General features: G+C 33.4%; 1 long non-coding RNA gene across 1 annotated transcript; it reads left to right on the forward strand.

Annotated features, from left to right (window-relative positions):
* Nucleotides 1-14,804: 14,804 nt before the first annotated feature.
* Nucleotides 14,805-41,866, forward strand: LOC109025932 (uncharacterized). The gene is made up of 4 exons (XR_010129511.1): nt 14,805-14,988; nt 15,746-15,829; nt 18,670-18,791; nt 40,532-41,866. It is a non-coding gene; the product is annotated as an uncharacterized lncRNA (long non-coding RNA).
* Nucleotides 41,867-72,089: the final 30,223 nt, after the last annotated feature.

Raw genomic sequence — 72,089 nt, forward strand, 5'->3', positions numbered from 1 at the left:
TTGCAACCCTCCCTTCATCCTAAAAGAGACCAGTATCATTTCTTTCCTATTTAATTTTACTTCTACAAAGATGATTGGTTAATAATGTCTTATATACCTCCCAAACCACCATGTTGTTTAATTTAATTACCTTGAAGATTCTGATTTTTTTAAATTCAACTGTCCATTGGACATTGGCATTTTGATGACCTCCTGAAACTAAAACTCAGTATGGTCCAACATAAGCTTTTACATTCTACCCAGTAAAGACCACCCTCTTATATTTTATTGATATATCTTTTCTTTTCATTGATAGCATCAACTCCCACATTTCAAATTCTGAAGCCTGAATTTCTCCCTCTCCCTGATATACCTCTGTATAAGTTAAAGTTAAATCCTATTCTGTTTTCTTCTAAAATAATTTTAATAGTCTGTCTTTTTTTTTTTTTATGTATAGGACTACCTGATAAAGGACTTCCTTATGTCTACTGGACTGTTGCATTTGCCACTCACTTCTTCCCCCTGCTCTAACCTGAGCACTTTAGTCTCTTCCATTCCTGGACTTAACAGTCATTCTATGAATCACAATTCTAATAACGTTTCTGTCTTTAAATCTTTACTTCCTCCCTTTCACTTGATAATGTCCCAGACTTTCATTTGTCATACAAATGAACTCATGGGCTTGCCCAGTCTGGCCTCTCTCTCCTCATTTCCTGACATTCCCTCCCCCTGACTTTACACTATAACATTACCAATGGTATTACACTGTATTTCTTTGGGCAAACCATAGTGTTTGCTGACAACACTTACCTTTTCTCTTCACTCTCCCACACTCCCTTCCCACACATAGTCACATTTCTAGAAACTTTATTATTCACCAGGAAAGACTATCTCCCCATGGGACAGCCTTCATCCTGGAAGACTCCCCTCCATGCTATCTTTGTATCTTGGATACATATTTCTATTTTTGCACGTATCACAATGTCATAACATATTCTAATGCATTTCAGTGACATGTTTCTCACTCCTAACAGCTGTGAACTTGAAATTAGGAGAAAATATTATGTATCTCTATATTTTCAGAGGTAACCATAATTCCTGGTGCACAGAAGATGCTCTTTCAATTCTTGTTCAATTGAATATTTTCTTAAACTCTGTTTTCATGTCTTATTAATTCACATTTTATAATGACAGCACATGCGTGTTTTCCTGAGCTTCATTTCTGCATTCTTCCATTGTTTTATTGAAAATCCTAAAGGGGGCCCTTATAAGGTTGCAAGTGCTCAGGATTATCAACTCAAACAACTACTAAATGACCTATAGTCAAACCATGTACTTTTATATGACTAGAAGGATTTAGGCCTATATTTATAAACACACTTTATTTTCATATTGTCTATTATATGTAAGCCATTATGGAAACAACAGTTCTTTTTATCAGCTTTAAAATGTGCCTGGAGAATATAAACCACAGGTTTTATCTAAGAGGTAAATATATATGGTCTATACAGATCATTAACATTTGCAAAATTGAGACAGTAAAGTCACATTTCCTTTGAACTTTCTCTGTTTTTGTCTAATTTATTTCCACAAATTACTCTTAGAAATGAGCTATTTTAAACAGAAAATTTGAGACACTATTTTCTTTGTATCTTAATTCTACCTTTTTTCCTGATGTGAGAGAAAAACAAAACCTCTTATTTTTCTATATGCTGAAGAAAGATAAGGAGTAATGTTTATTTGTGTTTCTGCACTAAATTATTCTGACATGGAGATCTTTTTTTCTTCAAGGTGAGTATTTTTCTTTTTTGTGAACTGTCATCCGTACTGCGGCTTTCTACTTAACTCCTTTCTTTAGATTTGATTGCATAAAACCACTATTTTATTGTGAATATTATGATCAAGCCCTGCTAATTGGTAAATTGTTTTTACTAGTTTAGCAAAATTATGAAAATAATAAACCTCATGGGAAGAGAATAAAACAGACTTTCAAAATCTTTTCTTGGTGTTCTGTTTTTCTTTAAAATACAGCATTAATATTGTATGGCAGTAAACTGTGTTATTCTAGTGCTGGTTTACTGCTGTAGTATTGGTAAGTATGTAAGAATTTCATATTCAATAGTGTTAAAAAGATTTCAATTTGTAGCTCATCTTTGGCTTATATTTAATGGTATTCTATGTTGTAAAGGGAGGAGACACAGAGTAATAAATAGGCTCCTTACCACGTTTTGTGAATTCGTATTTACCTAGGGGGAGAATTTAGGCAAATATGTAGGACAAACAACAATACCTTTGCTCATGTTTAAGACAATGCATGAATGTTATGGGAGCTGAAGTTGTGAGAGAACAGTAGCCTTTCCTTCACTTTTGTTTCTTTCATCATATTTTGTAGCAGTTTATATATTTAGATTACAGTGTTGGAATATATGTAGCTGTTTTTTGATGTCAATTTTGTAAAATTGACTGTCTATATCCCTCCTTCTCTCCCTTCCTCCATTTAACCTTTTCTTCCCTCCCTTATATTTATTAATTATATTTATTTTTCCTAGAAAATATGGCTAAATATCTATAAATTTAGAGATAGGTGAATATATGTTTATAACTTGAGATATTCTCAAAATATAAAACAGAAATCCTTACCGAAGATGTGGATAACAAGCATGCCATGCTTTTTTACTATATTTCTGTAAATATATGGTTGCTGAATAAATAATTTCTTATGGCGTACCTCATTATTAAGTGTATTCACAATGTTGTACAACCATTATGACTATCCATTCCTAGAATTTGTTTATCATCCCAAACAGAAACTCCATACCCATTAAATGATAACTATTTCCCCTTCACCTCAGCCCTTATCCACCACCATTACACTTATGTCCCTATTAGTCTATTTTCTATATCTCATAAGTGGAATCATACAATATTTGTCCTTTTTTTTGTTTTGCTAACTTCAATTAGTATAATTTTCTCCAGGTTCATCCATGTTGTAGTATGTGTTAGAATGTCCTTTCTTTCTAGGGCTGGTAATATTATATTGTATGTATATGGCATATTTTGTGTACTGATTCATCTGTTGATGGACATTTGGTTTGTTTCCACCTTTTCCAGAGTCTCACCCAAGCTTTTTTTCCATGCTTTGGATGGTCTATTTATGTCTCCACATGGAATCTCTTGCCCAAGGGTTTTAAGTTTTTAATCCCCTTATATCTTTAACAAGCAGTTTCTTCCTCATTTTCCACCTGCATTTTGAGTTATGTGAGCCGAAGATGAGCAAGTCAGTCCTTCAGGTGACTCTCAGGAGAGTTATAGCAGATACACACAATAATTTGCAAAGTTAGCTCTGTTCCCTCCAGTTCGAGGGAGAGAACTGGGGATCCTGGGCTACTGTCATTCAAGACCAAGACCAACATGTAACTAGAATGAGGGCAAGTAAAATACCACAACACTTTTCTACCATTTTAAAGATTTTTTTTTCTTGAGGTATTCTCGTGGTTGCTATGAACCTTTGATTGTTTTCCAGAGCTCTGACAAGGTTGGCTCAGACAGCCTGTGATATTTTTATTGTTGTTTCTTTCCGTAGTCGAGTAAGACCTTAAACTTCCTATTCTGCCATTTTGTTCCATGCTTCATATTTTTTCAGCATTGTAACTTACCTGGAAACGGCTTCTCCATACCACACACTTCCCAAAGCTGCATATAAAAATCAGGACTTTTCTCCCTGAACATATAATAAGTTCCATTTCTCAATAATTTTTGATTCCCCCAATTCTTTCAACTATTAGTGACCCTTTATCTAGAATGTTTCTCAAATCAAATATTGTTTTTTAAAAAGTAAATCTTCAATATTTTACCATTTTGCATTATTATAAATTACTCTCATATTTTCATTTTAAATATAGTTAATATTTGCAAACAAAAAATTAAATTATATTTCCTTAGTGGAGTAAGCATACAAGTATTATATTTTAAACATAAATAAAATAGATAAGCTATGAAAATGACAAGCAGATACTAAATTTTATGTTGATATAAAAGAGTCTTGGAATTTCTAAAGAAGTCTTGAAAAAAAAGTTTGGAGTACTTAAACCTCTCCAATTTTAAAACTTACTACTTACAGCTACAGTGATGGTGTGGTGGTGGCATTAGGATAGGCTTATAGATCAATAGAATACATTTGAAGTTTCAGAAATATACTCATTTAGTTATGGTGAATTTTTTTTTCTTTTTAGATGGAGTTTCACTCTTGTTGCCCAGGTTGGAGTGCAATGGTGCGATCTTGGCTCACTGCAACCTCCACCTCCTGGGTTCAAGTGATTCTTCTGCCTCAGCCTCCTGAGTAGCTGGGATTACAGGCACCCGCCACCATGCTCAGATAATTTTTTTTGTATTTTTAGTAGAGATGGGTTTTCACCATGTTGGCCAGGCTGGTCTCGAACTCCTGACCTCAGGTGATCTGCCCACCTCAGCCTCCAAAAGTGCTGGGATTACAGGCGTTGAGCCACCGCGCCTGGCCAGTTATGGTGAATTTTTTTAAACAAGGTTGCTGCCACAATTCAATGGAGAAAAAACTTTTTTTATCAAATGATGCTCAGATAACTGGACAGCCACGTGCCAAAGCATGAAATTGGAACCTTCCCTTACACCATCTATATACATTTGCTCAAAATGGATTATGAGCCTAAATTTAAGAGCTAAAGCTATGGAATACTTAGAAGAAAATACAAGAGCAACTCTTTTTGTGACCTTAGGTTAGGCAATAGTTTCTTAGATATGACACCAAAAGCACAAGTGACAAAAGAAAAAAATGAATTGAACTATATCAAAATTGAAAACTTTTGTGCTTTAAGTGATATCATCAAGCAAATAAAAGGACAACCAACAGAATAGGAATAAATATTTGCAAATCATATGTTAGATAAAGCTGTCCAGACCACAAAAACACTCTTAGAGCTCAATGGTAAATAAAGAAATAATCCAATTAAAAAGTGGACAAAGAATTTGAATAGACATTTCTCTGAAGTGCTTACACAAATGACCTACAATCACAGGAAAATATGCTCAAAATAATTATTCACAGGGAAATGCAAATAAAGCCACAATGAAAAACTACTTCACACTAACAGTTTGGCACTCTGTAAAATTGTGAAACTTAGAGTTGCCATATGACCCACCAATTCCACTCCTACGTATATATTCCAGAGAAATGATAACATATGTTCACACACACAAAACAAACACAAAGCTGGTTAAGAGTGGCTACTTTAGATAGGGTAAAAAGATTTCTCTGGGGAGCTAATATTTAAGCTGAAGGCATAGTACAGTGAGAAAGCTCAACATGTCATGTTCTGAAGGTAGAGTTTTACAGACTAAATGCAGTAAAATTATGTAACTCATGAGTGCATAGCATCTAAAATCATTTATTTAATGATTGGAAAAAATGTAATCTACATATAAAACAATGAACATATACTATTATTATCCCAGTTTTCTATTTCATTTAAGGATACTGAATTACATGGGATTAAATACCATTTTCAAAATTATATAGGTTTTAGATCAATTATTCACAAAGTGCACCATAGCAAAAGAGAGTATGCCGCTGGTACTGTAACTGAACATTGTCATCCTCTGAATAGTTACTGACCAGCAAAATAAATAAAATATCAGAAAAGGGGAGTCTGAGCACTTCTAACACTTCCAACAACTGCAAATTTTCCAAGGGAATATTATTGTTCACCTGTATGAGACAATTTTGCAAATCTTATATTTAGTTTACCTAAACATAGCAATGTGCCTATTTTGCAAAAATATCTCAATGAAAATACTGTGCAGATGTTTTTATAAGCTGATTTTGAAGAGTTCATTAGGAAGCAATTGTATAATAACATCCCTTTAAAGAAACAAATGGCATTGTACGCACTGTCAAAGGGCTGAAGCATGAACACTGCTATAAAAAAGTTTTATTCTCAGAAGCTGGGTGAAAAACGTTACTCTTACATTTTTTCAGGAAGCTGTTAAGGTAATGAGCTCTTAAATAAGAAGGGAGCAGAATATGTAGAAGTGGAACTAAAAATGGGCAGTTCCAGTTTCTAAATAACAAATTTATACCCTTAAAAACTGTACATATACATACTAGTTTTAAGGTGAATTAAAATTATAAAAGGGTAGACTTCTGGCATTTTCTGACAGCATGCCCCACATAAATAAGGAGTGTGGAAAGGGCAAGTAATGAACAAGAATTAGTCATTGAGAGTAATCAGATTGATTTGTAATCATGGGAGTTTCAACAAAACGTCAATGACAGATGGAAAAAAAACATAAAATACAAGTTTGTTCTCCATTAAAAACAATCAGGCAAAATATTGAAAAAAATTTTGTCTTAAAGAAAATAAAAATATCAATACGAGGGGTAATGCTTACTATTACATTCAAAACAATGATGAAAGTGAGTTTTTATTATACATATTAATTTGAAATTTAATTAACTATCTACCATTAACAGAGTGTAATTTAACTCCATACCATGTTTTAGTTTCCAATGGGTAAACTAAATCTAAATAATTTTTAAAGAGAAAACAAAATTAAAAAGTACTTCCTCCGTATATGGTTTTGGTACTTGAAAATGAATCTCATTCCATAAATTAAGGCATGTATAAAAATTTAAATAAACTTAAATCCATCTTGCTATCCCACCATGTTTCAGGAAATTTTATCTTATTTATTCTTAGGGCTTCTGCTTGAGGTCTGCAAAGTTCTGATGGCTTAACTTGCATGAAAGGCCCTAGATGGCCCCTACCATTCATTAATATTGATGTCCATGCTGGTTATCAGTGAAATCCCCATCACCCCTTCAGGCTGAATTGCCCTCCTGTCTCTAAATCACCCTCAAAGTTGTTAGAATCTTGAAAGAGACTTCTTTTTGGTTTATAGCTCCATAAGTCATTCTACACTCATTGTATGAGTCCCTGCTATCTCCCTTGGGCACTGCCACTGAGTTTTGCTTAAGTTTCTACAACCTGTGGTACAAACACCCTAAAACTTTTTCCAGCTTGGGAGAAAAAGATGACCTCCCATATGTGCCTATTGGCTCCCTCCTCTGGACACCTAATGTAAGCTCTAAATAGAGTTTAGCCCTTTTTTTTTTCCCTAGAAGAAGAGGCTTTTTTTCCCAAACATTAATATTTCAGTTGGTCACATATACAAAAGTGATTCTTGAAATGTCTAAAGTATCATGCAGGGAGAGACTGTTATAAGGTTTTTCTGAAACATTTTAGAAATTAATGGTTATATGGATACTGAAATACGACTAAAGACTTTATATTGAGTTTGTATAACAAAATGAATAATTCTGTTATACACACATACACACGCACACAAATCAAACCTGAATTTAGAATACAGAGAAACAAACATATATTTGCCATCAAAGAATAAGCTCCATTTTGCTTCATTTATAGGAGACAAATTGGTTTTATGAGAAAAGAAAATAAATAAAATGATTTGGTAAAGTCTCAAGAGTCTCAGATATGTGCTAATTTCTTTTCATGTTAAAATAAAAGATAAAATATTTTATGTCTATAAATATATTTGAAAATCAGAAATAACAAAATTTAAGATAAATATTGCACAAGAAAAATAATTTTAAACCTTTTAATGATGTTTCAAATATACATATTTATATAAATTGAATTGAAAGATGATCTTTAAACATAAATATATATGAATATTAATGATAATACTGTTAAGAAAATTACTTTTTTTTGCACTTACATATTAAAATAGTAGAGAAAAACAGAAAACTTATAAAATGATAAAAATGCAATGTAACTAATTTGAAAGAAAATATTCAAGGTAACTTGCATTTTAATTAAGCAAATAAGTTTTAGATGAATTTAAAAGATGATATTTTAAAATAATACAACTCTTTTATGAATAAAACTGTTAAAAATATTTCATTACTTTTTAAATTAATTAATGTTACCTACATAAATACATTACTGAAAATTCTCCAGGGCTCATTAGTTCTTCTATTTCTATTTTCTTAAGATATAATATTGGAATTTAGAACTTAAAATCTGAGATATTTCTTGTTATCTAACATGAGCATTTAATTCTATAATATTTTAAAACTTTCATAAATTAAAATTATACAAACATTGCTTTAGCTACGTCCTACAAATTCTACTGTCCTCTCAATTCATTTCTAACATCTTCTATAGGTAATCAATTTCATTATTTTCTTGTTTCTTATAGATATATTTTTTTCATAAAAATAACCCCCCCAAAATTATATTCTTTTTCTTGTTATGGAAGAATATAACATGCTATGCAGTCTCTATTTCTCCTCTTTTTAAAAAAATTTAAGAGTATATCCTGGAAATCACTCTATGTCAGTTTATATATATTTCCTTCTTCTAGTTTTATATTACCCAGCACTACATTGTGTGAATGCATCATATTTTAATTACTTTCCCAAATATGGGCAATGACATTGTTACCAATATTTTGTAATTGTGAACAAGACTGTGAGGAATAACCTTCTGCTTATGAAATTGTTTATTGTTGGAAGTGTGCCTTCACGGTAGACTTCTATTTAATGAGATTTCTGGGTTAAAAGGTAAGTTCACTTGAGGTTTGTTTGGTCCTCTGGAAATGTTTTGCCACTGCATTTTCACCAGGATTGTGTAAAAGTTGTTTATTTTTCTGCCTAATTGCATTTGCTAAAACCTCTAGTGAAATGATAAATTGTGGCAGAAATAGTAGTCAGACTTTCCTGGATTGACTAAAAAATGTCTCTAATGTTTGTTATGCATTTAAGATACTGACTTTAGCACTAAAGTATTTCTCAATTATGTTTTTAGATGACTTAAAAATTAAGAAATAGTTGTTAAAATTTATTGAAATTATTTGTAGCATGTATGGGAATAAGCATATGTTTTTCTCCTCAGAACTATTGATATATTATATAATATTAGTGCATTTTCTAATATCAAACCAACCTTGAATTACTGGATTTAATTTCACTTAGTCTTTAGTCATTTTGTATTATTTGTTATCTTATGCTCTCTTTTATGATATTATATTTAATATTTTTACAGGAATATTTTTTCATAATATTGGTCTAAACTTATTTATATTTTCTTTATCGGATTTAAGACACAATATTTTCCTTGTTGTATAAAAGATATTAGGATTGTTTTATTTTAGAAATGTTTGGGAACAATTTATAGTGTATCAGTACTATCTGCTCTTTGAAAGTTTGGCTAAATATCTTAACACAATCATATAAAGAAAAAAAACTTCATACAATAACCAAAACACATTTATCAGAGCAAAATGTTCGTTTAGATACATACAATCCAAATAATCTATGAGCTTTGATTTTCCCAATAAATGATAAAATTAGCTAATCACAAAGATCATTTTAAAAGGGAGGTAATAGGTCAGGAAAGAGAAAATATGCTACCCTGCTAACTTTGAAGATTGAGGATGGGCCCATGAGCCAAGAAACGTAGGTGGCCTATAGAAATGGAAAAAGGAAAGGACAAATTAATAGGTATCTGCTGAAGTCTCCAGAAGGAACACATCCCTAAGACTTCTGACTTCTAAACCTGTAACAATAACTATGACTGGTTTCAAATCATTGAATTGTGGTAATTTATTTTAACAGTAATAGGAAACAAATACAAATTTCCTGAATGGAGACCAACTAGATTGCCTATACATTTACCATTAGCTTCAAAAACTCTGTTGTGTAGTTAGGAAAACTGAAGGACTTGGTTTAGAAAGTGAGTGAATATATGCTGTAAAAAATGGTGTAATATTTTGTATAACTGGTTTTCTCTGAATTAGCTGGGAACATAAAAAGATTCATCTAATATTTTCTTTAACTCTACTGAGGAAAGAATCATGGAGCAAGACAACACTGAAGGACTGTAGTTACAGTAAGCTTAAACAGGTGAAATTCTGAGTTTGGTCCTCATTTGTTGCCAAGAAAACAGATAAAATCTTTTGTACATTCATATTGTTGTTGCTGTTTTTTAATATTGCTTTTGCAACTGCACCTATAATTTTTAACATCCAGAATCTCAGAACTTAAGGTTTTATGTTTTTTGGAAATCAAACCACCTAAAAAGGCTAAATTAGATAGAAAAACATTGTTCACAAAGCAGCTCTTCAGTCATTATTTTGTTAAAGCTGATTTAGATATTTCTCAGAATTTTAAAGAGTAAATGAAAAATTAATAGTTATTCAAGTCCAATTTACAAGAAAAATAATTAAACTTTTTAAAAATTAGATTTCTATGAGCAATGTGATTATGTTTGGATAGACTCATAAAAGTGCTACATTTATTATAATATAATTTAGAAAACTGGTGGCACTTATATATCTAGGTATCACACATACAAATATTTCCCAAGTCCTTTTTTTGACAAAACTTCAAAGCAAGTGCAGAACCAACTTTAAAGATTCCCTAGTGGCATAATTAACACTTCTAGATCTTCTTCTAGTTAATCACTGGGGACACTTGACTAATGTGGATTTAACTGCTAATTCAAAAGTTTTCTTTAAACTACAGTACAACTTTAATTTTTTAAATAGTCTCTAGTTAGAATTGCATAGCTCAATACTAATAACTTTATTTTTGAAGAGGTGAATTCATGTTAACATTTTACCAAGTGAAATGTCAACACCCCTTAGAGCTATTGTGGCTACATCAATGTCTACTATCTCTGGAGTCATTTTTTAAAAATCACAGTTAAAATTAGTATTAATCATGCATTTTTCAAAGATGTAAAAGAACATATCAATTCACAGTTGATTAGTTTTTCCTTCAGAATTAATAAAAGCATCACCAAAGAGATAGTGCTACTTAAACTGCATGTTTAAAAATTTGTGTTAATTTATTTGTAACTTGGTTAAAAAAATCCACATAGAATCATATTTCTAAAAGAGAATAAAACTAATTATAAAATATGACTTATTTTATACTTTCCATCATTGTACATGTCTGAATATTAGATCAATATTTTTGTACTTAATGACTTTTAATCTACTATTCAAAGTAAGTTTATATAAGTAAACAGGAGGTTGGTCCCTTATATCAATGACTTTCACACTTTTGAATATTCATTGATTCTATTTAGACTTTTATTTCAATTTTATATCCTTACACTGGTATATTCTGAGTCTTGAGGTTTAAGGTTACTCATAAGCAGAGGCAGGCATAAGTTTGCAGCAACAGGATTGTCAGTAACTTGAGAGCAAATCTAAATCCATCAATTCAAGGAATACAGAGCACCGACTATGTGGTGCTTACAAATCCTAAATCCTAGGACTTTGTGACTATGTGAAAGGCACTTTTCTAGGATTCGGAGAAACAATGGTTAAAAAAAAAAAAAACCCCACACACAAAACAGAGCTCCTGCTTTTATGAATCTTATATTCTAGTGACTCTGAATAAGCAAAAGGACTCTCAGTAACAGGTTTGAAGAGAGCTACTGACCTCTGCATTTTTTCATGGATTAGGGCTTGTATGGGTAATTCTTGCTCAAACCACACATAGATGATTATGGAATACTACTGTAATTCATAACATTAATCTACATTTCAAAATGAGTTGTAAGAAAATTTATATTAAAACAATAGCAGAAACAATCACCTGTGTGAAGTACTTCAAGAACAGAATAAAACAATGTAATTACTGTGAACCAGAACATAACTACTAGTATCTAAACATTACTGCAAATATTAAAATAGAAGGCTATTTATGGTTGAAACCTGCATTATTCATTAAACCTTATACTGTTTTATTATTTTATGGAGATTTAAAGCTGGTTATATAAATTACTTCTGGATAAAGAATGGAATCATATGTTGCAAGCCCTATTATATAAGACAATAATCAAACAATACATAGACATGTATTTATAAATGTCTAATGTTAAAGATAGTGTTATTACTTACAAAGTATTTTTTAACCTTAGATTTAGATAGCATCTCAGTATTAAGTGAAATGAACTGAAAATTAATTATAATCATTCTGGGGATAAAATTACGTTTTTTATAATATCCGCAGTTTATACCCACAATAACATAAATTATCTGGAAAAATCCCATTAAAGACCCATGTTATTCAACAAAAGTGCCTTACCAGTCGTTCTGCTAACAACAGTTATTTAGCAGGTTACAAGTGTAAATAAAACACCTGAGTAAATTTTAGATCATAATGTGAAGGAATAATCCGAACAATGATGTCTAGTATTTTGTTGTATCAGTTGGCTGTCCTGCAATGATTCAACTAAGAACATTCTGTGCTTATTATCCAGTAAAGAAATGACACAGAAGAAATTTGAGGGCAAAGGGAAACTACATTATGCGTAAAAGTAAAGCTTCACCCATGATAGAAAGAATTCCTAGGGCTTGGAAGAAGGATGAAAAATAAAGTAATGAAGCTGATAGGGTGTGAAAAGAGAGAGCTAACCCCAGTGGGACCTTGCCTTACATGAGTTAACATTCAGAGAGACTGCCCAACTAAAATTTTAGCAAGCACCACCCATCTCTTAGTCTGTGAATTGCATGAGTGTCAAGCTAGAGAACACACACCATTTAGTCTTCTTTTTATAAGCATCACACAGTGCCTTTACCAAAGTATTGGCGGAGTTAACTGGCTTTTCTTTTAGCATCTCTTCTTTCATGAACATTGAGCATAACTTCCATTGACCATTCAAAAGGGATGATACTTAGGCACGTCTTGAGACTTTGCTGTATTCATAATAAAATTATCCCATAAGGACACCCCTCATTTCTGCTAAAGTGCCACTAACACTTTTAAAGTTTCAGGTTGTTGGCAAGTATCTAAGATAAAGAGACAGCCTATGTGCTTAGTCCACCAGTGATGGCAGAAAGGAATGGCTCATGAACCTGTCTACATGTGGAACTAAATGGCACCAACTCAACATCATTCCCCCTCCCATTTGCCACACTAAAAATAAATAAATAAATAAAAGACTTATATTTCTGAGTCATGTTTAAAATTAATTAAAATGATGTTTGTATGAGTCCATTATGGCATTAAACCAATTCCACAAAGTAGTCTAGGGAAAACCTCATGCTATCAGATCCCTCTTGCGTTCTGCCATTTCTGAAAAAAAGATGTTCATTGCAAAGTGATATGAGCACTGGAAAGGTACTAATTCCAATTTGATTCTAATTGGATGAGTGACATGGGTAAGCGATTCTAAGCATTTGTTTTTTTTTCAGTAGTATGGAATTTAATTAGTTCTCAGTATGTTAGTGAAGATTGAATGAAAACATGCATATGTTTCCATGTATTATAAATATTTTAAAATGCAAAAAATTAGTCTAATGAATATATAAATATAAAGCATAACAATAATAATACAATACCACCCATAAAGTCATCATCTAATTTAAAAACTAAAACATTAACACTTGAATCTCCATTGCAACATCTTTCCCGACTTGTGTTTTTTTCTTTTGCTTTTAAAATTTTTGTTTTATCATATGTCTGCATAAGATTATATAGCTTTCCTTGTTTTAAGCTTTTTAAATAATATATTGTAGTTGTATTATTTGTGCTTTGCTTTTTTTACTTAACATTATGGTTCTAAAATTCAGAAATGTGTTGGGCATGTATAATTTGTATATTTTTAATCTCTTTGACATTCGACTATATAAATTTCAGTTTGTTTATTGACTCCTTTGTCTATAGATACTCTGCTATTTCTGTTTTTGCTGTTACAAAAATAATGCTGTTTTAAATTTCATTTTGTATACTTTTTTGAGGCATGTGTGTGAGTTATTCTAAGGTAAAAAAATAAGAAAAAATTGCTGGGTTATAATATTGTCACATGCTCGAATTTACAAGATAATGCCAAATCATTTTTCAAAGTAATTATACCTATTTATACTACCGGTATGAGTATATTGGTGCCCACATAGTTGCTTGTTCTGCCAAAGTTTGGTATGATCGAACAATAATTTTTGCCCATCAAATGGCATAAAATAAAATCTCAATGTGCTTTTAATTTGCATTTTCTATGTTTAAGAATGGTTTCTTTTTTAACCATTTATAATTTACTTTTGCTGAAATGTTTATTATTTTTTCTCCCCATTTTTTCCTATTGGATTGCTTTTCTCATTAATTTATAAGAATTTTATATGGTTTAGATACTAATTATTATATTACTGAAAATATCTTTATCAGTTTGTTGTGTATTTTCTACTTTATGTCTTGTGATGGATAAAAGTTTTAAACTGTATTGTGTTGAAGTTAACATTTTTAAATTTTATAATCAGCATCTTTAATAATCTCTTTATAAAATTTTCCTTTACATAGATGTCATAAAGATACATCTCTATAATTTCTTATATTTTTTTGGCGTACGTACATTAAGTCATTTTATCATTTTTTAGTAATAAATTGCAGTTATTTATGAAACAAATAATTTTTAAAATTACATATGCTTTCTTTAAAAATTGATCTTAGCATGCTTCACTATGAAGCTTGAGGCTTCACTGCACGTTGTACTGAAATTATGTACAAAACAGTGGTTCTCAAAATCTCTGAGTTCATGACACCTTTAGTATCTCAGGGTTTTTTGCTTTTGTTCTTGTTTTTTCTCACAAAGCACCTAAGTTAAATAAAAACAAAGCACAAAGCTATCAGCTTCATGTATTAAGTAGTAAGCTCCCATGTTAACAGTTGTAACTTGCCTGGTGCCCAATAGATGTCACTCTGTTTTCCTAGAAACTTTAAAATATCCCTCAGTGCTCCTGTTAATTCATGGTAGTGCGCCAAGGCACTCTGGCACCCAGTTTTGGAACTGCAGTTTTTAAAGTCATAAATTGAATGAAAATGATAGCAAAGGTGGAGGTTTTTAAAGAGCTATTTATAGGTCCCTGGACAGCATCTTTTTTCAATTAGGCAGCAACCTTTTTGCCCTATGCCATAACCTGTGTCTGCAACTTCCTCTAATTGGGGTGAGTAAGAGATTTTGTTATGTATATAATAGCTAGGAATATAGTAATAATGGCTTAAATCATGGTTATTTTTAAACTACTAACATTTAGAAGACAAAATAAAAATGCTTTGAAAAGTATAGAGGTTTTAGTGTAATTAGCAGGGAATAATGAAATGATTTGATAGGGCTACTCAGTTTTGTATAACTTTGGTGCTTTAAGTCTGAATGCAGAGCATGGATGTTGTAATCCAGCCTTTATATGTTTTCCCTGAAGAAGATTTAATTTATTTGGCCTTTTGAGAAACACATTTGGCATTGTAATACGTTTTGCTTCCAGGTTCTATCTCCAAGGATAATTTGACAAAATCACACATAAATTTATTTTCAGGGCACAAAATTTCCCTTTTAGGGAACTCACAGAGCTAGAGAGTAATACAATAATCACATTTGAATATTCAGTAAGTGAGGTCCTCATAGATCTTATGTGTATGTCACCATGTATATAATTTTGTTAATCACTAGATGTATGAGACAAGAAATTTGAGGAACCTTAACTAGAGATTAAAATAGGGATTTATATCAAAGAAACATTTAAATGCCTCCTTTACTATTTAAATACCTGCATGGTGAATCATTGAAAAAAATAAAAAGCATACAATTTGGGAATATTCTAAACCAAGAAGAATTTGTTATTCTGGTTGATTTTTTTTTTCAGGCTCCCACAGGCAACTTACCTTTATCTCTTTGTGATTTTTATTTCTTGTTAAAATATACAGAAATAGTTAAGCAGATTCATAGAGCTGAATGATAAAATTGTACTACGAGATGCACTGGGACTCAATGTGACCTTATCAAGTGAGGTGAGCCATTCATTAATTCAGATAATGGAACTTATTATCATAATCTTTTGCTTATGCTATTGTTGAGCTTAACTACTTATTCATATTTGCATATGCATATTGAGATAATATCATTTCATTAATTTCAGTACTGAACACTAATCCTCCTAAGAGTAATTGTGAAAGTTTCAGATTGCACTATTTTTAACTATATATTTGTATGTTATCTTCATATATGCTTGAATAACATAAGCAATTGAAACTTTCAATTACAGTATACTATTGAAGCAAATCAACAAATATATACACATATCCATTAGCAATGGTAGATAATTTTTGTAAATGTCCAGCACAGTTCTTCATATGTAGAGGACGTTCAAATTGGCTAAGTTCCTTTTCTCTCTTAATTATTAGTATTTTTCCTACTGCTCTTTGTATAATTATTCCTTCCTCTTTAGCTCCAATCCTTACAATCTATTCTTAACATAGCAACTAGAAGAATGTTTTTAAACATAAACCAGATGATGTCACTCCACCCCACAAAACTTCCACTATTCTCTGTCACACATAGAAAGAAAGAAAAAAAATATTGAAAACCTACAAAGATTTGCTATGATCTGGTCCAGGCTCTCCCTAAAATTTCATGTAATTTCCAGCCACTAGGCCTTTCTGGCTCTCCTTCAATCTCTTTAGCCTTTTCACTACTACAAGTTAGACTGGGTTTTGGCTGAGGTATTTCTTTTTTTCATATTTTGCCTTTGCCTAGATTGCTCTTCCAATAGATATTCACAATTCCACCATCATTTCTATATACGTGCTAAAAGGTTTCCTTGTCCAAAATAGCTTCAGTGACCACCTGATCTAGAATAGTCTCGATCAAAAGTTTCTTTTCCTTTTCCTCACCACTTGATATTTATATCAAACATTTATTTGTGTAATTTATGTGTTTGTTTGTTTTCTGTACTAGCATTATGATGACCATACTATTTGATGCCCCCAAAAAAATACTTTCGAGAATGACAGGGAAAGCTAAAATAATTAAAGTATATAATTTTGACATAGGCACTATTGACAAAAAACAATTGATGTTATGATAGTGTTAGATCTATGAAATAGTACTATTCAAAAGTAATTCTCTGAAATACAATTTTCTAAAACTAAAAGCAGCATATGTACATGAAACACCAAAAAACTTCCTTATATTTATCATTGGAAGATTTAAAATAGTATAAGTAGTAACTTATTTAATATATTTTTGATTATTTAATTAATTTTATAGTATCCAACTCTAATATAATGTCAGTAGTATTTGTTCAAAATATTTTAATGTTGTCTATTTATTTTTAATTTGCCTAAAAATTATCTTAAATGAAAATTTTTGGTTAATAAATTTGAAAATACTGAAACCCTCATCTCAGTCTCTGTGGATCCTAAAGTTTTTAGTTGAGAAAATAATTTTTCTCTAGAGAATGAAGTAGCTTGTAAGCTTGGAGAAATTTCTGCTAAATAAATGATATTATCAACTCTATTTTCTTCAATATGAAATATATAAATATTTCAGCTCATATATTTTTGCAGGTGCTATGCTTTTGCTTCCAATTATAATTTTTGACGAATATTTTGGAAGTCAAAACTTGTCTTCTATTTTGTTATTTAAAATTATATAGACTACTTTTGTAAACCTTTATACTATCAAATCACAGGCAATTTCAGTTTGATTTCATTCTGGTGCAGAATATAAGTTTATCCAAGTAAAACTGGAGTCACTTCAAAAGATTCCTCCCACTGACTGAGATATTCCAAAGCCAACTTTGCAAAATTTCAGAATTAAATATTATACTTCTTTGTACCCTCATTTTATTTGTTCAATTTTTCTTTGTGTTTGTAGAAAATTTTAATATTTTTCTGTTTTCAAGTTTTGATTTTAATTTACTAATTTATACTTTTTAAAGGTAAGTTTTGTGAGGCTACATTCATTACATGTTTTGAACAAAGACATACAATTAATTTTGAGAACTGCAATAAAAATTATAAGACTATTAAAAATGCAGTAAGTGCACTACACTTAGGCTGCTAAAAATGCAGTATCAGTAGACTACATTTAGGCTGCTTAAAGTTAGTTCTTCTAAGTACCATATACTTTAAAATTTTAGCTAATGATGGAGAACAAAGACAGAAAGACTGTTATCATATTCTAGTTGGCCATTTTGTTTTGTTTTGAGAGACGTCACATCAGCCTTGTCATAAAAATTATTTGGTTTTATCATTTTGACTGTGAGCAAAATATACAGCATAATATACAAAATAAAATATATGTACATCTTCACAACTTCTTGTTTAGGATGCAATTATATATATATATATTTATGATTATACTTTAAGTTCTAGGGTACATGTGCACCACGTGCAGGTTTGTTACATATGTATACACGTGCAATGTTGGTGTGCTGCACCCATTAACTCGTCATTTACATTAGGTATATCTCCTAATGCTATCCCTCCCCTCTCTCCCCACCCCACAACAGGCCCCGGTGTGTGATGTTCCCCTTCCTGTGTCCATGTGTTCTCATTGTTCAATTCCCACCTATGAGTGAGAACACGCAGTGTTTGGTTTTTTGTCCTTGCAATAGTTTGCTGAGAATGATGGTTTCCAGCTTCATCCATGTCCCTACAAAGGACATGAACTCATCATTTTTTATGGCTGCATAGTATTCCATGGTGTATATGTGCCACATTTTCTTAATCCAGTCTATCATTGTTGTTGGACATTTGGGTTGCAATTTTGAGTTTCATGTGTAGCATGTTTAGAACAACCAATTAAGATTTCTTTCTTTCTCTCTTTTTTTTTTTTTTTTTTTGAGATGGAGTCTTGCCCTGTCTCCCAGGCTGGAGCCCAATGGCGAGATCTAAGCTCACTGCAACCTCCACCTCCCAGGTTCAAACGTTTCTCCTGCCTCAGCCTCCCAAGTAACTGGGATTACAGGTACCCACCACCACGCCCAGCTAATTTTTTGTATTTTTAGTAGAGATGGGGTTTCACCATGGTGGCCAGGCTTAGTCTCGAACTCCTGGCCTCATGTCTGCCTGCCTTGGCCTCCCAAAGTGCTGAAATTACAGGTGTGAGCCACTGTGCCCGGCCAACATTTCTTAACCTAGTAATTTGGTTTTTATAGTTTTATTACCACAGTGAACGCTACACCAAAAATTTCATTTGAATTATTAACATAAAAAGAAATAATTTTGTGTTAAACTTTTAAACTGAATTTTCAATAGCATTCACAATCATATTAAATGTTTCACCTTTTACAGAATAAACTTCCATGAGCTTTATTTGTTAACATTTATTGATACACACAATTAATAAAGCATGTAAGTAATAAACTGAAATTACTTAACTGGTTGAGAATTTTTTTTTTTGCTAGGAGAACAAACACATTAACAGCAGTATCTTCAATTTTCATACATGAACAAGAAAACTTCGAAGCAAAAATGAATATATTTAATTTAGAACAATGATTTTTATTTGAAAAGTCACATTGCACAGAGTGATATATAAATGAATTTTCTGAAGATATATGTGTTAAATCAGGGCTTTCAGGCACAGTCTGCTTAAAACTTTGGAAAGAGATACTATTTTTTTTCAGTGCATTTGTATCTTCTAATTTTCTCATAGTAATATCACAGGGTCCCCATAGGTGATGCTGAATATGGGCAACTGTTTTTTTTTTTGTTGTTGTTGTTGTTTTGTTTTTTTTTTCTTACCTGTTGTCTTAGCATTCCCTAAAACAGGGGTCACCAAATCCCAGGCCACCTAGTGGTTCTGGTCCGTGGCCTGTTAGGAACGAGGCCACACAGCAGGAGGTGAACGGCAGGTGAGCAAGAATTACCACCTGAGCTCCACCTCCTGTCAGATCAGTGGTGACATTAGATTTTCATGAGTGTGAATCCTACTGTGAACTGTGCATGTGAGAGATCTAAGTTACACGTTCCTTATGAGAATCTAATGGCTGATGATCTGAGGTGGAACAGTTTCATCCTGAAACCATCCGCCTGCCCTGTCCATGGAAAAATTGTTTTCCACAAAACCAGTTCCTTCTGCCAAAAAGGTTGGGGACTGTTGCCCTAAAACACAAACCCTAGGCAAAATTTTTACAGTAACTATTTTATTGATTGTGCAACCCAAGAAATTCTTGAGGTTGGGAAGAGGATGAGAAGTTAGTAGGGGAAGGAAAACAAATATAAGGAGTGGCATTGTTAGACAGGTCAGAACTTTGAGACAATAGCTCTGTCTAGTGAGCCATCTTCAAAGGGGTTGCTTCTCTGACTGTTTACCTTGGGAGAAGCAGGGAGAAAAATAATATCTAAATAGCTTGTCTCATGCCTTCAGTGTTCACCCCAGAGAGCATTAATTACTGCAGCATCTTATACTTCAGCAGTAATCAGGAACCCAGGGAAAGAAAAGGAAGGACTTCCAATGTAGGTTGAAAGTGAGGCACCCATAGGGCATATCCAGCAAGGTTTTCAGTCTGTTGAAATGAGAGTGGGCACAGAATGAGAATATTACCAGCCACTGAGTGCCACCCAATTTAGAAAGCAAAGCAAGTGTGCAGAGATGGGTAATGCATAATCTGAATTTGGTACAATCCATTCATAGAGCAGGTCAGATCTGCTCACACTGTACTACGATATTCAATCCTCACCTTCGATTCTTCCCTGAGAAGAAGAATAAAAATTTAATCTTTAAGTATTATTGTTAACTGCTGCATCCTTAAACAAACAGCACACAGACAACTTTATATGATGTTATCCAGTGAAGTTACAGCTGGCCACCTTCAGCTATAATTTTGGGTCTTGCTGAATGGGGTGATCCAGACCTTGGATTTAGGGGTTATTATTCCTAAGTTACTTTGAGCTTCTGGACATGTGTTCTATGTAGTTAACATTTTTTTATTATCACTGGATACAAAATCTCCAAGACATATCCCAGTGAATCTACTGGGTTCCAGATATATTTCTTTTTGCCCTCACTATGTAGTAGCAACTATAGCTTCTCATGATTATCAAGATGGATGACTCCCACTAGTACATTCCATCTGCACCAGGATTAGGAGCTCAAGGTAGTTCATACATTTCTTCTCCACTTGGAAAATAACATCTCTAAACTAGCAAAGTCTAAGGTGGGGTGGAAAGCACTATATTTTGAGCATGGGAATATGTTAAAAATAACTGGAAATAATGGCAAGCAGGGGATCCCACTTCTACTCCTTACCTCCCAGACCTATGCTTCAGTGCATATAGTATACACTAGAAGACAACATCCTGGGATTTTTTTCTCTGAGCTGGCTCCTTAACTGAGTCTTCATTCTATCAGTGTAGTAGAATACAATTAGTAAGCCCCACGAATCTTGTGATTATCTATGCATCAACATACCTCCTTTGTGATAAAGCAGGCTCCTTGTTCTAAAGCAATCCCACATGAAATGCTCTGTTGAGATGTCAGGCATTTTTTAAGCCCTTAAATGATGGTGTTGATTGAAAAACTGTGCAAAAAAAGGCAAACTCATGTCCAGAATGTGCATTTGTTCTGATAAGGACAATCCTTATTCCCTTTCTGGTGGAAGGGGTCTTATTTCATAGCTCTGTCACCAAGTGGCTGCTTAAACTCCCGAAAAGTAGTGTCACATGGAAGACTCTGCAATGGATATGCACTGCTCTCAGACTGGACATTCAGGAATGGTAGCAATAGATCAGCCTTGGTGAAGATGAATACATGAATACATGTCATTAGCCTCATGCATAGCCTTAATCCTTCTGCTATGACCACCCTGGTCATGTGCTCATTGTGCAAGCATTACAATAGTCATCCTGTCTACCTTGTTGAAGAGATGCTCCCTGGAGATGGGTTCTCTCTGGTAGAAATTAATACTAGTTACACATATCTGCATGTGTTGTGCCCACTCCTATAGGATCTTCCATATACTTCCTTCCCAGAGTTCTTTAGCCCCGACTTATTAGTCTTTTTCATTTGAGGACTCTGACCATTGAGTCTGGCCACTGCCACAACCCAGGAATCAACATATTATCTGTACCTTTTGTCATCTCCCATTTCATGCAAAATGAATGACTGAGTTGACTGCTTAAAACTCTGCTCACCAGGAGAAGTTCCCTTTGTTGCTGTCTCTAAGGCCAACCCTGAGTGGGGCTGAAATGTGGTAGTGGTCTACTTCAAGTTTGCACCAACATTTTGGGCTGTCTCTTCTGTTAATCAGATCAGTTTCTTCCCTTCTTTGATGTTGCACACGAGGAACTTCCTGTTGCACATTTTGCCTTCTATGATTGTATGTCATTTACTTATTTATAATATTTATTGCTTTTCCCTTCTATGATTGTATGTCATTTGCTTATTTATAATATTTATTGCTTTTCCCTTTAAAAAATAATGTAAGCTCTATGAGGGTTACTTTTTCAATTTTTTATTAACTGATAGGTCTTGCTTGCCTAAAAGGACCTGGCATATAGTGCTGCATACATTCAATAAATGTTTGGTAAAAGAAAGAATAAATGAACTCTCTCTATCTCCTTTCCCTGCTTCAATTTTGTTCATAGTATGATTCACTATGCAACATTATATATTATAATATGTTTTTTTTCAGTGTTTCCCTCCTCCACTAAAATATAAAACACACAAGAGGTTGTCTGCTTTGTTTAAAGCATTATCCCCAACACCTACAGAAGAGCCTGCTTTGACAAATATTTTTTGCATTAATTAGCAAATAGACAAGGTTTTTCTCATTCCCTGTCACCAGGTAACACCTAATGCCCTGTAGGTTATATAACAGGCGCTCAGTGAAAAAGTTGTGATACAAAATAAATGCACCAAAATTTTGCCTCTGGCCCAGAGGTGGCCTCTCTCAATACTACTCTGATCTTTCAGAAGTAGAATTGACAAGAACTAACAAGATAACTTTGCCTCCTTAAACTTGTTCCTCAGGAAGTTTCAAAGGAAAATTCAAATAATTTATCAACCAAAAAAGACTAGAAATTCTCATTTTTTTAACACACATAGCTTTTATTTTGAATCCTGTCGATTTATAGTGTAAGGCTTCCGTGATTTCTATTACCTTATTTCATTGGGAAAAACAAAACAAAACAAAACAAAAAAGAAAAAACCGGAAGCCAATATCTTCTGAAGTGACATGGGAAGCTAGGAGGCTCCTTTGTTACCTTTACTTCACCTCACATGTGTAAAGAATTCCATTCTTAAAGGACATCACATTTTTTAAAACACTGTTGTATTTTATTATATGCATATCTGGAATAGAAAATCTGACAAGAGGGCAGCCCTGGACAATTTTCCCTATCATTACGTAGAAGATGAATATGGAGTTAATTTTCACTTTTGACACATTATATTGAGTTTTTAAAATTCATTCTGTCTAAGTTGGGTTTAGAAGAAGTCTAATCTCACAGTTTCATTTGAGGACAGCTCTATGAATATTTGTGAAAAATGAATATTTTATTTGCCTTGAAAACTATGATTCAATTTGATGAAATGAAAAAAATTTATGGATAATGTTTAATCACGACTGTCATATAAGAGCTAAGCTGTCAGCAGGATGCTATGACACCTAGAGTTAGTTACTTCCAGCTGAGAGAGGATCCACACAGCCTCTAATAGCTTAGGAAGCTGTGACTTGATATTCTGGCTCATTTAATAGATTCATTGTGCTTCATGTTCTACATGAAATTCTGTTTGAAACCAGCCTAAATATGTTTTAATGTTTAATGTCATTATATTCTTTATACATCTACTTTTTAAAATGAATGCAGAAATATTTTTCCAAAATTTAAAAAGGCATTAATTGACATGAACATCATTTTTATCATGAAGCTTAAAGAGATGATTTGTTAAGTTAATCAATATGTGATCACTATGATAATGTTATATACTCAGTCTTTTGCTGGGAACTATAGAGTTATCAACAATATATGGTTCATGTCCTCTACTTCTGAGGAATTCCTAAGTGGAGAGAGAAAAACTATGTAACCCTACAGTGTAATGTTTGGAACATACTTACTTGTGAATGTATGTGGCAAAGACTAGGAACGGTAGCACTGATTTTAAGTACAATAATTAAATAAAAGTGATTATTTTGCTTTTTTTTCTCCTTAATGTCTAGGAACTTTTGGTATTCTTCCCTTCCATTTATTAAGCTACATGCTCATTATTTCCTTGTTTCTTAGCAATAGCCAGACTTTAATCCAATTGGTCATTTACTACTTTCAATTCAATGTGATTCTTTTACTCTTCTCCTACTCAATATTTTTCAATATTTTGACAAAAATTTAGGCAATATGCCTATTAACTTTGTAGATGCTACAAAACACAGTAATTTTTACATTTTATAACAAAATTCAAATGTAAAAATGAACAAGCAGTTTGCAGAGATTTAAATAGCAAATGCACATTTAACAAGTATAAGAGTAAGTTTGGTACTTGGTTACAAAATACCAATTTCACATGTAAATAAAGGATTTTTTAACAATAGCATTGTGAAAAAGAATTGAACCTGAGACCTCATATTCAGTTTAAGACTATGTGATATTTTGTCCAAGAAAAAAATATATATGTTATGCAAATGGAAACTGAGTGTTTAGAATACCAAGGAAGATAATTCTGTTCTACTATAGACTACATACGTTATACCTGAAGTCTTATGTTTGGATATGGACTCCCTACTTTCAAAACACAGGAATATAGTATTATTCATTTAGAGGCTCGATATTATTATTATAAAATGCATGGTTGAAGAAAATATAAGTATACAGGTTGAAAAAGAAAATTAGAAAACACTCTAAGCACTGAACTACAATTTTAGACCTGAATAAGGAAAACTTTTTTCAAGAGCCAGAAATACTCAAAAACTGAGTTGACTACTGGAAGAAAATACTAATGTAGTGGTCTTGGGGTTTTCAAACATGGACCAGAAAACCAAATACTAGATCTGTATTGTAGAAGAGACTTGGGCAATGTTTAGTTAGCTGAAATAAATGTCCTTAAGTATGAAATTCAGTGAGTCTATCATATCTTTTATACATATACATATGTATCTTTTAATTGCCCCCAACCAACAATAAATATGTCAGTTCTCATATCAAAACTGCAATCACTTCTTCATCTATTTGCTTTTTATTATTTTTGCATAACATTTTTAAACTGTGTTTTTCAAAACTATAGTTACAGGGTAGAACACTAATACACTTCTCTCTTCCAAAACCCCCTTTGTAATTTATTATGTGAAGTTTGTTTTCTTTATAATACACAGTCTTTGAAACTTAGTTTCCACACTTATTTATTTATATTAACACTTGAGTCATGCTAACTCTCTAATCACTAGTATTCAAACCCAAAATTTAAATTGTTGCTTTTCTTAGCCTATTTCACCTCCCCAAGTCCTCTGTCTCTATATTCAACCACCCTTCAAGACCTATCTTCAATTGTATAATTTCCAGAAAGACTTTGGGGATACTGACACTAAATTTTTTTCTCATTTTTGAATCTCTACCATGCTTAATAAAACATTATTACCACCCTATTTACTTTCATGTGCAGATCCTTGAGTAAAAAATTATCCCTGAACTTCATGTCCAGAGACCTGGGTTCTAGTTATGACTGTACTTCCATTTAGCTGTGTAGCCTCAATAAAGCATTGAAACTTTCTGTATGACAGGAACTTTATCCATACAATGCAGATATATTTCAATTATAATAAATATTGAATGAATCTTTTTGCCTCTGGATTATTCTTATATTGTTGACTTGTTTAATTATTATAATATAAATTCATCATGAGAAGAGTGGTCTTCCATTGCCTTGTTTCCCCATAATACTTATCATTTAACTATTCACAAAATGTCTGCTTGCATACTTTCAATAAGCACAAGGTCAAATAAATTTAAAACTAACAAGTATTTTATAGTTTCATTCACTCTTTTTATTTGCTGACACTTTGATATATTTTCATTCCTCAAAATAATTTCAGTATCTTGACTTTTACATATTTTTTCAGGATATTAATGAGATGTCTCAATCTTAAATATTGTTTTCCTTATAAATGCTGTGTAAAGAATATATTTTATGTATCTTAAAATTATCCTTACAGTATAAACAAAGGTTTATTTCCTAAACTTATCTTATGACCAAACTGAGCAAATAAGAGAAATGCAATGCACTATTTTGCTCATTGATCACATGAATTGTCTCCAGCTTTGAATCTCTGTCCTCGTTTATTTTTTATTTTTACTTATTTACTTTTGAGACAGGGTCTGTGGGTCTTGCTGATACCCAGGATGGAGTGCAGTGGCACGATCATAGCTCACTGCAGCCTCAAATTCCTGGGTTCAAGTGATCCTTCTGCCTTGGCCTCAGAGTAGCTGGCACATGGGACCACAGACACACACCACCACTCCCTGCTGATTTTTTTTTATTTGTTTGATTTTTAGTAAGAGACAAGTTCTCACTATGTTGATCAGGCTGATCTCAAACCCATTAGCTGAAGCGATCCTCCTGCCTCAGCCTCCAGTTGCTGGGATTACAGGCATGAGCCACTGCACCCAGCCTGGCCTTACTTTTTAATTCAGAAATTAAATATACCACTTTGAAACAAGATAATATATCAACCTCTAGTAACAGATTTCTTCTGAAAAGGTGTTCCTAACAAAACCTGGAAATGACCATACCCTGGCACCTGCTGAGGGGCTCTGCCTGTCAATGGCATGGCTTCAACTGGAAGTCAATGATAACAGATAAGTCATTATCCCTGTGTGATATCCAGGATCTAACCCTGTCCATTCTAGTTGCTTCTGATGTTCCACCTTAGAATAATTGAATTCTAATGGATAATGACCAATTACTTTTCACTCATTAGTGTGAGAAGTGGTGTCCTCACTCACATGAAACGGAGAGCTTGCATGCTTATGTTCAATAAACTAACAGGCATGGCTACCAGTCACCACTACCAAGGAGGAGTCTTTGTCAAATTAGAAGTACTATTTCAGGGATTTGTGCATGTAGATTCACTGTTGAAAGAAAATGATCTATTGTCATTCCAGACATCCCATCTTGCTTCTGCATAATATTTTCAGTCCACAGAAAAGAATAAAGAGAAGATAGATCTCTTTAGTGTGTTGTTCTTTTATAGCTGCCCAATGCTAAAGCAGATTTCAAAAGTTGCAGGCTATCCTTTTTTTTTCCAAACATAATTAGAGCACTTAGCCAAACATGTATGCATATTGTAGCTGTTGACTATTGCCAAAAATACAAAATTTCAGAGGCACAAAATTTCATTGGCATACAAAATAAACATTTGCTTTTTATCCATCCATGGTCAACTGGGACAGCTCATTCAAATCCCACTCTTGGAATGGTTCCACAATTCCGCTGGATGGCTCTACCTTCAGGTCTGAGTCCACCTGAACTTGGTTAGGGAGGCTTGGCTTCACGTAAGTTCATTACTCCTGAAGGGATAGCAGCTACCCCAGGGTATCTTTTCTCATGACGATAACAGAGCAAGAGGGAAGAATGAGATGTCTTTGAAGGCTTAGACTAAAAACTGGTGCACTTTCACTTCCAGCAATATTTTTTGTTTAAAAAGAAATCAAATCAAACAGCAGTGAAGTAAAGGGACAGGAACATGTACTCCAACTTTAGTGGGAGGAAGTTAAAGTGTGTGTATATGGTGTTTCTTAAAGTTTAAAGATCCTTTTGATAAAAACAACAAATCATAAAAACACTCTAGTAGATGAAAGACAGAATTCTTTTACTTACAACTCCAAATTTTCCAGGCAGGGCCACCTAGGGAGTTGCATCCAGAGAAAGGGTAACAGCAAGCTGAAGCTATGGTGGGGCAATTTATATAACAAGTATAGTGGATTCAACTAGCTTCCCAGGATCCTTGTGCATTGGCTAACTTGAACAATTTCTCAGGCTCCAGGGCTTAGGGAGTGTGTCTAGTTGCCTGATACCTGGCCCTGGGGCAATTGAGGAGCCTACATAGTGGCCAAGAGTTTGAAAGCTCAATAAGGGGAGTGATTGGCTTGGGGAGTGGACTTAATCAGCTGCCAAGAAGGGAAAGTGACTACCCTCTAGCCTGGGCCTCAAAACTGGGTCCAGACAGTGATTAAACAGCAGCAAAAACTGTTACAATCTACCGCTTAAAGTCTTGACATCAGTTTTGAGCTTATTTGGCATATTTCAATGGCCAAATAGTAGCAAAGACTTTCACAGAGTAGAGTATAAATTGTCCAAAGAGCATAGAAGACATTTTATTATGGGAGTAAATAGGAGAAAAACATGTAGAAGAATAAAGAGTCCTTGTAGGCCAGTCCATCACCAAGATCTCCATTTTATGGCATTACTAAGAAAACAGAGCTGGAATTTCTGGGGTCCCTAACAATATCTTGGTGGAGTTGTAAAATGTTTTAAAAGTACCAATTATGTGGTTTTATGATAATAATATCTTGATGTATCCTTGGGTCAAGGTGGTAGTTCCAGTAGTTACCTTGTAGAGGGTATACAGTTAGTAAAGCATATGTAAAGGTTAGTGATATTTGTTTGAAACCAAGTGAAGAGGTGGTTGTGGTCATGTTCAGAAACATAGAGTGGGAGGTCGTGGTGGTGAGTTGAAGTGGGAAGAGTAGGGAGAAGGCACTGGGAAATGGGAAGTTCACTCCCCAAGGGAGTCAATGGGTGGACTGATATGAGGTAGTTTCCTTTCTGGGGAAAGTAGTAATCTTCTTTAATGTTTAGAAAGGCACTGATGCTAGTAACTGCTACAAGTTCTTCCTTAAGGCATAGGAGTTTAGGAGTGTATGTTTTTACAGAGAGCCATGAGTACACACAGAGGTCAGATATATCTAACTTTCAAAATAGCCAAGGGAATTGGGAACAATATTTAAAATTAGTGTTACATATGTTGGGCCTTGAATTAAAAAATTAAATTATGGGGCAAGATACAGATGCATTTAGGAATTCATTTGTCATTTTGTAACTTATATAGGAGTTCTTTGATAGGCCCATTTAGGTCTCCCAATTAAATTAGCTGTCTGGGACCTATCCCAGAGAGAAAAGTTCCATTGAATGCCTTTTGTAAGAGCCCAGTATTGTGTATTCTGAAATGTGAAATGTGTGGCTTAGTCACTATCAGTAATGTCTGACACGTCAAAGTGAATAAGAAGTATCCCAGGAAGACTCTATATTGTGGCCTTAGTGTAAATAGCAACATGTGTAACCTTGATATATATTTTGGATACTTGTGAAGCAAGAGATTCTCAAAGTTCTTTACTCTGAAGGGGACAACTCTCAGGCAATGGTTCAAAAGTTTGCAAAAATGTGGAGATGGAGCCATTTGCTGACCATGATATCTAGTGTTAAGATGACTACCTAGTTTGGGCAAGCGACCTGACCCTTGGGTTTCATTCTTTATCTGGAACATTCTGGGTAAAAAATGGAAAGCAGTAATATTTCCCTGTGCTCCATCATGTATGACAGTGACAATGCTATTGTACACTCTACAAACTCCCACTGCTGTTCACTCAGTTAATCATAAGCGGCTCTCAGATATCTAAAGGGCTTGGAAGAGGGGTAAACTTCTCCAACACCATGGCATCTGGCAAGCGACTGAGGTCATTGGAGGCCATCCCCTCTTGCAAGTGGAATATGCCAGAGGGCTGATTTACTCCATTCTACATCGAGAAGTCCTTTGTAGCTGTGCCCAGCTTGTCTGGTTCTGCTTCTGTGACTCAAAACATAATTGGCAGCTTGATATGAAGAGTCACAGACTTAAGGTCTGTAAAAGCCTCTATTTCCAGGAGATACCAGTATGTGGCCAGCATGTTCCTCTCTAATGGAGACTAGCACAAGAATGAGTAGGATTGGCCAATTTGCATAATTTCATTGGCTCAGGGACATAAAGGCTGTCACTAATTGTCTGATAGCTGGCCCTAGAGTGATTTAGGCAGGTGCTTACTGGTCTCAAGTGTGAAAATACAGTAAGGCAAAAACTTAGCTGTTCGAAAGGGGGAACTGACCAGCCTCTTGTCAAAACCACAAAACTGGGTCAAGATAGCGTTTCAAATAAACTACATAGGGGTATGAGTGAACATTTGGAGCCAAAAAATCAATCTGTTATACATAGGCACTACTACAAAGATTCTTCATGTCCAAATTATTATAATTTAAGCTGAAGAGTGTGTTGGGGATGGTGGTAGAATAAACTCACCAAATAACTAATAACTAATGGCTACTAGGTAACAGAAACTATGTGAAACACTGAGCTGAAAATGACTGCTGCTTAACAATGAGATCTTTCCTGTTTTTCATAGCCCCTTTGAAAATATTTTATTGCTAAATCGTGTATACTATACCGACAATTAACAGGCTTTAAATATACATAATTATAGCCACTTTTAAAGTAATAGCTTAATTGACAGCAGTAATATGTTTCCAAAATCTATCTAAACTATGCTTTCTTGGCCCCCTTTTTTTTTCTATTTTGACTTTTTAAAACTTCTGTATTCAGTCCCTCAATCTAAACAACTATTACCTCAGTAGACTTGCAACCAGGTCTTTATGTTCTTGTAATTTGAAACTTTTAAATTGTAACTACTATTTGGAAAATCATCATCTCCTTTATTTGTTTACGATGAGTTACTTAATATAAATTTGTTTATATTTTATCATAATCACATATCAAAATGACTTTGTTTTATTCTCCTTTTCACTTAATAATGTTTATTTCATTTTTTCCCTTACTAAATTAATTGAAAATTCTAGGCTTTTATTTACTGAGCATAGTTTGATGATTATATCATTACATGTACCCATGTTTATTTGTATTATGAAAAATTACATGAAGTCTGTAGCATGTGTTTACTTTTGAAGTAGGAAGTATGGGAAATGACAAGTCTTTGCTTGCTTTATAACATGTTATATTACCATGTGTCTAAAGACATATCTTCCTTTCGTTCTATCAGAGACAGATCTTTCTTTAATTCTACAGGCTTAGTCAAATGTCATAATTTCCAGTAATTCTGGTAAGTACACCAACCTATCCACCAGTTCTCGATATTTCACCCAATTTTCTATTTTTAAATAAAATGATGAGTTAAACATATTTCCAAACAAATAAAGCATTTATATATTTCAGTTTAAACAAAGCATTTATTCGTGGTGAAAAAGAAAGATGATGATGTATCTGGAATTCTAGCTGTTCTTAATGACGTGGGACGAAGGAAACTTTCAGTACATGGGTTTAATTGTCGATACAAAGATGGGCTGCTCAGTCCTTCAAGGAGGGACGTACAAACCAGCTTGAAACTCCTGCAGGGTCTGCCTCAACCACGGACAACCTATTAGAGGTCACACATGTGTCAGGGCAGCTCCATCTGGTGAATGAATGAGACAGAGAACAAAGGCCTTTGCCATTTTGACCTTAAGAGGGTCACTTCCGCAGGCAATACTCCATAACTCGTTGCTAGCTTTTCTGATGTTTTGTCAAATCTGCATTTTTGTTTGACTCTTCCTTAGCCTGATACTGATTTCTGACATCTCTCTTCACATGTAGTGAGTCCTAATAAACATCCTGTACCCCATACTTTGCTTCTATTTCCAGAGAGCACAATTGGTGACATAACAAAGTAGGAACATTCTGGAGTCTATGATTATAGTCCTAATTCATATCTTGAATTTCAAGCATTAGCAACTTCAGGAAACCCAAGTGGTTCAGCATATTTTCACTATAAATCAAATATGCAAAGTTGATGTACAATCATTGGCCCTTGTTGGAATTATTTAGAAAGTCCAAAGTCTCTTAGAAACCAGAAAATATATCTATAGATTTCTGCTTATTAATGCATTCATTTAAATATCTGAGCATTATTCATTCATTCACTCACTCATTCTTTCAAACAAATTTTATTCCCAGCTGTATGCTGGCTGTCTTGTTAAGTGCAGGGATACAGAGATAAATACATGATCTCTGTCATTAAGGCACCTAATGATGACAGAGATAAATATAATACATAATTTTGAAAGCACGTATATTAGAATTAGTTTTAGTGTTTTATCCATTTTTGTTTCTGTTTTTGTTTGGCTGCTGTAACAAATTACCACAAGAATAGTGGCTTAAGACAACACAAATTTATTGCTTGCAATTCTGGAGGGATGGAAGTCCAAATTCATTCTCACCCAGCTAAAGTTTTACAATTTTGTGGGGCTGGTTCTTTCTAGAGGCCTTGAGAGAATCTGTTTTCTTGTCTTTTCCAATATTCAGTAGCTGTCTGCATTCATTGGTCAATAGCCTCTTCCTCTTATTCCTCCAGTCTTTCTTTCACTTCACGTCTCTTATTACTTACCCTGACCCTCTTGCCTTCTGCTCATATGGACTCTTGTGACTACATTGGGCCTACCTAGATAACCAGGATGATCTCCAAAACCCAAGAGCCTTAATTTAAGCACAGCTGCAATGTCCCCTTTACCATGAAAGGCAAAATTTATAGATTCTGAAGATCAGAACATTAACCTTGGGGGCCATTATTCAGCCTACCACACTACTTAACTATGTGGGTAGAGACAAGGGCAGGTACGAAGTCAGAATATTGCTGCTAAGAGCATCCTAAGGTATTGAGGAAGGTGCTGAATAGTAGGTCAGTAAACTTTGCCAAAACATAGCTTTTAAGTAGAGTGTTGAAAGATAACTAAATGTTTGTTAGTGAAGGGTACAGCAGAGGTGAAGTGTACCTTCTAGGATGACAGAGTAGCTTCTGCCAAGGCATGGAAATGACAGGAAATATAAGTATTCATGGAATTCTAGCTGTCAGCCACAAGACGCATACTTTTCTTACACTTTATTTCTGAAAAATAGCATGTTTCTTACAATTAATGAGTATATTTAACATAGTCATTAATTATTCCTATTTTATGTTTTCTATTAAAATATGAATCTAATGTAATTTAATAAACTTGATTTATATGATGCTAAGAAAATATTGAGAGATGAGACCAAAGAACAAAACATGTGTCAAACTCATTACAGGTTGTAACCATGATAAGGAACTTTTAAACCATACTGGTGATCACACAAAGTTTTTGATTTTCTTGAAGAAGTTATTTCACATAGTTTGATTTTAGTTTTAGAGAAATCACATTGACTGCATGGAAGAAAAGTATGGGAGAGGAGCAATAGTATAGACAGAGAAAAGAGATGTTTGCCATAATCTGGCAAATATTGAACCCTGAAGGAAGAAGGTGGTAGGCTGTTGATTGAGAGGCAGTGAGACATAGAAATGACCAATTTTGGTAAATGATTTGTTGTACGTAGTGGGAAGATAAGAAAAGGTACAGTAATTTCAACGGCTTCCTGATTTGGGCAATTAGGAGAATGATTGTACTTTTTGTTGAGAAAAGAATTGAGGGACAGATGTTTTTTCAGAGAGGAATGGGTGAATAACAATATGTATGTGTTGTATTTAGTTTTTGAGGCATGTGTGAAATATATAAGTTTAAATATTCATCAGTATTTGTATATAAGTGTATGAAGCCCAGGAATGGGTTTTTAGATGAAGATACAGATTGAGCAATCATTCAGTGGTAAGTTAAATCTAAAAATGAAAAGCAAACAAACAAAAACTCTTCTATGTACTGTCAACATTTTGACACCAAATATGTGGGTTTTCCAACCAACCAATTATGACATTGGGTGCTCAGAGTTAACACAGATCCCATAGGTTAGGGGGTCAGACCCCCAAGACTGCCAACCCCCCCATACACAATTCAGATGCCAACTGAAATTTTAGGGTGTCATCTGTGCTTCTGACCAACTATCTCTAAATCAAGCGTTTCCATGACCTCCTCCTTGGGTTGAATAATTTCATAAAACAACTCACAGAAATCAGGATAAAAGCTTACTTGCTAGCTTATCAGTTTATTACAAAAGGATACAACTCAGGAATAGTCGGATGGAAGAAAATCATACGGCAAGGTGTCCAGAAGAGGTGTGGAGCTTCCATGCCTTCTCCCAGCACCTCCACAGGTTTGCCAACCCGGAAGCTCTCTAAATTCTCTGAACCCTGTGCTTTTGGGTATTTACAGAGCCTTAATTCTTAGGCAATATTGATTAAAACCATTGACCTTTGGTGAATAGTTTCCCATAGTCTCTCTTCCCTCCCAGAAGGTCAGGGGTTGGGGCTAAAATTTCCAACCCTTTAATCACAAGATTGGTTCTCCTGGCAACCAGTCACCATCCTGAGGCTATCCTGGAACCCTCAGCTACTAGTCATCTCATTAGCATACAATAAAACACTTATTATTTTGGAAAGTCCAAGGATTTTAGGTATTTTGTGTCAGATAATGGAGACAAAGACCGAATATATATACTTCTTAATATATCACAAAATCACAAAACCTTAAGCAGTGACGACACAATATGAAAGAATGGCATGAACATTTCACTTTGCTTATTTGGGCTGTTCTGGGGTCAGCTTTCTCTCATTTTGGAGGACTGTCCAATTTTGTGTATTAATATGAGATGCAGTGTTCTGCTTCTCACCATGGTAGTATATAAGTTGGACTAACTTTTAGTTCTCTGCCCACTGATGACCTAAGTTTTGGGAATGTGACTTGGGCTCAGCCAATCAGTTGCTCCCACACAAAACTTTAATCTGGAGTTAGAGGCACAAAGAAGAAGGGTTAGGGCTCATTTATAACAAATTTGTTGTGTTCAGTGAGAGCAGCACCAGGACCGTAGTGTGAGATTTCTACCGTGGTAGGGGCAGAGTCCTAACCAGACTGTTAAATACTTATTTCCTGACCTACTTTTAATTTTTTACCTCTTTTCAAAGTCTGATCCTATAGTTGGTCATTAATTCTCAAATTCTTAACATTATTCTCATAAAAACCCTTTACTGCCTCACCTAGCTATAGTTGACTTTTCTTCTTACAATCATGATTCATAAAGAAGACGTATAGAATGAAAAAAGAAATAGGAGGAGAAATTAGAAAAAAAAATTTGATGGTTACAGATAATACGAAGAACCTCATATGTGATGGTTACTATCAGTCTGAGCCTTTTATGTTTTCCAGTAAGAATCTTTTACTTTTAACCTAACAATTGTGAATTGCCATACTTCCTTCAAACAAAACAGCTTCACATGCAAAAGACAAGCAATGATAGTCTTGGAATTTTCCAAGCTGGTTTGATGAAAAAGTATAACTGGCACTACTGATTTTATTGCTTAGGAATGGATTAATCTCTTTATAAGTTTGCTTTCACTGCCCATGCATATATTGACAAAAGTGGGTGTTTTATTCAGTTTAATAAAGAATTTTATATGTGCTTGTGTGTGTATATAAGTACAAAAAGGCTTACTTAATGTATTTATATTTTTCCAATTCTGAAAGACCTTTATGGACTATAAATATTGATTAAAGTGATATTTTTTCTCAGAACAAGATAGCTTAACTATACCCATAAAATGGCAATTTGACGGAGTGTATGGATCTTCTGCAAATACTGCTACACAGGGTTAATTTTAAAATGTAATCCAGCTCATATATCATTAAAACTTTTTCTTCAATAGTAAAAAGGTCCCATTTTCACATTACAAAGATCAAAACACATAATTTTCATATTGTTTTAAATGGAAATGAAAGATTTCCTAGATAAAATATAAAGAATACAAAATCGGAATATGAATTATTTCATGTTTATGAAAGCATCAAAACATAATATGAATTTTCTAGTTTAGTAGATCATGTTGAGATTTTTGCCCATAAATAAACTTTTGGGTTATTTAATACAAGTATATGAACATCTAATCATTCCTTTATTCACTTCTGCCAATTTTATTTTGTGCCTTCCATGTGGCAGTAACTGCATTAAGTATAGAATGATACATATATAGAGGTTTTTCTAGTGAAGGGCTCAAGGTTTGAGTTGATGGTAGAAATTGATTCAGTTATAAATAGGTATAAGGCAAAATAGAGAATGAATGTATAGTCAGAAAATTTTAAAAAATAGAGTAAGAAACTGTAATATAAAACTTAAATAGTTAAATGGATTTTATTAGTCTATAAAGTCAAGGATTTGTCTATTTAGAAAAGGAGCAGGCTATACCATTTATCAATATTTTCCTACTTTAATTTCAAAATAATTCACATTTATTAGAGTGGACATAATATATTCGCACAAAGGAAACTTAACATGAGGAGAACTCCTTAAGAATTATAAAGTATTATTCAATCACAAACCTAAATGACCTAAAAGGTAAAGTGCAGAGAAAGCAAAAGGCAGGTGACCTAGAAGGTATTTAATACTTAAGGGAAATAGTCCATCATTTTCTAGGTGCCCTTGAATGCTCACACTCTTATGTTTTTGCTGTGAGCAATAAGCTGGAGACTCTATTTTTTGTTCTTTCTATCAAAATAAGACTGATTTTCTACGTTATAATTCCCATTGCCTTAGAATTTCATTACTTGAGTTATAGTAGTTAAGCAAGTCTTTTAATTATAGCATAAAATGCTCTAGTTACAATAGTTTAGGGAATATATTAATCACTCACTGACATTTACATATTTAAATGTCTTGTGCTCCACACACAATTCTAAAAAGAGAAAAGAGGTTTTTTAACATTTCTTAACTGAGTTACTTTAAATAAGGTGATTTTAAGAGCAGTATCTGTTTATATCAAGCATCAAACATTTTGGTGGTGACAAGTTATGTGAATGTATTTAGAATAAAGGTTAAATGCCAATTCCATTTTTCAGATTTAATAAGTAGATTTCAAGTATAAAAAATTATTATTGAATAAAGCCACATATTTTAAAAGTCTACTTAATATCTCCACTGAGAGTCTATATTTAAGTGGAGAACTAAATACTTAGATTTCATAATAAACAAACAATGCTTTACATTTGATTCTTAATTCTAATATAGTTAAAATTAAATGTAATATAAAAGCTGTATAAATATTTTTAAGTTTACATAATGAGGCAAATGAAATTGAGTATTGTGTATGCATGTAAATGTACACGTGTGTTTTGGTTGCTGTTTATTTTTTGTTTTTCTTCAAAATCAATAGACAAATATCAAAGCTTTCAGATTCATTGATGTGATAACATTTGATGTTTCACTTCAATGTGTAAATAATTTGACTGCAAATTTATAAGTGTGTTTTATTCAAGGGTTTTCTGATTTTTAAAAAAATCTTGCTGGGCCACAAATATTGCCAGGCTTTGTCACAATTTTTTGTTTGTTTGTTTTGTTTTTTGTTTTTGAGACGGAGTCTCACTCTGTTGCCAGACTGAGGTGCAGTGGCGTGATCTTGGTTCACTGCAACCTCCACCTCCCGGGTTCAAGCGATTCTCCTGCCTCAGCCATCCGAGTAGCTGGGACTATACGCGTGCACCACCATGCCCAGCTAATTTTTGTATTTTTAGTAGAGACGGGGTTTCACCATGGTGGCCAGGATGGTCTCAATTTCTTGACCTCATGATTCACCCGCCTTGGCCTCCCAAAGTGCTGGGATTACAGGTGTGACCCACCAAGCTCGGCCTGTCACAAGTTTTTAGTGTTCTATTTTAATACAGAAATTAGATAAATCCAAAGAGAAAGACATTTCATATGTGGTAGAGTTGTCGGAAGAAATGAGAGTCTTATAAATAACTTTAAAAATTGTGAAGAAATAAAGACAAAATAGTCCTATGCAGTTTGATTTAAATATATTCTTAATAAGAGCTACTTTTGTGAAAACCAGAATATTGAAACATGTAGATATGGATCTTCATTAGTGACTGACATAATATATTGTTATTGTTACTATTTTATTGTATCAGCCAACTAATATTGAGTGCTTTGTGTATCCTAAGCACTATGCTAAACACTGTACCAGTATTACCTGATATAATCATATTAATATTTATTATTTCACTTTTCATATGAAAAAATTGAAGCACAGATTAAGACACTCCAAAATCATACCTCTATTGATTATCAGCACCAGGATTTGAATTGAGGCACTCTGATCCAGAGAAGCTTTTGTTTCCATGAAGCTTATGTTGGGGAAAAATAATCAAATTGCCTGTACTCAGTTGTATAAATATAGGTTGGTTGTAGATGATTCTGGCTGATTTAACAGAAAAGAAATTTATTCAAAGGATATCACACAGTTTTCATAACAGTTAAGAATACAGAGGAAACAGGGCACCAGGGTAAGTACAGACCAAAGTCCAAAACCACTGCCAAAGTTGCAGCAAGGAGAACAGCACAAATTTGCTTGCTGTCACCCGCCACTAGATGCTTTTGTTTGGAGCCTTGAACTTGACTTACACTGCCACTGACATCAGCACCAGTGCTCTCTGTGTACTAGGAGGTGGACCTTGTGACCGTTGCTGAACTCAAAAGTCAGATGTTTCTGCTGTGAAATAGATACCTAATACAGAACCTGCTTCCTCATTCATTCCCTCCCAAATCATATGCTTGTAGTGTGGCTAGAGTTTCTGTTTCTCCTTGGTCCAGGCAGAATTTATGAAGCTTGCTATTTATCGCCTTAAAGATTAGAAGAATATTCATAAGGTATTAGATTGCCATAAGGTTGAACAAATCAACATTCAACTTCAAGGATTCAACATTGTTTTCTTTTCTTTTGGGATACCTCTGCAACAGTTCAAATCTTATTTCTGCCCTTGGACGACCAGGTTTATAAATATTGCAGATTCTCCACTGACTGCTTTGATCCTATCTTCTATATTTATGTATACTACTTAGCATATAATAAAAGATTATGTTACAGAATCTCAAAATTAGTAATTATGAATTGAGATGGTGTTATACAGTACACTAACATCCGGAGACTTGATTATTCCAAGGAAAATATTTAGAGAGATTAAATGATATTTCTATCCTTTAGACATACACATTTTTTAGCTTACAGCCTGCTTTAGGCAAGCAACAGACTCTCAGGATCTGCTCCTACCAGGGTCTGAACATTTCCTCCCAGTTTTTAAAGAAACAAATTCAAATAACATTGTAACCTCCAGAGGAAAGTTCAAGCTCTTTTATAGTATTGTTTAAACAGTACAGCTGAGGAAACTAAAGACAGAGAAGTTAAATGCCTTGGCACTTAGTCAAGATTTACAATAAACTCCTCTCTACTTAGGACCCACTAACAGGGGCTGCATTTACACCAAAACCATGAAGGTGGCCCAAGTCATCACTGAGAAGTAGTACAAGCACCGAGGGAACAACTTCAACAGGAAAAAGAAAGCATGGAAGGAGATCCTAGCAGGAAGCTCCACAAGAAGATAGCATGCTACATCTTGCATTGGATGAAGCAGGTTCAGAGAGACCTAGTGACAGCTATCTCCATCAAGGTGCAGAAGGAGAGATCATTGAAGTAGATTTTCATGCAAAAAAAAAAAAAAAAGTTGAAGTCTTTGGACTTCGGGAGTCTGTCCAAACTGCAGGTCACTCAGCCTACAGTTGGGATGAATTTCAAAACACCAGTTGGAGCCGGTTGAATCTTTCTGCTATGCTGTAATATTTTCAGTAAACCCAGAACAACAACAACAACAAAAACAGAATGGACGAGAAGCAGCTGAGTCTCTTGTTTACAGAGTAGCTCCTAATACCCCTTGCTGTCTGTCTCAGTGCCCAATGGGAAGATAGTCAAAACAATATTCACACCTGTGATTCATCTCTCTACATGCAGTGTGTGTGAATCTTTATATACTGCATATTAAGGATCTGTCTTTACAGATAAAAACTAAAGCATTGAAGGAACTCCTTGTTTTGACTTATCAAAGTCCTTAAGAAAATACTAGAAAATTATAGCTATTGTTTCAAATTTTAGCTTTATATTATCACTTGAAATGTGATGAAATGTGGCTGATAGATAATAATTCACTGATACCCTACAGACAATTCCCATCTTAAAATGGACCATTGGATTGAAGAATTAAATAAAATTGAGGGTTTTCCTTACATGTTTTGTCTAAAGAGCAAAGTAGAAACAACTGTTCATAGATCTTCATTGAGGATTCGCATGTGAAGTAAGTACTGCTAAACAAACAGTGACTTATCAACCAGTTCCATAAATCATGAACAAAATATTTGTCCCAGAGAGACTATTTTTCCACCACATCTCTTGTAATAAACACAGAGCCAGTTCAGTTAAAATAGTTTAAGTGTGGACGGTTCAGGGCTTGCTGAGTGGCACTCAGTAAGAAAACCCAGCAGAACATTTACTTCTCTCTTTATTCCAGAGCACCAATGGCCAAGGCTGGCAGATCCCAGAACACTGAACAGACATTTGGTCTCCTATGGCCTGCCAATTTTCACAGTGGGTTCCAACGCTTTGGGTCAAACCAAAATAGACCTGTTAGAAAAATGTCGGTTGGAATACGCTAACAATAAGACAGAATAAATGTGATTATTTGGCCTCATTTTTCTAGGACTTGAGTAATTTTATTATAACATTCTTGAGGGCTGGAAAATCTGAATGTTAGGACACCAAATATCTCCAGAAAACAAGTTTTATATTTCTAATCCTGCATAATAAGCCTGGGGCCACTGCAGGCCTCATTAATAAAAACCTAATGGTATAACAATAACGAGGAGGAAATGCCAATGCCGCACAAATCTGTTGAGACTGAAATATTTGTCACCCCAGCAGGCTTGGTGCATTTGACACTTCATGAAATCAGCCAAAGTGGAACTAAAAACAGCTCCTGGAAGAGGACTATGACGTCATCAGGTTGGGAGTCTCCAGGGACAGCGGACCCTTTGGAAAACGACTAGAAAGTGTGAAATCTATCAGTCTTCGATATGAAATTCTCTGTCTCCGTAAAAGCATTTCATATTTACAAGACACAGGCCTACTCCTAGGGCAGCAAAAAGTGGCAACAGGCAAGCAGAGGGAAAAGAGATCATGAAGCATTTCAGAGTGCACTGTCTTTTCATATATTTCTCAATGCCGTATGTTTGGTTTTATTTTGGCCAAGCATAACAATCTGTTCAAAAAAAAGAAAAAAAAAAAAACATCTGGAGAAAACAAAGGTGCCTTTGCCAATATCATGTTTCTTTTTGACAAGCCCTGAGATTTCTGAGGGGAATTCACATAAATGGGATCAGGTCATTCATTTACGTTGTGTGCAAATATGATTTAAAGATACAACCTTTGCAGAGAGCATGCTTTCCTAAGGGTAGGCACGTGGAGGACTAAGGGTAAAGCATTCTTCAATATCAGTTAATCAAGAAAGGTGCTCTTTGCATTCTGAAATGCCCTTGTTGCAAATATTGGTTATATTGATTAAATTTACACTTAATGGAAACAACCTTTAACTTACAGATGAACAAACCCCACAAAAGCAAAAAATCAAAAGCCCTACCTATGATTTCATATTTTCTGTGTAACTGGATTAAAGGATTCCTGCTTGCTTTTGGGCATAAACGATTATGGAATATTTCCAAGTATTGTTTAAAATGATAGCCCATCTACAAATTCTTAGCAATACTTTGGATAATTCTAAAATTCAGCTGGACATTGTCTAATTGTTTTTTATATACATCTTTGCTTGAATTTCAAATTTTAAGTATGTGAATTTAGTTAATTAGCTGTGCTGATCAATTCAAAAACATTACTTTCCCAAATTTTAGACTATGAAGGTCGTAAATTCAACAAATATATCTACACACACAATTATAGATTGTTTTTCATTATAATGTCTTCATCTTAACAAAATTGTCTTTGTGATTGTTTTTAGAAAACTGAGAGTTTTAATTCATAATTACTTGATCAAAAAATTGTGGGAACAATCCAGCATTAATTGTATGTGATTGTTTTTATGTACATAAGGAGTCTTAAGCTTGGCGCCTTGAAGTCTTTTGTACTTAGTCCCATGTTTAAAATTACTACTTTATATCTAAAGCATTTATGTTTTTCAATTCAATTTACATGATGCTAATTATGGCAATTATAACAAATATTAAAGATTTTGAAATAGAATATGCGAATTGTTCACATACATAGAAATGAAAAGTTCATTTCATAAAGAAAGATGCTGGGTGAAAGAGTGCTTTTGATTGAAAGATCACTAGATTAGTAGAGGGCAAGACTTCTAGTCCCTAATCTACCCTTAATAGCCATGTGGTCATGTGTAAGTCAGTGAACCCATCTCATTCTCCTCATACTTTTTTCATCTCTAAAATGAGGGTATAATTTAAGCTCTTCATTTTTTTTTTTTTTTGAGATAGAGTTTTGCTCTTGTCACCCAGGCTGGAGTGCAATGGCACGATCTCAGCTCACTGCAACCTCTGCTTCCTGGGTTCAAGTGATTCTCCTGCTTCAGCCTCCCAAGTAGCCAGGATTACAGGTGCCCACCACCACATCTGGCTAATTTTTTGTATTTTCACCATGTTGGCCAGGCTGGTCTCGAACTCCTGACCTCAGGTGATCCCTCGCCTCAGCCTCTCAAAGTGCTGGGATTACAGGTGTGAGCCACCACGCCCAGCCCAATATCAGTTTTTCTTTTTTAACACAAGGCTAACACAATCAAAATACTAGCTAGGGGAGAAAAAAAAATAAGGCACTGTTTATGTGTAACAGGCTCTTGTTGCAATCACTGGGCAGACAATAAACAATAAGAATCAATCCTTTTCATATATCCTTTTTGCAGAATACTTAAAATCCCACAAATGGCTATCTTCCTTTTTATGGTATTTGGAGAATTGTAGCTAAGTGACAGATATTTTGCTTGGGTGTATAGACCACAAAGGACTGTGTTTGATGATGGTTTGCATAAAATTATACATTAGTTTTTACTTTGTATGTTACATGTTAGATTTAGAGTATGAAAATTAGTAGGGAGGATTATTAACAAAGAACAGGGCAAGAGGAGTAGAATTAAACCTCTTCTAATACCTGTGCACAAGTAGGCTTTTCAGAAACTCTACAACCCTACATAAACCGGATAGTTAGAAAAGCACGCTCCCAAGGAAGGCGGTTATGTATTGCAGTTTCAATCAGAAGAATAGAGCTATAGCAATCTTCATTCTACAGTAAGATTAAAGAGCCTGGTTTATATTATAGCAGAGTCACTAAGATTTAAAAATTTACACCTTGCCGTTCTTCTTACTCACAGATTTTCAAGAGGTAATGTAATGATCCACGAGGTGAGAATCACTGCCTTTTATAATGCGGTTAAATTGCATGAACAAAGTTTCCAACAAATAACAGTAATAAAAAGAAACATGTATTAGCACTTAATAAGCCAGGTACTGTACAACGTCTGCTACATGCTTTTAATCCATGAACTGGTAAACTGGTACTAGTATCTCTATTGGACATGTGAGGAAACCAAATGGAGTTGATAAACTGTAGAGTCAAAAATTACTCTTCATATATTATATTGCCTCAATCTCACAGACATCTCTGCTACAGCTATCATATCTAGATATGTGGCATAAGGATGACCTTGGGGCACACTAGAATTCTGTGAGAGAATTCTGGCAGAGAAAACAAATATTTACTCCTACAATAAACCCAGCATTTTACAGGTTTTATTTTTAACTATGAAGTATTGTTATCTGTATCTTTCACATAAGTGTGCCCGGAATTTATTTCTTCTGGTGGGTTCTTGGTCTCGCTGACTCCAAGAATGAAACGGCAGACCCTTGAGGTGAGTGTCACAGTTCTTAAAGATGGTGTGTTCAGAGTTTGTTCCTTCAGATATTCAGATGTGTCCGGAGTTTCTTCCTTACGGTGAGTTCGTGGTCTCGCTGACTTCAACAATGAAGCCGCATACCTTCGCAGTGAGTGTGACAGCTCTTAAAGGCAGCGCGTCCAGAGTTGTTTGTTCCTCCCGGTGGGTTCGTGGTCTCGCTGATGTCAGGAATGAAGCTGCAGACCCTCGCGGTGAGTGTTACAGCTCATAAAGGTAGTGCAGACCCAAACAGTGAGCAGCAGCAAGATTTATTATGAAGAGCAAAAGAACAAAGCTTCCCCCGTATGGAAACGGACCAGACTCGGTTGCTGTTGCTGTGGTAGCCAGCTTTTAGTCCCTTACTTGGCCACACCCACATCCTGCTGAGTGGTCCATTTTACAGAATGCTGATTGGTCCACTTTATAGAGTGCTGATTGGTGCGTTTTTACAGAGTGCTGATTGGTGCATTTACAATCCTTTAGCTAGAAACAGAGTGCTGATTGGTGCCTTTATAATCCTTTAGCTACACACAAAAGTTCTTCAAGTCCCCACCCAACCCAGAAGCTCAGCTGGCTTCACCTCTCGTAAGGAAATTGAGATTCAAACAAGTTTCAAAGTGCTAAAACTACAGTTTCTCATTCTCTGCAACTGGATTTCCACTCATGTGTTTGAATCCCAGGCTCTAAGATTTAACTTGCCATTCTGTGACTTTATGTTCCTGCAATTTACACAAAGCTACTATCTGTCACATCTCTGGTGTTAACTTCAGACTAAACTTCTTTTTGATTCACAATGACCACACACTTTTTGGTTGACGTTTTGCTATCGGTTTATTGTACTAGTTAATACAGAGCTTCTTCCAGAAATTTGAGTAGATGGAAGAGGAAGTAGCACATTCCTAAAAATGTACCATGCCTTTCAAGTCACAAGCATCCCTATCACATGGCTGGCAAGGGTGGCTCAGAATAGGTAGAGTTAAGAATTTAAAGTAAATTGGTGTAAGCAATGAAAACTTCATCTAAAAGCTTATATTACATCAACTGAAATGTAAAATACTTGGAACATTTTCCAGGCATCCCTGTTATTTATTTGTCTCTCTTTCCTTGCTTGCCTACTTCAAAAGTCATATGGCATGGTGACTAGAATTGTCCTGCCAAAGAGTTTGTCAATGTAAGATTCCTTTCTTTGTAAACATTCTACCTTGGGGCTTCATTTATAATCAAAAGGAGTACTGTAACCTGTCAAAAAAAAAGCTACCTATGACAATATATTATGTGATGGTAACCTGCAGTAAGGTGGTGGCAATGAATAAATAAATAATCACAGAATGAAACCGAGCAGAACTGTCAGAGAAATGGTCAGAATTCACACTCTGAAGAACACGGCTATACAGTAATAATCATAATAAATAGCCACTCAATCCAAAACATCACTGGGTGACTTGTCACATATATAATCAGTGGAGATGTGATTGAAGCACAAGGCTTAAGTGAATGTCTAGAGAGCTAATTGATTCATTTTTATGGAAATTTTACTTATTTTAAATGTCATCCCTGACCATCTTGAATTTTTACTTGAAGATTTATTTATTTTTTTTTTTAAATCACTGTTTATTAGATTTAGGTATTCTGGTCTTTGTTTTTCTTTTTTATCTATGTATGGTTTTTATTTTTTTATCCAGTGTCCTTAAGCTTCATCAATGAGAAGAAATGTATTAAAATCCATTTATTCTTACCCTAATTCTTATAAAATAAGATTAATTTTTATAAGATGAAGTCACTCTTATGACTCATTCTCTATTATTTTTAAAACAAACAATATTTTTCCTCAAAATGTAATGCATTATTTGATCTGCTATTGGCAATATTACTGTGCTCTGGTCATTTTGGTAAGATAATCAATCATTAGTTTATGGAAATAATACAAATGAAACATATATCATTGATTTTTTTTACTATAGCAAAACTTTTCCTGTGCATAGCTACAGTTATTCTGTTTAAAAAAATTTAATAGTCATTTTCTCTCCTTCTAGATGTGTCTTGATTTCACTATATATGTCTAAACTTGACTTACATTTATTTTAGCATACTGCTATTATACACAAACTATAATGAGTCTTAAAATTATCAGGTGAGTTAAGTGTCCTGTGTTTAAATATTTTCTAGGAAATTAACTCAGAGAATTGAGGTGGACAATGAATTTAATGATGTTATCTAGGAAAATAGAAATGATATCTTAGAAGAAGAAACTACTCTATATCATGCATATACATATATAGCACAAAAGCAGTAATTCATTTAAAAAGGATAAATATTGTGACATTTAAAACTACATATGGTACTTTATAAAGTTATTAATTTTATTTTAGAAAATATGAAAATGCATAGTTCTAAATGGTGTGTGCATCTAATTTAAAAATGGTCAAAGTTATGAAGATTATATACAAATATGTAGCTTTACAAGTAGCATAATTCATTGAAACATCTTGAAATTCCATGTACTGTCAATACATTAAATAAAAAATTGTAAAAGATGTTACAATATTTAGACAAATAAGAATCAGCTCAAGAGTCACTCACCTCCAATTTGCATCTACAGCTTTATTTCTTCTCCTTTGGTTAACTGAACTTTCTCAAAGATTAGTTCCTCATTTACTGTCTTGACTTCTGTTGTTTTCCTTCTATTAGAAAAAAACCTATGCTTATGTTTTTCTCATTACGACATGAATTAGTCTACATGGACAATTTTGAGAACAATGTTGAAAAGTGTAAAGAAAAAGAACCATTAAAGGGCCACCCATCCCACTCTATCCAGTGTTAATGACAATAGGATATGTAACAGATATCATCAAATATATTAATAGAAATCCAACTTCCTGCTGGATATTTCTCATTTGATTTTTGGCCATTTCTCAAAGTAAAATATCTGATTCTGAACTCATTATTAGTTCTGTCCAAATTACAATTCATGAAAGATGAACTTTTTATTCATTTTGCAACCCATCATCCTCAAGTCAGAAACCTGTATTTCACTACTTTCTTTACGTTTCCTGCTATATAATCAATACCTCTTTTCACTTTCTGCTGCTACTGCATTCGTTCTAGGCTTATCACTTCTTGCATAAACTTTTTAATTAGTTCCAAACAATCATTATTACTCTTCTGGACAGTATTTCCAGATTTTCCCAGTGAAAATTAGTTCTGCCCTAGTATATGTTACATGTTTTATAAAACTTACTACATTGTGGTAAATATGTATGCTATAATTTTATTGCACACTAGAATGTGAGGTCTACATTAAAAAAAGGGAAAATGCCTTTTACATTATCCAAAATCATAGCTCAGTGCCTGGGACATACATATTAAGTGAGTAATAGATCTATGTCGAATGAATTAAAACATCGATGGGAAGGTGAATAGTTTGGAATTCATGTGAGGTCATGTAAAGAAAATAATGCATTGGAATAAAAAAGAAGAGGTTTAACAGAGCAGATGTTAGATGTATGAACTAAGATGACAATAGTAAATTCAGTTTGGTGGGCAGAAATACTAAAATTGACACAGAGGTAAATAATCTGAAAAGCAACATACCCTACTAAAAAGGAAAATTGTAAATTCACATATTCGTTAATTCAATCCATTTTTATTGTGTATTTATCGAGTGCCAAGCAATATTCTAAGTGTTGGGAATGACTTAAAATAAAAGTCTGCCATGCATGGAAGTTATTAATACATTCCAATTAGCATAAAACTGAAAATTAACCAGCAAATGAATACGTATTATGCCCCATGACATAATGCTATGGAGGAAAATAAAGTGCTGTGGAGAAAAATAAAAATAAACAATTTGCACTAAATACAGAGTGATCAGGAAGAGTCTTTCTGATAGGTGACATTTGAGCAGAATACTGAAGGATGTGAGAGAATGAGCTTTGACAAAACATTGAAAAAATTTTTCCGTGGGGAACAGCAAATTGCAATGCCCTGATGGAGAGTCATTTGGGATGTTCATGGAAAAGAGCAGGGGTCTGTTGTGGCTGGAGCTGGAGATAGAGAATGAGTGTAGGAGATTGGTGGAGAACCACAATCTTATACAGCCCTAAAGGTAATTGTAAGGTTTTTGGAGTCTGAATGAAAAACGGTTCTCTCATTTGAAGGCAGTGAAGTGGCAGGTTCTGACTTTCCCTTTAAGAGGCTGACCCTAGGAGCTCTGTGGAGAATAAATTTTAGGATACTGAGTTTGGAAACAGGGAGAGTAATTGGAAGGTATCCTAACAAATCAGAAAGGAGATGGTGTTTCAAACAAGTGGTAGCAAGGAGGTGCAAAGAAACTATTAGATTTGGGATATACTGTAAAAGTAGAGCTGCCAGAGTTTGCTGGTCAATTGTATGTGGAATGGAAGAAAAAGGAGGGCAAAAAGATAGCTCTAGTATTTTTAACCTGCGCATCTGGAAAAATACTGTTTCCATTTATTCCCAGTTTAGAAGGAGCAGATTCGGGTAAGGATGATCAAGTTGTTGGTTTTGGATTCCTATGAGATACCAAAATAGAGATGTTGAAAGTACTGTTAGTGGCTGGGCACGGTGGCTCATGCCTGCAATCCCAGCACTTAGGGAGGCCAAGGCAAGAAGATCACTGGAGCTCACAAATTTAAGGCCAGCCTGGGCAACACGGAGAAACCCCATCTCTACAAAAAGTACAAAAATTAGCAGGGCATGGTGGTATGTGCCTGTAGTCCCAGCTACTCAGGAGGCTAAGGTGGAAGGATTGCTTGGACCTGAGAAGTGGAGGTTGCAGTGAGCTGAAATCACGTGACTGCACTCCAACCTGGACAATAGAGTCAGATTTTGTCTCAAAAGAAAAGAGAAAAAAAATGCAGTTAGAAATACAAGCCTGGTTATAGGAGAGACATTGGGGCTAAAGACGTTTGCCAGATTTCAGCATATACCTATATAAATAAAAGCAGAAGAAAGTAAAGGAAAAGCTAAAAATAAACTAGAGTAGACAGGAATGTACAAGGTCTAGGACAGGTGTTGGCAAACCATAGGTTGAAGGCAAAATCCACTACCTGTTTTTGTAAATAAAGTTCTACTGGAACGCAAACAAGTTAATTTGTTTCCATATTGTCTATGGCTGATTTCACCCTAGAATTGCAAAGTTAAATAGTTGCAACAGAGATTTTATGGCCCACCAAGCATAAACCATTTATTATCTGGTCATTTACGGAAAAAATTTACTGACCCCTGACTCAGGGGAAGGTAGTTAACATAATAAAAGTTGGATTAATTTTTACCATGGTTTTCCCAGTACAGCCCTGGTTTATACCTACTATCCCAGCTTTTGGAACAAATACATGACTTCCTCCCTTCCTTCCTTCCTTCCTTCTTTCTTCTTTTTTTTCTTTCTTTTATTTAGATAGAGTCTCACTCTGTCACCCAGACTGGAGTGCAATGGCATGACCTCAGCTCACTGCAAGCTCTGCCTCTCTGGTTCAAGTGATTCTCCTGCTTCAGCATCCTGAGTCGCTGGGATTACAGGTGCATGCCACCACACCCAGCTAATTTTTGGATTTTTAGTAGAAATGGGGTTTCACCATTTTGGCCAGGCTGGTCTCGAACTCCTGAACTCAGGTGATCTGCCCGCCTCGGCTTCGCAAAATGCTGGGATTACAGGCCTGAGCCACTGTGCTGGGCCTAGACTTTTTCAGTTTCCAATGGGTTTTTGGGCGATATACTACATAATCACCCAAACTAAGATTAAAATAAGAAAAATTACACCTAGAACACAACACTTAGTACTATAACAATATGTTTTATCTTGGCTAAATGGCAAAAAAAATGTAAAATCACATGTAATAATTTTAATAGACTGAATTAATGAATAATCTTATTAAATTTAGTCGTGTTGACAGTGTCTGTGTGCTATATCATAACAGAAAAGAAGGAAAAGCACTATAAATGAAGTCACACAATAAGGAAAATTAATAAGCCTAAGGTTTTTACCCTGGAAAGCTCCTATCACTTTGGTACTGCGATGTAGCAACAGAGAATAAAATCAAGAAGATTGTAAATATATTAGATAGACCCAATCGCTCGGTTACAACTTAGAGTAACTTGAACTATATGAATTAGCCTTCATTTTATTAAAATTCAAAATCGCAGTCTTCTATTTCAAATTATTCTTGTTATATTATGTAGGACAAATTGAGAATTCTGTGTGTGTTAATGGGTTTCATTTATGAATTTCCCTTCAAACTGTTAACCCCAGAAATTAATTTCTACTTCCAATGCGAAAATATTTGTATTAATTTTGTATTACATTTTAAGACAGAAATGGGAGGTAAGCTAAACAAAATTTGAAGTTTTAAAATATGTAATAATTTCATATTTTTATCTATACATATTTTTAAACTTTGGGGCATAGGTTGTGTTAGGTAGTTAAATAGACGTTAGCAACTGGGAGAGGTAAGAAGAGAGAAGAAAGGCTATCATTAACATAGTCCCTGGCACACCTAAGTTCAGCGATAGAACTGCCCTAACTCCACCCTAATGGATAAAGTCTGTGGTAAAGCCTGTAGCCAGCACATCCCGAAGGTGGAGAATCTAGGACGCAGGCAGAAAGCCCCTGAAATGGCGCATGCGCAGTAGCACAAAACCATGCCCCCAGGTCACCCCAAGTTCATAATACCATCATTATAATAGAATTTACATGTGGTTTTTCCCCCCACAGCCCATCCTCCTGCGGGTTTTTTCTTAAAGAATTATGGGTAAGAACATGCTCAGTTTTAGTTATATAACCCTAAACTGCCAATCAAATGATATCATCTTGTCATTCAGACACAGCCCAAACCTTAACTCCCTTCCCCAGAGCCCCATAAAAGCCCCCTGAGTTTTGTAAAGCGGGGCTGATTTCCCTTCACAGGAATCAGTCTGCACTCCTTCTGAGAGTTTATTACTGTGCTTCAATAAACTTTGCTTTGAGCTTGCACTTTGGTGTTAGTTTGCAATTCTTTTCTCACTATCCCAAGAACCGAGATTGCTGGTCCAGAGCTCCAACTCTGTTGATCTCCTTGGTTAAAGAATCTGCCCAATGCAGAATTCCTGGAACAGTTTGAATAAAAAATATGTTAAATAAATATGGCCATATTTATTTAAAAGTTTTGAAGGAAAAAGAGCAATGTTTTTTAGAAAATCATAAATAGTTTTAAATGTCATGAATCAAATAATATGAAATTTTACTCAGTCCATCAAAGGCAATCGAATCTATAGCAAACTAATTGACCTTAAGCTATGATTTCCCAGAAGATATTTACAAAGCAGTTCACAGTATGAACTGGCATAGACACTAATAAATGTTAGTTTTCAAAAACTTACGTTGAAGACTATTTTATTCAAAATGAATTGTGAAAGTTCTGTAAGTCAAGCAAATCAGATTACTTCTGCAGCATCATTACATGCAGTATTGCCTGCTGGGCCCGTGGTGTAGGAGCTGTACAGGAGAGCTAGAGGATAAGCTGTTTAATGTTATAATATCATGAGTTTATATTACTTGAATTATTTGGCAAGAAGCAGAAAGGGAAAATGATAGTGTTGGTCCAAAAAGACAAATAAAATAATGAGTATGTGAAAGAAAGAGAGTGATGGTCCATGGAACACTTTATGAGATATGTTTAGTAATTTTAAAGTAATTAAATATTATAAGACAAAAATTATGAAAGAGCAATTACCTTTCCCTGTGTTGTACAGTTTTTCACATTAAATAATTTACATTTGAATTCAATAAGATAGAACGAGACTTTTGAAAACATTAAGGTTAGCTTTTAAAATTTATATGAATTTGCAGTTTGGCAGCATTATACTTTTGTGTACTTCTATTAAATTTGTTAAAGTCATATTAAACCCTTGTGTATGTATAATTGAGTTTTTTTCCTAGTGAAAAATATTTCCTGTCCTAATGAAGGTGAAATAAGGCTTTTTAAGTAAAACTCACAGAACATTTCTATTTTTGTTCTGCTTTGTTTTCTCAAAAAGAGTATGTTTTTAGTTATATTCACTGTCTAATTTTCATTTACTGTACTCTTCCTTGTTGATACATTTAGTTGCAATTTTGGTGATGGGCATATTTCAATATAAAAAGGTAAACTGGAATTGGATGTGTGAGTTAGTAAAGAATCTAGAAGTAAATTAAATACGTAAAACTCATGTTTACATATAATATAAATAACCATATGGAGCACATAATAGAAAAAATATATTAAGGTAGCATAAATAACCATAAAGAATGATACAAAATACATGTGTAGAAATATTGATTATTTGAAAAATTATCCAGGTATATAAAAATATTTTTAGTAGTATATAAAATGATATGACATGATTTGTTGTAGATTGTCTCAAAGGCTTCCTGAGAGGTTAATTTTTAATTTGGTTGTAAATTTGACTTGTTAAAAACTGATAAGATTTTTTTTAGAAAGAAGTATAATGAGGTAAAAACTTTGCACATTGATTATTAAAATTATTTATAAAAACTACAATAAACAAACAAATTCTAATGAAAAAGAGGAAAATTAGTAACAGATAATTGATAGTTCTGAAAGAGTACTATCAATTGGTACATGTGAAAATTTAGTATATATATGAATATGTTTCGTAAGTTAATAGCAAATGGTTTGGGAACAAATCATTCCCTAATTATTATAGAACAAGTAGTTCATATTCTTACTAAAAAGACATTTTAAATAACTTCATACATTAATGTAGGAAAAAACCATCATTATCACGAAAAAACATAGAGAGCGCCTGGACCAGTGTGAACATGTAAAGAGCTGAAAAGAAATCAAGCTTGCCCTTACAACAAGAAAGAACAACACAAGCTGAAAATCAATGACTTTGCTTTGAGAGAACTGAAATCACAAGCCACTATGGCAAAATTTGAAAAGATAGGCATCTACCTTAAAACACAAGACCTGAGCATTTGCTTACCGGGGGCAGAAGGCACCCAAAGCCCTATAAACTAGTAGGGCATTAAAGGAGCACATTTGACAAGTTGCTGGAGGATGAGTGTGGGCTGGTGTCAGTGAGAAGGTCTCCTGGGGGCCATGCTCACTGACAGTCCTCACACTTTCATAACTTTCCTCCAGGAATCCCTCCAGGTTCTTACAGGGCAGATAGAAAGAATCCAGAGAAAACTTCTCCAATGTTCAGGATGGGGAAGAGAAGAGCAACCACCATGAAATCCACCACAATTCCTCTCCTAGAACAAAAGCTTTACTTTGTAGGGAAAGGACATCACAGAAAGGTACAGCTAAAATACTGTGGCTAGGAGATGGGAACTTCACCCAACACCAGCCTCCCTTTCTCAACTAAGGAGGGGAGAGAACCTTAATTTCTTTTATTTCTGGGAACAGAATAGGAAAAGTGGAAGATATCTGCTGAGACTAGGTAAGGTATTGGGAGGAATGGAGAGCAAGTTCCACCTCTGGAAGAGGGGCAGAAACTTTATTTAATATTTCTGTGGAAAATGACATTGCTATTTTAATAAGAATAGCATAGAATCTGTAAATGGCTTTGGGCGGTATGGTCATTTTAACAACATTCTTCCAATCCATGAGGGTGTAATATTTTTCCATTTATTTGTATCGTGTCTGATTTCTTTCAGCAGTGTTTGGTAGTTCTCCTTGTAGATATCTTTCACCTCATTGATTAGATGTAATCCTAGGTATTTTATATTTTTTGTGGTATTGTGTTCTTGTTTTGGCTCTTAACTAAAATGTTACTGGTATATAGAAATGCTACCGATTTTTGTACATAGATTTGGTATCCTAAAACTTTACTGAAATAGTTCACCAGTTCTAGGAACTTTTTGGCAGTCATTAGAATTTTCTAGGGTAGAATCATGTTTTCAGTGAAGAAAGATAGTTTTGAGGTATGTTCCTTTAATACCTAGCAGCACATCAAAAAGTTAATTCACCACACTGAAGTAGGCTTTGTTACTGGGATACAAGTTTGGTTCAACATACACAATCAATAAATGTGATTCAACAGAATCAAAAAGAAAAAGATAATGATCTCCTTAATAGATACAAAGCCTTTGATAAAATTCAACATCCATTCAAAATAAAAACCAATTACTTTTAAAATAATTATTAGAAAATTATTTGTCCCAAATCAGGGATAGCATCAGGAGATATACCTAATGCTAGATGACGAGTTAGTGGGTGTAGTGCACCAGCATGGCACATGTATACATATGTAACTAACCTGCACAATGTGCACATGTACCCTAAACATAAAGTATAACAACAAAAAAAGAAAATTATTTGTCCCAAATCATTTGCCATTAACCTATGAAACGTATTTGTATATGCCCTGAATTCTTGCGTGTACTAAGTTCTCTTTCTGAATTATCAGTTATGTTTGTTGTTGGGAAGTGGCCATTTCATGGCCTCTGTCAGTGGATAAGTGATGATATTTCAGCAGCCTAACATGAGTGATACTGAGTTGGTTGGCAGAGTCATGGCTCCTTAAAATATTCACATCCTAATCTCCATAACTGATGGATCTCTTAGGTTACATTGCAGAGATGAAATTAACATTACAGATGGGTAAATTACTTAATCAGATGGCCTTAAAATAAAGAGATTACTCTGGAATAAGTTGGTGGGGCCAATTTAACTACAAGAGTTCTTAAACGGGGACAAAGAAGGCAGAAGAGTCAGAACCAGAAAGAAGACATCTTGAGAAAGACTTGGCTGACCACTGCTGTCTTTGAAATGGGCTAGGGCCAGGAGCCAAGGTACGCAGGTAGCCTGTATTAGCTGGAAATGGTGAGAAAACTAATTTTACTCTAGAATCTCCAGAATAGAATACAGCCCTGCTGACACTAATTTTACCCTAGTGAGACACATTTTGGACTTCTGACTTGCAGAAGTTTAAGATAATAAATCTGTGTTATTTTAAACCACAGAGTTTGTGGTAACTTGGTACACTACCAGTAAGAAATTAATTTACTGATTTATTTCACTTTAAAAACAAACAAAACAGATTTAGAAATGGATGTCCTTTCTCTAGTATCTCTTCCTCTTGTTTGATGACCTTGGAATTCATGTGTTGATGATTTGGTACCTGAAGGAATTCTTAACATCCTCTTGGACTTGGTATGAATGGGAAATACACATCTATTTTGTTAGGCCATTAAGATTAATAAATTGCCTCAATTGATGAAATCTCCAGTAGAGTCATAGCTTTGCTAATATCAATTAGGAAAATCATACTGTAAAATGAATAAGTTCAAAATAGAAAACATCCCAGCCAAATATCTTTAATAAGTAAAACAATAACATCTTATATATGAAATAGTTATCAAGCTTGTGAGCCCAAAATATTTTAAGTAAACATAAAAGTCTTTTATGTAGAAGTCACATGAGAGAGGAAAGTAAAGATCTCAGTAAAGTTAAAACCAATAAGGAATATAAGTGACTGATTATAAAAGTATGATACATACTCCTAAAGTACTAATAATTTAATATTAGAAATTTATAGAGAGTGTGTTGCTTATATATTAACCTTAACAATTGATTTGTTAACTTTACCCAGATTACTAAAGTTTAAGGTTAAGATTATCTTAATGATACATTTCCTAGAACCAAACATTATTATTATTACACATTAGTCTTCAAATTATAAGCTGGTCCTCAGACAGTATTAAATAATCAAATCTGTACTATCATAAATAATGCAGAATCTTCTCTTATATTCAAAATTATTTTAGGCTTAACAGGCACTATAAGTTGTTTTGGGAAAGGTTTTGTTTCTAACAATTTTGATATTTAAATATGAATAGTTTATATCCCATTCCTTATTGTTCATCAATGTGTAAACAGCACGTTTTCACTGTGCTGTCATTTCCAAGTAGAAGAGAACAGTTTTAGGCAACATATGACCAAGTCAATGGAAAAGCTTTAACTTACCATTTGATATAGAATGATACTATACCAATTTTTAAAACTACAGATATCACTACATCATTGAAAGCTGTCTCAAATAAGTAAAACCAAAATTTGCAATACTTTTTTTTTCCCTTATAACTCCCAGGCCATAAATAGTCATTTCACAGAACCAGCTAACAGAAATATTAACAAATCTAGTAAACTGGAAAGTATCTTCTTTTTCCCAGTTTTAACAGGCAGCAGAATATATTTAAGAGATATGTGTGGGCATCTTTTGATGCTTGGGTAGGAGAGAGTAAAATGAAGTATGACAGAGGGAGAAAAAATAGGGTTGCAAAGAGATCACACAGCCAAGCGTCATGCTCTGGGGTCACTATTACAGGACTACCAAATTCACATCTGTATGGAAATGTGTCATTTGAAAACAGCAGACATAGGGAAGCAATGTCTGCAAAGCAATATTGCCAGAGGGCCCTTCAGTTTTAACTTAGGTACATAGAAAGCTTAAAGTTACCTGCTAGAAAATACCTAAAACTAGCTAGATTAGACGAAAGAGTTTATGGGGTTAAACTAAAAGGTCTGATACTATAAAGAAAAATGTTCAAATTCACTGTGAAGATTTTATAAATGTAACAAACAGACAAAATATGCCATAGTTCTTTCATCTCTAATCGTTTAATTGTAGAGTAAATTATGTTGTTCTGTTTTCAGCATTTAATTTTTAAATTAGCTCTTGGCTGCAATGTCCTTGATTACAGAACTTAATTAGCTGAGCCCGTTGAAAGGAATTATGCTATATACAGGGTACATGATCACATGACAAAGCTTAATACAAGCAATCAGAGTCATAGGGAAGCCTGGTTGACTGGTTCTAAAAGGTGAAAGAACAGTTGCAAAACAGTCTGGATTTAAAAACAGAAGATTCAAGGGAGAAAGAGCAACAATAAAATTGGATAAGTCTGTATTCAATTTAGGCAAATATTATGACTGAATGTAAGAATAGAGTATAGAAAAATGACTTATTATTTATGTTTTTTGTATTAGTTCACCAGTATAAAGAGTAAACAACATGAATATTCCTTGATGACAAAATTGAACAAAAACATTATGATTTTTAAAAAATTTTCTAATCTACTGGCTTCTTAAAAAAATATCATTTTACCCACACTGTGTAAACTTCTTTGTGTTTCCACTAGTCAGTAATGCTAGCTTCTGATCTTTTATAATGCAAATTATATACATACATACAAATTTTCTATAGTAAATTACATATAAGCCAGAAATGGCATTTTAACAATATCCTATAAAGTGGATGAGTTCACAGAGCTAATTACATCTAAGAATTTTTTTTTCTCTCCCACAACTTTATGGAAACTTTGAGATCTTAGCTAAATGTATATATCCAACACAATTTCCAAGAGAATATCATAAATTTAAGGCAATCAAGAAATTGTGTAATGTTAAAATGTTTATTTTGGATAGCTTGGGTGAAATAAAAGAATAGTTACTATAGAAAAAATAGATTTGAGCACTATGAGAGGGTGGAGTTGGTACACTGGCAGTTATTTCTCCAAATTAGTTTTTAAGTTTGTTATTTATGTAACATGCGGTAGTCACCTATTCCTGCAAAAGTAAACAACCTCTTTTTCTATTCAGCGAAAAAAAAAGACATGCATTTGTTGCTCACATCACATGAAGGCTGTAGGCCATCTGTGGGGCAGGTCAACTGAGCTCAGCCATGCTCAACTGGGTTCTGTTGGGCTGGACTTAATTCTACGCTAAAACTCATTGTTTACAAACACAGGTAGGAATAACAGCCACTATCTGGGAAACATATTTTCACGGTGAAGGAAAAGAAAAAAAGAGGGAGACCCTAATTATACAATTTCATTTAATTCTTCTACTGGGAGGCAGCAAACTTTAATCTTGCTAACATACCATTGGCCAAAGCATGTCATATGTCCAAACCAAAGTTTAAGGAAGTGGGAGAAAGCAATTTTTCCAAAGAACGCATAGACAATTCCCATGAATATAGTCATGGATGTATTTTTTAAATAAAGACAGAGTAAAGAGTTGGGAAAAATAATCCAATGTGCCACAAGGATTGGCATTGTAGTGTATTAGAAATAAAAGATAATATGCTTCTATTAATCATAATTATATCAGGAGGTGAGAAGAAGAATGTTGAAACCACACAGAAAGTCACATCTTGATTGATTGGTTGTCTTGCCATACTTATTGGCTGTCTAATTTCCTTTGACTAGAATGTGAGCACAATGAAGGCAAGTCTTTCCTCTGTTTTGTTTCTCTTTGTATAACCTGGCATGTCATAGGCACTCAATAAACCTTGACTGACTTAAGAGACGTGAAGAGCACATTTAGAGAGAGATGTTACTGGAGAAAAAAATTATGGCAGAATCTAAAGCAAGAAGCCAAAACATGTCTAGAGAGGATGTCTCTTTTTTTATATGCTTTTTACATGTTATAAAAATTTCCAAATGAGAGGATAGGGTAAAATAATAGCAAAGCCTATTGAAGTATAAAATAGGGAAGAAGTGCTTGTATCATCTGGATTTCTAGAAGATGGTTTACAAATAACACTTTATGTAATCACACATTTGTAGGAGAATTAAGATGTTATAATAGGATGAACTTCATCTTTCTAGTAAACTATTAGAAGTCTCATTAGATTCCGCTAAATTTAAAACTATACAGTAAATGTAGAATAGTGCATAAATTGTAGGAGTACCTTTTAATCATCTTCTCAAAGAGAACATCTCCATGTAAACATCCCACCACGTCGAGAAAGAGAACTTTAGGAGAACGTTAGAAACCTTATCATGATCCCTCCATATTACTATTTTTTCTGATAACCATTATCCCGACTTCTCAGTCACTAGGTGAGTTTTGATTATTTTTGAACTTTGTATAAATACAGAACAAATTATACAGTGTCTGACCCTCTCACTAGAAATAATGTGTAAGAGGCATATATTGAGTTTTAAGTGGCAGTAGTTCATTCATTTTTCTTGCTGTATAGTACAATACAGTAATATACTATTTATTATGAATATTTTATTTGTTGATCTGAACATTTGGATGCATGTTATTTGATGCACATATGTACATTTCAGGGGTCTAATTTTAAGAGTGATATTGTTTGGTTATACAAGTCTGCATGTGCATATACAAATTTAGAGTATATGAATATCTACATTTTTAGTAGAAAATGTCCAAACATGTTCCAAAGTGCTTCTACCAATTTATATTGCTAGCAACAGTGAATGAGAGGTACTGTTTTTTATATCTTAAAATTGGACTATTTAAAAAACTAGTTTGATGGGTATTTAATAATATTAGTTAGCTCTTAATACATAGAAAGTTACCCCAACATTTATTGGCCTTAAACTACAACCAATTATTTGGCTTGAATCTATAAGTCTCATCAGGTCAGTCTTAGTGATTCTGGTCTCAGCTAGGCTAATGCTTTTGCAGCTAGCTGTCAGTTTGAAATGGTTGAGCTGGGATCCCCTCAGCTGGGACAGTGACAGACCAAATTCAAGTCTGGGGAAATGAACTCTAGTTTTTGATGTGGGGCTTTAAAAAATATCATTGTAAAGTAGCATGAATATAAGAATGAAAATAATTACAACTACCTTTACAAACAGCCTACAATAGTACTTTTATCTAACGGTAGCTTTACTTTGCGTTTCCCTTGTGGATAACAGTTGAACAACTTTTCATATTTTTATAGGCCTTTAAATAACCCCTTTATGAAATGCCTGTTCAAATCTCTTAACCATTTTTGAATCAGATTACCTGTCTTTTCTTTGACGTATAAAAATTTCCTTTATTTTCAGATAATAATACGAATCTATTATTAATTCTCTAATTTTGACATATATATATTTTTCTTTTTAGTAGTGCTAAATTTTAACATTAAAATGTACCAATATTTTCATTTTGTGGTAGAATTTTTTCTCTTTCTATTTAAATAAAAAATTTCTTATCATAGGCCCAAGTTTTATCTTTAATTCAACAATAAAATATAAAATTCACCCGGAAGTAATTTTATACATGATGTGAAAGAGTGGTATAGTTTGCTTAAAAATTTTTTATAGTGATATTGCAATTGACTCATAATATTTTAATGAAAATATCTCTCTTTGGCTTTATTTGGACACTACTATGATGGTCAATATTTGTCATAAATGAAATGTTGATATTACATAGGACCCTTTTAGATTATTTATGGAGTTCCATTGATGTATATGTCTTTTCTATGGCAAGACTACACTGTCTCTATTAGTTTAACATAGCAATATATTTGTTACCCAAAGTAGCAAGTCCTCCCTCATTTTTTCTTTCTCTTTATTCTCCTTATATTATTTCTTCAACAATTTTTGTTATTCTTGGTATTTTATTTTACTTTCATACATAAATTTTAGACTTGGCTTTTTAATTGCCAGAAAAATAGTTTCTTGAAATTTTAATTCAGATTGCATCCAAACTAGAGAACAATTTCAAAACAATGTTTTTTTCTTAGTTTTTCCAGACTTTTCTTCTACAAATTTAGTCTCTCTATTTACTTAGCTTTTTACAAAAACTTTTCTTAATAATGTTAGTTTTCTGTGAATAAGTCCTTGTGTCTTCCTTAGTATTTTGTGTTTCTAGTTGACACTTGAATGGTATATACTTTTTCACTATATATTTCCTGTAGGATATAGAACTGCACTTGATTTTGTATATATTGAATTTATCCAGCTAGCTTGATAAATTTACTTTTTAATCTTACTGTCTTTGTGGATATTATTTTCAACTTTTGACATATATAATTCTCACCTGCAGATGTGGAGAGTCATTTCATCTTTTCAATTCATTAACTCCCTTTTGTGCTGCTTTTAAATGTATCCATTCAGTTCTAAAATCACCAGATTTTAAAATATATTTTTGTTTCCTGAAAATCCATATTGCCAATCTTTTTCATGATGTTTATTATTCAATAGTGTAAAAAACATAGCTATCTTAAAGTTCGATTGTGATAACTCCTTTTAAGTCCCTTGTGTTTCTGATTCTGCTTCTATTAACCTATTTTCATGAAATTGTTTTAGGTTGTGTTGTCTTATTTTTGCATGAATAACTACGTTTTAAAATTTTATTCCATATATCATATATGAAAAAGTGCTGTGGTAAATAAAATTTATTTTATAATTTTTTGATGAGAGATCATTTATTTTAATCCCTGCAAATTGGCCAGGCTAGAACCATCTGCAATCTAAAATCACCTTCAAATATATTGAAATGATTCTAGAAATGGGCTTTAGCCCCTTATTAGCTCATATTATTTTCAGCTTATTCTCACTACTACAGTGTAAATTTTTCAGGTTCCAGTTCAAAACCTGGTGGATTATTGGTCCTGAATCCTCTTCCAGCCTTGAGCTCCAAAATGTAACTTTTGGATCTTGTGAGTTTATTGTGAAAGAATGTTCTAAACTCTCATCTCTGATATTGAAAGAGGCAAATATCTTTAGGCATAAGCAACCTCTAAGTCTTACTTCTCTCTCTGAAATACTGCCCTCTCCCAGATCCTGGTCCCACAATTCTTCACTGCTTTAATAGTTCTCTAATTCCTTGAAATGTACCCCAGTGTGCGCGTGTGTCTGTGTATTCTTGGGCATTTCTGGTTGTTCTTTGGGATGGTTGTTCAAACACCACTCAGACTACCACTTAATTATCAAAACTATGTTTGTATGAGGTATTAACCCTTATTCCAGATACTGAAGTACATTCAGAGAAGTTTTGGAACTTGTCCAAAATTACGTAGTTAATAAAAAATGGGTCCCAGATTTGAACTCAAGTATATTAGGTTATAAAACTCATTTACTAAGTAAGCATTCTGGACAATCTCTGGTTTATAGCCCACCACAACAGGGTAGATTATAAATACATTAATTTTAAATATTTTTATTTACTGCATTTATCTATAAGTATTAAAATTAACCCATATTTCATGTAAATGTGCAAATATATTGCACTCTAGTTTAGATGGAAGTAAGCTACTGTAAGATAATAAATATTTCTGGAATGAATTCATATTCTCATAATTGCATTTGAATTTCTACTATAAAGGAATATTATATGTACTTATTTGGGGATATGGTATACTTTTCTCATTAGGCCATGTGCATGTCTTTTGTATTTGACAAGGCAGTCCCAGTTAAAAGTCTCTATTAAGTAGCATTATACTTCCCATCTTATTCACTTTTCTAGTAAGATATGTGTATGTTTGCATGTCAACATTTATCTTATGTCTGTATAAATATATATTTTATATATACATATATATTATTTCAAGACTTTTGAATTACATAATGAGTTTTATTCTCTGACTTATCATGCTTATTTTATGAAGTGCAAAGCACATTTATTGTCAATCTGATCTTCATTTGTCTACCTATAATCCTATAATACAAGGGAAGACACCATAAATACTTGGCCTATTGTACAACTACTTCACCAGTAGTTTTCAGAATTTAGGGTTATTCCTACTTTATCTACATTAGAGACAGAATCAATTATTCTAGATATATAATCAATCTTTATTGCACAGAAAATGCACAATTGCACTTTCATAGGAGAATTTTGTGGTTTGTAGAACAACAGAGACAGTTTTAATGAAAATGTAGATTCCAGGCAACAGATGTATAAATATCGTACCATCATAGAGAGGGAAATTATGAGTATTGTAATGAAAACCTGCTATATACAAGCTTTATTTTTCCTAGTAGATTACAATAACTAGTTCAGTGCCACCTTTTATTTGCAGGTAAAGTGACTACTTTCTACAAATGTAGTAAGGTATTTGGACCATTTCTAATAGAGCCGCCACTTTCAGACAGAATGATGAAATGGTTTCATATCACTTCATAGAAAAAATAGGTAGAATGCATTAAACATTGCATTAGATATAGTTTTATTCACAAACTACTGTAAGTTAATGAGCTCCTGGAGGTCAAAGGCCATAATTTATTTATGCATTTTATTTCAAATTATAATTGGTTAGTAATATTTCATGTTAATTAATATGAATTATTAATTAATAAACATTTCTTAAGTATATCTTATCTGCCAGGTTCTGTCCTAGATATTTTAAAGAGCATGTTCATATTGAACTTTACTCACAAAACAATCAATTTAAGTATGTATCAGTTTCTTCATTCTACAGCCTAGAAAGATAAACTGATATACTAGTCACACTGACTTTGGAAAAATTAAAGTTTTGGTCTAAGTTTCAGATATAAAATCTATTTCCATTTTACTAATAATCACTTAGAAAAATTTAACTGGTTTTTATTGCCATATGATATTATGAGAAATAATATTTCTAAGTATATCTTGTTTTCAGAAAATATTTATAGCCTTACCATAGAGCTAATAACATTGGAGCACAGGCTATCCCAGAAATATAAGAATATCAGATATTTGTTTACTCCTAAGAAAAACCATACACTGTTTACATTCCTATTTACAAAGTTATATATATATATATGTATATAAGTAAGCCTAAAATATGAGGCTTACTTTATTTTCTGGTTTAAGTTATAATCTTGATATGAATTATCTACCTGTTTGTGACTCGGTTGGTCAAGATATAATTATTTCTCAACACTAAGTTTTATAGCGAATATGGCAATTGATTTAGCATTGGCTTTTAAGGCTCTTACCAGTTTTTAGTATTTTATTAACAGAAGGTAATGGTTGTGTGAGTGGTTGTGACATCTATAGACTGAAGGGTGCTGCATCAATAATATTATTGCTAATAGTTTTAACTAAACTGAAATCTTACAACCCGAATAAGGCCACCACCAAAACTCCATTAGGAGAAAACTCTCTTGTAGCTTATTTACTATTCCTGTTAGCGGTGTTTATGTTTTTTGTTGTTGTTGTTATTGTTGTGGTGGTGGTGGTGGTGGTTATTTTCCTGGCCCTTTTGCTCAACATTCTTCAAACACTATAAACCTGAGAATTGTAAAATATGTCTAAATCATGCACCAGTTCTGATCAGAGGACTGTACAATCAAGCATAATAATAGTGTGCCTAAACATACAGCAATTAGATATTGGCAAGCTTGAGAGAACCCACCCAGCATTTAAAAGTCAAGTTATTATCAGAACCCACACGCTTTTCATCAACACATGCAAAGCACACCTGTGGTTTGTTAGTAATTTTCTTAGACAAGAAGATTGAGCACAAAATGATGCTATTTTTCACAAATACATGGCCTGCATATCCTCCTGTGCTTATTCAGTACATTTTTAAAAGATTGAGAAGGATTTAAAATAAATATTATTTTTTCATTTTAAATATAGAGTTACTTTATAAATGTAAGACATCATTACTGCAAAAACTGTTACAGAGTTTATTTTTAAATTTTTGAATTATTTTATTAAAACCCAGAAAACCTGGTATTAATATACTTTATCTACAAAAGATACATTTCACTGATTGACACTTGAAATATAAGATTAACAAATATCAACACATAAACAGTTTAAAAATTATCAATATTTTAATATTTATGATTACTATGGAAGGTAAGTGTATGAGTTTTCAAGGTTTTTAAAACATTTACAATAGAGCCAATAAACTAGTCAAAAATTAATATATTTTTAGAAAGTTTATAAACACTCAGAATAATAAGTTTTTATAAAATTGCATAGACATTATCCTGGTATTTCAAATTTACTTTCTTTCCCCCCAGAATATTCCTAAAATGATCAAGTCTAACATTCATTTCATTAGGCTGTAAGAAAAGATTTCTATGCTTACTCAGGCCACAGGAGACCTAGAATTCATTGTGTTCTTTGCAAGATAATGTAAAATGTTAATTGATAAAAATGACTAAATATAAAATTTAATAATATTTACATTTAATGTTTTAATAGATTCTAGATCACAAATAGCAATATAGGGTGAAGCAGGGAGAGATAAAATATTAAACTTCAGTTTTAAAAGTCTTTTGCACGTCTGTATTTAGCCATGACAGAGTGACAAAGATCACACCTGACCTCCTACCGTAAACAACTATAAAGCTGAATAAAACATACAAAATGCTTTCAGAGTTTGGATTCAGTCAGTGTATAACTGATCCCTTGGAGAAGGCAGACAAATGAAGTGAGTTTTAGAATCACATCACCTTTGCTTCCTGAGGAAATTTTGGGATTACTTTGCAGACAGAAAAAAAACTCTATTCTTCCAGGACATTTAATAGAGAGTGGAGAGGAAAGGCACACCTTAGTGAACTAGACTGAAAACTTCTTTAGATCCAGAAAAGCAAAGCTTTCAAATAGGCCTCGCGGTGATCAAACTAATAATAATTTAATTGCACGACAGGCAAACATAAGCCAATTATTAAAAAACAACAAATTTCAAACATTCAACAAAGTAACAATAAAAATCAGTAAGCATGGCAAGAAGCATAAAGATAGTTCCATAACCAACATAAAAAGGAGTTAATGGACACAGAGTAAAAATGATAGAGAGGATGTAACTAGAAGAAAACAAAATTTTAGTGTTGTAGCACTCATATCTTGGCTTAGACATGTACAGAGATGAGACTATAATCACATATACCTATAAAAAAAGATAGACAGATTTCATGTTAATGACTTTATTTTGAACTAATCAGAGAAATGAAATTTAGGGCAAACAACTAACCTGAAATCTAGAGAAAAACAAAACCATGCAGAAATAAGCAAGACTCAAGCATTGGCTCTCATGGAACAAATATTGCTGAACGCCATATAAACCAGGAAGATTAAACCATACATTTTTAACAATCTGCCGGAGGCCACACGTGGATTAGAAAGAGATTTTGAAGCTGATGTGGCTACAGACATTGAGATATTTCCAGTTTCTTGCAGAATTTCCTGTAGAACCCCACCAGCTACCTAGCGAGAAAAAAACTCCCTGAAAAAAACTCCCCATGGTGCTAGCCATGATTCCTTTCCTCTCTTCCATGGGAAAAATGACTTAATTTTCAGGGGCAAGGGCAACAATGGTGTATATTGAGAATGCCATTAGAAACCACTGGAGGAGAGTGGGGGCTCAGGGGTGGACTCTACACATAGAAAAGGGTCAGGAAGATGTGCTAATATGCTAGGCCTAGCATCACCACTCAAAGAAGCGAATAAACACTTTTGAAGACCATGCCCCTGAGATCCAAATGAACTGTGCCTGCTTACGACTGAGGTTCAAACATGGCACCAGAGAACTATCCTTAACCATGCTACCAGATCTCAAATTGAACAGTAGAATATAGCTCTGAGATGAGTTTAGAGTTGGGTTTTATCTAGGGAATAGGAAAATGGTAAGGCCAAAATCCAACTGAGGAGAAATAAACAAAGTTTCACTAGAATTTGAAATCTCTAGTTACAATAAAGAGAGATGCAACAACAGCAGGCTTCAGTTGTAGCCCGATTTCTGATGAGGTTAGTACAAACCTTTACACCCAAGATGCAGAAAGAAAGATGTGCTTTTTTCTCACATAAAACATCCTTACCTCAGCATCTACTCTCCTACCATAACAACTTTCATCAAAGAAACAAGACAGGAAAAGAGGCAAAACAAATGCAGTTTAAAGAAATAAAGTGGTCATTAAAATCAGACTCAGATATGAAACAGATGTTGGAATTATCAGACAGAGAACATGACATAATTGTGATTAATATGTTTAACAACTATAACGTAAAAGGTAAAACAAATGCAAGATCAAATAGGTAATTTCAACAGAGAGTGGACACTGAAGGTAAAGGTAAAATGGAAATACTAGAAATCAAAAGCACGTTAACAAAAATGAGGATGTCTCACCAGGCTTATCTGCAGACTTGACATATCCAAGAAAAGAACCAGTGAACTTAAAGAAAGATCAATAAAAATTGCCAAAATATAAACACAAATAGAAAAATAAAGAATAAAAACAAAAACAGAAAACAGTCAAGTATCCAATTTACTGAGATAATAAAAAAGGGCATAATGTGCATAATTAGAGTTCCAGAAGGATAAGAAAGAATGGCATGAGATATTTAAGAAAACAATGGTGAAGAATTTTCCAAAATTAGAGGCAGATGATGTGTTCAAGAAAATCAAAGACCACCAAGCAGGATCCATGAAAAAAACAAGCCACATTTCGCCATATTATTCGGTCTGCTGAAAAACAAAGATGAGGATAAAGAACTTGAGGATAGATGCAGGGAAGAGGTATATACGTTATATTCAGAGGAACAAGTATAAACAGTACCTAAGAAGCCTTATAAAAACCAACTAATCAAGAGGACAACATAATGATATATTTCAAGTACTAAAAGAAAAAAAATAGTATCAACCCATAATTCAATACCAAATGAAATATTCTTCAAGAGTGAGGAAAAATAAGCAATTTCTTAGACAACCAATACTGGGGAACTTATTGCCAGCAGATCTAGGCTTCAAGAATTAAAGCAAATTTTTAAGCAGAAAGTATTGGAAATACCTGAAATCTACTCAAAGATATTAAGAGCATCATGCATGAAATAGAGGGTTAAAAAAATAATTTGTGTCTTCATTGGCCAGAACTGCAGTAATAAACCACCATAGATTGGGTGGCTTAAACATCATTAATTTATTGTCCCATAGTTCTGGAAGCTAGAAGTTCTAGATTGGGATGCTAGTGAGGTTGATTTCTGGTGATGTCTCTCTTCCTGGCTTGTAGACAGTCCCCTTCTTGCTATGTCACGACATGCATGGAATTTCTTTTTGCATACGAAGTGGGGGAAGATAAAGTGCTCTATGGGTCTCTGGTATTCTTTCTTATAAGCACATTAATCTGCTTAGGTTAGGGCCCTACCCTTACGACCACATTTAACCTTAAATTACTTCCTTAAAAGCCCTGTCCCCAAATATAGCCATACTGGGGGTTAGGGCTTCATCATATGAATTTTGGGGGTGGGGCATATTCAGTCCATAATATTACCTTTTCTTATTTTCAAATGCTCTAAAAACTAAATTTTTGAAGCAATAATAGCAAAAAGTACTGTGTACTTGCAGTATATGGAAAAGTGAAATGTATGACAATCACACAAGGAAAAAAATTAAGACTAAAAGGTTATAAGGTCTGCATGGTAAACATGTAGTGGTACAAATTATTTTGAAGGTAATCTCAGATTTTTTTTAAGATTTATATTGTAAATTATATGTCAAACACTAATATGGGTTTTAAAAAGTATAAATAACAAGTTAATAGAAGAGATTAATAGAAGAGATAAAATGGAGTATGTTAAAACTATAAAGCAGAAAAAGATGAAAATAAAAACATAACTAATAGAAATAGCTAGTAATATGCTAGGTTTTACTTCAAATATATCAATAATTACTGTAAATGTGAATTGTATAAATATACCAGTAAAAACTCAAGAATTTTCACTTTAAATAAAAAAAAGACTGAACTATATATTAGCCATAAGAAACTCACCTTAAAGATACAGATACGTTAAAAGTAAAAGAATAGTGAAGGTAAATGCAAATACTAAACAAAAGAGCCCTGGCCTAGCTATATTAACTTCAGATAAAGATTAATTTGAGACTTCAGAACAAGAAGGATTGTTTAAAATAAGAATGTGTTAACTAATAATGAAGTAGCCAGTTTTTAAGGAAGACCTAGGCTAGATGTATATTCAACGTAGAAAGTAAAACAGTAACTGATAGAACAAGTAACCACGGAAATAGTAAGAATATAGATGACCTGAACAGTAATTGTCTCTAGGACAGAACATCCTACCCAACAACAGAATACATATTATATTAAGTACATACGGAACATTTTCTATGATGAACCATATCCTAGGCCATTAGAAAGAAAAAAAAACACCCTCATATTATTTAAAGTACTTTTGTTCACAGTAATAGATTCAAATTATAAATCAATAAACCCAAAATATGAAGTACTTATATATAAATCTAACAATATATCCAAGGTATTTATGCAGAAAACTAAAAAACGTTTATTCAAGAAATCACAGATTTCAATAAATGGTGATATATACCATGCCCATAGATTTGAAAAATCAATGTGGTTAAGGTGTCATTTCTCTCCAGCTGGAACTATTGACTAATAATAATCCTAATCAAAACCTCAGTAAGCTTATTCTTTCTTTTGGTAGACATTGGAAATTTAACTTTAAAATTTACACAGAAAGGTAAAGGATCTAAAATAGCTTAAAGAACTCTAAGGAAAAATAACAAAGTTGAAATTCGCATTATACAATTTCAAGACTTATTTTAAAGAAATAGTATAAACTTATACATAAAAACAGTGATATTGAAACAGAATAGAACACCCAGAGTCATGCACATATAGTCAACTATTTTTTTTAATGTGGCAATGACAACCTAAGATGAAAAAATAGTCTTTTCAAAACATGTTGTGAGAACAAAATTGGAATTCCATATGAAAAAAAATTGAACCATGTCACATATCTCAGGATCTACATAAAAATGAACTCAAAATGAATTAGACTACAAATGCAAAATATAAATATAATTCTTAACATAAATGTAAATTTCATTCAAAATTTTAAAAATCTGAAAGAAATTATAGAAGAAAATCTACATGACCTAAGGTTTGATTATGAATTTTTAATATGACACAAAACACATGATGCATGAGATGAGAGGAAAAAATGGTTAAGTTAGACTTCATTAAAATTGTTTAAATTTGTTCTGTGAAAGACACTGTTATAAGAATGAAAAGCAAGCAACAGACTGAGGGAATATATTGCTAATCACATATCTGATAAAAAAGACTTGCATCCAAACTATAGAAAGAATACTTAAATCTCAATAACAAGAAAATGAACAACCCAAGTTAAAAAATGGGTCAAATATCTTAACAAAGAAGATATCAAAGGGGATATATAAATGGCAGACACATGAAAAAATGCTCATTTTCATTTGTCATCAGGGAATGCAAATTATAGCCAAATGAGATTCCATAACACACAGAAAAGCAAAATCCACAAGACAGACAATGGCAAATGCTGGCCAGGTTATGAAGCAATTATAGATATCATTCTTTGATAATGGAAATGTAAAATGATGCGTAAAGTTAAACACATGACCCAAGTACTACAATCCTAGATATTTAAGTGACTTGAAAACTATTTACCCAAATACTTGTATGCAAATGTTTATAGGAGATTTATTTGTAATCACTAAAGTTAGAAACAATTAAAATTTTCTTCAACAGGTATCAGTAAACAGTGGCACAACCATGCGATTGAATCCTAGTCAGTGGTACACGGGCATAGGATTTTGACTTATTCATTAACGTGGAGGAGTCGTAAATGTATCTTACTAGGAACCTACATCAAAAGGTGTTATATTGGATGATTATTTTCATATGACATTCTGGAAAATGCAAGACTATAAAGAAGAAAAACTGGTCAGTGTTTGCCAGAGATTATTGGTGACTGGTGGTGTTTGACTACAAAGGAAACACAAAGGGAAATTTTTAGTATGTTGGAACTGTTCTGTATAGTGCTGGGGAACTGGATACATGATTCTGTGCATTTACTAAAACCTATAAAATTGTACATCATAAAAAAGTAAACTTTGATGATTGAACTAAAAAGTATAATACCTTTCGATATTCATAGCAATAATATGTAAGGGTGGAAAAAGTAAAGGGACATAAACAGAAGTAAGGTTTCTGTTTCCAATCAAAATGATTAAATGTTGATAACAGGAGTATATAAATTGTTTATGTGTGTTGTAATTCTCAAAACAACTTACGTGAAAACTATACAAAGAGATGCACACAGAAAAAAACATAAAAAGTCAATGTAAGATGCTGAAAAAGAAACCCACAAGAAAAGAGAAACAAAGTAAGAACTAGAAACAGGACAAGAGGTAAACCTAACATATTAACAATTACCTTAAATATAAATGGACTAAATCCACAAATCAAAAGCTTGGCAGAGAGGAAAAACATAACATTGCCCAACCATATGCTGTTTAAAAGAAATTCACCTGAAATTCTTGAAGTTAGTTGAAAGTAAAACGATGTAAAAATATACTATGAAAGTATTAATGATAATTTAGAGTAAAAGTAGCTCTATTAATATCTGATGAAGTAGACTCAAAGCAAAAGAAAATTATTACAGATAAAGAGGTATATTACATAATGAGAAACATGTCAATCCACTAAGAAGACATGAGCATCCTTAAAGTTGTATACACCAAAATACAGTCTCAAAATAACTTGAAGGAAAAACTGATATGCTGAAAGATGAAATAGACACATTCAAAATTATAGCTTGGACTTTAACTTTAAAAATCAATAAATTTCAAACTTCAAATGAAATTGACTAATTTATTACTATTACAAATTACCAAAACTGATGTAAGAAGTGTTAGAAAATCTGAGTACCCCTATAGTATTAAATAATATGAAATCTTAATTAAAATTCTGCACACAAAGAAAATCCCAGGCCCAGTTGCCTTCAATGAATTCTAACGAAGATTTAATGAAAAAATAATATAGATCTCTACTACATTCTTTCAGAAAATAAAGTAGAACATGAGCATCCTTAAAAAAAGAACTCTGCCAAATATTAGCCAATTGAATCAAGCAGTATTTTTTTAAATAATACACAATAAAATTGTGATTTATCTGAAGTATGTAAACTTGGTGTAACATTCAAAAATTAATAAAAATGATGTACATAAGGACAGATCATAAAGGAATACCCAAATAATCAACTCCATAGATCTAGAAGAAAAAAATGTACAGAATTCAACACTCATTCACAATACACAAATTGATTGCAGATACATTGAAAATGACTGATTCTGCATATGCTGAGGTTCCATACTAACATTTATAATTGCAATTATATAGCACATGCTTTATGTCAGACTCTGTTGTACATGTTTGTATTTAAGTCATTTAATGCCCACAAAATTGCCATGAAATAGGCACTATTATTTTCAATGTATAAATGGAGTAACTGAGGCACACAGAAGTTGAATTATTTCCTCAGGATTAAAAAGTTAACAAGTGGTTGAGCCAGCATTATGCAACCCAAATTGATTTTCTTAATCATTTAGCATGCTGTCTTAAAATACTGACCTTGATTTTTGCTCATGTTACCTAATTACCATTTTGTGTTCTTACCTCTCCAATACTGGGCATAGGGTTTGTGGGAGAGGAGTTCAAGAAGACAAAAAAAAAATAAAATAAAAAAAGATTGTTGCTGAATATGTTTCACTGTTTAGTCAAATTATGTTTCTCAGAATTTCAGTGATTTAAGTTGAAGTTAGAAACACACACTCTGGATCCTTTTTATTCTTTTTCATTCCAACTTAAAAATTTATGTTTAGTGTTCTCTAATGCAAAAAAAATGTAAGCAACCCTGTTTAACAATAAAACACAATATTAAAACCATTATTTGGGGTTCTGCTACACAATATAGGAAAATGAATATGACCAATGCCATTGAATAGTCTTTATGGCCTTCATGGATTTTATTCACTGAAAATCAA

The sequence above is a fragment of the Gorilla gorilla genome, chromosome 11 (assembly GCF_029281585.2).
Source record: "Gorilla gorilla gorilla isolate KB3781 chromosome 11, NHGRI_mGorGor1-v2.1_pri, whole genome shotgun sequence".
NCBI classification, from domain to species: Eukaryota; Metazoa; Chordata; class Mammalia; order Primates; family Hominidae; genus Gorilla; species Gorilla gorilla.